This window comes from Parambassis ranga, chromosome 16, assembly GCF_900634625.1.
Source record: "Parambassis ranga chromosome 16, fParRan2.1, whole genome shotgun sequence".
In the NCBI taxonomy this organism is placed as follows: Eukaryota; Metazoa; Chordata; class Actinopteri; family Ambassidae; genus Parambassis; species Parambassis ranga.
The window spans coordinates 19867374-19928193 of NC_041036.1; the positions used below are offsets into that span (position 1 = coordinate 19867374).

Genomic DNA, 60820 nt, shown 5'->3' on the forward strand with positions numbered 1-60820 from the left:
GTGCGTTAACTTTTTAGACTGCAGGGCCTGGAGATGTTGGAGGGGGGAAACTGACACCCGGTGGGTGATGTTCAGGGTTTGTCAACACTAAGGCCCCCAAGTAGAACCACTAAAATAAATAAAATAAATATTTTACACATCCATGTGATAAATCCAGCCTCCAAATCCTCCACTAATAACTACAATTTCCATTTTGAGCATTTTTTCAGAGTCACTTTCCTCACAGCAGCCATTTAGCTGATGCTCTCAGAGGGGCCTGCAGTGAGAGAAACACTGAAAGCTTCAATTCCTCCATTACCAACAACAGGCAATAAATATACTGAGGCACACCGCAGCTCTTATCCAAAGTGTCTTTAGATATGGTGGGTGCAGAATAAGCTTTTAATCTAAAGCCAATACTGAGCGTGTTTAGATTTGAACCATTTAGCTGATGCCTCCATCCTGAGGGACGTGTACCGCTGCATCCAAATCCTGCATCACCAATATTACAAGCAGCTAGAGGGTCAAGGGTCAGTGGGGATGGGGGCATTTCTGTGACCTTAAAATGACCATGCATGTGCTGGAAAATAAACACAATCATCCAAAAGGAGAGGCTGGGAAAATTAGCTGGGAAAGGATGAGGGGAGAAGGAAACTGCCCCTCCCTGAGCAGATGAGTTTCCAGCCTCTGGGTGGTCAAGATTCATAAATTCATATTTCATTAGAAGAAGAAGAAGAAGAAGAAGAAGAAGTAGAAGGTGTTTTCTGCAGCCATAGACGTGATGTGAATGCTGCAACCGAAGGCCCACATGGAGGTGGAGCAGCAGCAGCAGCAGCAACAGGATGGAAGAGGGAAACACACGGTGACATTTTTCATCCTGTACTTTACACTCGGCCCCCAAATCCCCTGTTTAATCACCGAGTAAATGTGATCACTTATTGGTAAATGATAATGGATGGAGCGAACGCGCCCGTCCCAGATTTGAATGAGATATTGACTGCCTGTTTGCAGCGACGTAATAAGAAACACAAAAAACATCTAAATGATGATTTTACGCATGCGTCCATCCGGGTGAAAGAGTTAAAGACGGAAGATTACAACAGAAAAAGCTGCAAACAGTTGAGCGTTCACGTAATAGGAACATGATTCTAAATATTCAATGTATTTTTAAATGTATATATTTTATAATATAGAGACAATAAAATGAAACGTCATTTAAAAAATTGGATACATGATGTTTGTTTTCATTTTCTTTCGCACACACACACACACACACTGATTGAAACCTTGCGTGTTTAGTTTACATTTTAAATACTGTAAGCAGACTAGTTCTAATCTCTCTCTCACACACACACACGCAAACACACAAAGTACAATAATACAACCCATAATAAATACAAAACACCATTTGATTTTCCAAATGATTTATTGATACGTGTAATAATACATACATAACACCGTGCGAATGGAGGAGTTATTATTTTTCATCTGTTGTGTTAAAAAGAAAACAAAATTTAAAACATTTCTTTTAAGCTCAAAACTTAACTCACACACACACACACACACACACACAAACTGAAAGCAAAGCTCAGCGGTAGTAATGAAAAAGTCACAAAATAAAGCTAATAGGTTATATAATAATATATCATATGTATTTAGCGCTGCAGCATTACCTGGTGCCTCCATGTGTTGCTCTCAAAAGCACAGTAAGTGCGCAGCTGTGTGCACAAGGCAACTTATTTCTCTCCGCGTAAGCAGCCATTTTAAATGGAGTCTAAACCAAAACTATTTGGTTAAAATTGAAGTATTTATAAAAAGAAAAGATTGACTTTGTATTTGTTGATTTATTTCTTTATCAGCTATATGGCAAAATCAAGAGTAAAAATCACAATGAGCAAGTCCACGTATTAGTGTCACTTCTTCCTCTCTATACCTATTTAAAAAGTACAAAAAAATACACAGACAGAACAGTACATGTTCATCAACCTGCCACATGAGTTCATTTAATTATAGCCTTGTTGCTTCTACAGCATTGTACTTGTGTGTGTACAGTGTACATGTGAAAGTGTCCACATGAAAAACTTTAATAAACTTTAATAAATAAATAAAACCTTACAATTGAAAATAAAATCTAAATTTATTCTATATGTATATTAAGCTGATATTTAAGCGTGTCCTATAACATTGTTAATAACCATTATGACTACAACAAATGCTATTCTGTTTTTTTATAAAGTATAAAGTCTACATTTACCTGCTGTAAAAATAAGGGGAAATTAAATATAAATGATATATTATATAATCAAAATAAATCTTTAGAAAATGTCATTGTGTTTTAATTATCTTTTGAAAATAATCAATAAGTAGCCTAATCTATATTTTATCTGACAATCTAAAGCTGTTTGGCAAAATTTTGGTAACACTGTTTTAATTGAAAGCAAAACTTACAGTTGATCATATTTTGTCACTGTCACTGCACTGTTTTCTTCTTCCTTTTTTATCTTATTGTCACCCTCTTCCCCCTTTTTTTTTTTTAAAAAAAAATCCTCCTATCCCTAAGTAATCGATAAAATCAATTATTACCACGAGGCCTGGGCGTTACACAGATCACATAGTAAATAATCAATAAAAGAATTAATTCGGACAGATTAGATCTGAAAGAAGAGAAACATTAACTAAATATTAATGGGAAAAAAATAATAATAATGGTCCAAATTAGCACTGATGTAAAATATTGACTCATTTAGTATCAAGTATCAGAGTGACGCACTCCTGCATTAACCTGCAGCGGTGAAACACAGTCATGGGTTAATATGAGGTTGAAGGGTCTTTCATCTCCTCTGATCTGTTATGCAACGTGAAACATCTGATTATTAACATGATGCAAAATGAATGTTTCTTTGGCTCTTTGTCATTTTTAAGGTCCTTATATACCTGCAGGCAAACATCCCATCATGTAGGCCTACAGTTCGTCTGCATCAAGAGCGTGTGGCCTGCTGCGCACACACACCTGAACACACACACACACACACACACAATAAAATAAATAATAATCATTCGTAATAGTTTAGAGTAACTGATCACCTGCCTACTTTATAAATAAAATCAAAATATCCCTCTGTGCCCTCCATCATCAGCTACCAAAAAAATGCAAAAAAAAACTTTGGACTGAATGATAATCACATGACTTTCTTCTGCAATGTGCAGGTTTAGTGGAGTAATGATCGTGTACGCCCTGATGTGGAACTCCACTTCTCAGCGTGAATAATGTTATTATCGATCATATTCTGGATTAATGCAAATTCACTCCTTTAATTCACCTCCTGTGCACGAGAGCCAATAATGCGTCAGAGCAGAGAAAGAGAGAAAGAAAGAGGGGGGGTGGTGGAAAACACAATTTAAATCAAAACGTCATTTGAAATATTCATTTTCTTTGGAAACTGTCTAAAATATATCTACAATCATTTGAATAATAATGCTTTATTTTATAAAGTTGTAGAAATTGATGGAGGGGATTGGGGAGGGGGGGGGGCAGCATGTGGGCGCGCACCTCCGGCTTGCTTGAAAGCGGCGCACCAGCCAATATCGATCCACGCATTTTTTAAACAGCCTCCTGTTTGCCCTACAACTATTTTTCATATAAAATGCAAATATCCTGCCTCCGTAATTGGCCCCGCATTCTTTATGCAAATGAAATTATCCAGTGTCTGGTGCCGCGCGGCTGTGAAAAGACTTTTTGCGTTTAATTTATGCGTAATGGAGCTCAAGGGGGTGCAAAGGTCGATAAGTTGTAACTTGTGTTAGTTTATTTCTCCTCTCTCTTCTTCTTCTTCTGTCTGACTCAAGTGCTCATTATAAGTTTTGAAAAGTTAAACAATTAGTGGTCTCCACCATTGTTTATTACAACAGGGCAAAAAAGTTTTTTCCCTCATTAATATTGAGGTTTTTTAAAAATAATTATTTCTTTTTCTATTTTTGCATTTTAATGCTGCTCTATTGACAGTGCAGTGATTCATTACAATCAATCTGATTTATTTTTTCAAAAGCTTGACTGTCAATTGAACATGAGAAAGTGAACCTACATAATTGAACATGTCAATAATCACATATTATATATATATATATACTATATATATATATATATTATATATATATATATAATATATATATATATAATATATACATATTTGTTTTTTAATCCTATTTAAATTGTTCAAAAGCAGGGACTCTATTCTCATTTTATGCTGATTTTAAGACCATAAACATAAGCAGAGTGAGGACATCTTTTCGTATAGCTTCTGCATCTGGGCCTTTGCATGGCTGCAGGCAGCTTTTACAACCACATTAAAACACAGCAGGTGTAGCTGCTACAGTATAGCAAAACATTTTTTCCCAAAGAACACCACCATGCATATGTCAATATGTGTTGTTGCTGCCGCCTGGTAAAAGCCACCCTCTTCTCTCCCATGCAACAACAAAAAAAACAAAACACTGAAAAAAACACACAGACACACCCACTCCAACACACCACACAAAAACAAGCAAATAATAATAAACAGGTCTGCATCCTCCCCCTCCCGCTCTCCCTCCATCTCTGCCCTCCACACCTTCCTGTTCCCTCTCGGAATAAAGAACGCTTTTCTCGGAAAACCTTGGCGTGCATCTTGAGAAATCCCTCACTGCATGCTGCTTAACACGGTCACTCACTGATAAAAAACACCATTTAGAAAAGCATCTACATATTGATCACGTAAAACACTCACAGCTATTTTCTGCTACGATAATGCATGCTGCTGCCTTGGCCTGTCAGTCTCAGAGGATGTGTGTGTGTGTGTAAGAGAGGGTGCAGGTGTGTGTGGGTGTAAATATGTGTGTCTCACAGCTGAAAAGTGTGTGTCAGTCTCTCCAGCCAGTCAGCCAGTGTAACTCGGTGGGGGATCAAAGGAAGCAGGGTTTCTCTCTCTTCTTCTTCTTCTTCTTTACTTGGGTTTCCAGTCAGGTCGTTGCCCCCCCCCCCCCCCCCCCCCCTCCCTCCACCACCACCCCCCCTTCTGTACCACCCCACCATCACCCACCTCCTCTTCCTCATCCTCCTCCTCCTCCTCATCTTCTTCTCCTGCATCCGCTCCTCGCTTCCCTCTCTCCTCCTCTTCCCAATTATTCCCTGATTTTCCTTCCCTCGGCTGTTAAATCCACTCTGCATCCTTTCTCTCCTTTTTTTTCTTCCCAGGCGGTGGCTGCTGCTTCCTCTCCGTCCGTTCGAGGTGAGGGCGAGGAGCGTGTGTGTGCAGCCTCGTCCGCCTCTCTTTCACTCCCTCTCCCTCTCTCTCCCTCCTCTCTTTAATCAGCATGTTAATAAGAAAGGTAACTAATCAATACATTCAATGGCCTGGCTTTGCGATTGATACGATCTCCATCCACCTCCCCCTCACTCTGTGCTGCACACACACACACACACAAATACACAACTGGATAACTGTCTTAGGTGCAGAGGCCCTTAGTGCTAATAACTTCACACACAGATCTCATTTAAAAACAGCAAAGTTCACCAAAATGATATAAAAAACTTCTTGTATCAATATGGATGCACAAATGCTGGGTCAAAATGGAAGTAATTGAAATAAAAAGTGTTCATTTGGCCTAAACAGTGACATTGTAAGACATGAGGCCTTTTGGGTCTAAAACTCAGAAATTGTGAATTAAAACAACAACACGGAGAAGAAGAAGAAGAAATCAAAAGACTTGAGGAGATTGTAGTTTCACTGATAATCAATCAGTTTTGAAGCCTAAATGATAGATAGATAGATGATAGATAGATAGATAGATAGATAGATAGAATAGATAGATAGATAGATAGATAATAGGATAGATAGATAGATAGATAGATAGATAGATCTAATAAAATCCACTTGTGCTGTCCCTTTCCTCCTTTTCCTCCAGCCACCCTGCCCCTAAAGTCTGCCGTTTTTAAAACATTTCAGTTGCCAGTTGCTGTTAAAGGTATGTGGATATTTGGACATGGAGGTCCATGCAGCCCTTCAGGGTACGGGATAGTTTGAAATCACAGGGGAAGAGAATATTTAAGAGCTGAATACTTGCACAGCTTAGGGCTGCAAACAGAGAAATATTTTGCCTTGTACCAAAGCAAACATCCACTTCTATCTCTCTGACTCTCTCTCCCCAATATTATTAATAGATAGAAGAGAGGAAAACACACACACACACACACACACACAGATAAGTCCTCCCTCCTCAGGATATGGAACTCCAACAGACATGAAAACGCTCAGACTCCTTCTGAGGAGGACATGAGAGGCATGGCACAGGATGAAGGGAAATCCTTCATACACAGGAACACAGGCAACGCAAGGTGGCCTTTCAGGGCCAACTGAATGGGTTTCTCCCCATGACCCTCACCCAGACACACACACACACATGCCTCCCACCCCCTTCTGTTTTTTCGCCTTCTGGTAACTTGGTGCAAAGCTTACAGTGTGATGTAGATCCTTTTACATTTGTCTCCCAGTTTATATCTACACCCCCCTTCTCCCTTCTTCTTATTTTTCCTCCTCCTCCTCCTCCTCCTCCTCCTGCTGCTGCTGCTGCTGCTTCTTCTTCTCTTTTGCCCTCCGTATCATTTTTCACTCGCACAGTGGAACAATCGATATGTAGAAAAGCGCAACGGTATCATGTATCATTGTGGAATATGTGATATAGATTATGGCCAGTTCATGTTTACAGTATTTTTCTTTTGTACTGTCCGCTTGCTTGTGTGAAGCCCACATTCAACTAAGGATTATTCTGCTTTTAGATTGAAGGGATTGATTATTTAAAACAGAACACCGGATAAAGTACAAATATATTTTTCTATGAGGCAATGCCTTGTCATACCTAAACCATAATAAAAAAGCTGTAAAATATTCGACTTGCATCGCTTGTAATCTCTTTGTAACATCAAAATAAAGCACATTTTTTCCTATCCTGCAGTTAAGTTTACAATGACAATGCATACATAAACGATTTTACTCCCTGCTATGGATCTAAAGGAACATATTTATGTTGACAATAAATTTCGTATCCAAGTGAATTGTACATTTGAGCAAATTGCTTTGGTTCTGTAATGAGGACGGTGGCGTATTTTTAGTGTGATTGTGAAAAAGACAATATCCTCCATCTTCAAATTTAGGCAATATGTTTTGGACGATGACTATTTGAATAGCCTTCTGTTTGTAAAATCAATATTTTCATATACGATCAACGACCCTTTTGAAACCACATGGGTGCCGTAAATGTTTTTCAGGCACTCTGGTTTGTTTAGGAGAAGATTCTATGACATAAAAACCTCACCGCTGCATCCATTTTTATTTTGTATATGTCATAAACACACACAACTGCGCTTCTGTGCGTTGATTACAGCGCTTCAGAAGTGGACGCCGCTCCCCTCTTCGCTACTGCCTTTGTATATCTCTGCTTTGCTCGCCATGAGCCGAGGTCCAGTTTCATTACATTATCTGCATGTCCGGAGCGTCCCAGAGGGCCTGCAGAATGACCAGTGGCCCTGCTGACCCCTCAGAGCTCCTGTCACCCTCCATCACCCCACTCTCCATCTTGGATGGAGTGGTCACCTAGCAACCAGGGCCAGGGTTCGCCGCTCATGGACCAGAGGCTATTGGGAAATCAATCGATACGCCTCAGCCCAACCTAGAGAGCTGCCTGCCTGCTTGCCTGGTTGGCTGGCTGACTATCTTCCCCCTCCTCACACTCCTTCTCAACCCCCTCCTCCCCCTTTCCCTTGTTATGGTCAAATGAAGACGATGCAGTTCTCACTTTTCCACACCTCGGTGTATGTGGATATCCTGTTACAGGATAAGAAATGCCTCTGCTTGCCAGGGGCTTGCAGCTCTCCAGGCTGATGTATCTGTCCTGTCAACTGGCCTCCATTTCCACCAATGTTTGGATTGAGAGGCGGAGAGACAGCAATTAATCAAATTTCAGAAGAGGATTTCTTCCCTATCACGGTATCGGCCATGAAGAAGTGCTGACCAAAGATTACACTGGTGCACAATTGCAGCCCACCCCACTCCTCCACCACATTTATGAATTTCTTTCAGCACATCAGAGCACTCCGGTGTTTTCTGAAAGCAATAACTCCACCACTCCAATACTCCCTTGGCTCATGCTTTGGATCATTTCCACGTGGGTCTATGTGAATCTAATTAGAAACCTATCAGACATGAACGCAAAGATCACTTTCATTAGCAGAACCATGATAAATGTTAAAGGGATTACAGGATCCACCAAAAATCTAAAATGAGATTTTTTAAGCTCATAGAAACATCTAGAAGGTCAGATCTCTTTAGCAGGACCTCTATTCATTATGGAGGTTCCTCACTACAACCTTTACGATCAGGCTGGGGTCAGCAACCTTTGATCCCCTCCGACCACATTGGGAGGATGGGCACAAAAAAAATTTGATCACCTTAAACAGTTTGAGACAGAAGGCTCTGAAAGAAGGAGAAGAGGATGATGAAAGGGTGGTGTGGGGGTGGGTGGGTGGGGGTAGTAGAGAAAGAGGGGTGAGGTTAGAACTGACAACAAACCAGTGCTAATCTGTTCTCCGATCAGAGCCATCAAACTGAAAAGCTCAGCTAAAAGAGAATCTGGCGGTCCATCTGGGCTGCTGAGTGACCCTCCTGTGCTGTTCTGCACTTCAGAGGAGGAAAAACACCTTTAAGGACCAAACTGTAGTCGTATTATTTTTTAATTTTCACTACAGTACTGTATGTAGACTCATAACTACGGGATTAAATGCAGCATGACACTGATTAATTGATTGCCAAATGCACTTAGGTAGCAGCTTTTGGGCAAGAATCAGGGACTTTGGACAAGTTATTCAAAGATTTGATGATGATATCAAGAAAACGTTTGTGGATTTTTAGGAGCTTTTCTTATGTATAGTAAATTAAATAAATAGGCATAGGAGGAAACATGGATATAACAGGTGTGAGGGGACGATAAAACTGTATATGTGCTTACTTGATGATATATACAACAGGCAGCTGCAGTGCCCCCTCCCACAGCACTCCAGATTAGGCTGACAGATTTCTTGACTTTTGTTGTTGTCCATCCCTGCAACTAAAAAGATGATTCTACCTCTGTTGTGGGGTTTGCCAGATCCCCAGATGGTCATCCAGCACGTGGCCGGAGATGGGCTGTGAAATGACCCCCCAGCTGGACACTGTGGCCAGGTCACTGATCTCTGTGCCTCCCCTGACCCCCTCCTCCTCCTTCTCTTTTTTAGGGCCAGCTGCCATCGCCACAGTCCTATCCCTAATGGTGTTGGATTGCCCCCCTCTCCCCACTTTCTGCAACCCCCGCATCAGTATAGCTCTAGCCTGGCCATGGGGAGTGTCCAGCTGCCCTCTTCTCCTCCCCTGCTCTGAATCAACTGGCCTTTCACTGGACACAGGAGAGCCTGCCTGGGGGTGGGGGCAGAGTGTAAAAGGATGGGCCGGTCACACAGGCATGACATTGACACGGACGAAAGAAAAGAACCTTTTAACCATAAAAGTGGAATAGTCGCCCCTGGAAATCAGAGGCGACAGTAAATGCATTTGTGAGTGCCAGGGTGTCTCTCTCATTGTCCCCATTACATGTCTCATGGAGTGCAAGAGAGAAGAAGGGAAACAGGCTGAAGCTAGATGGGCAGAGGGAGGGGGTGAGGCTTAAAAGCATTCTCAGTGACATACGCACACATGCATCCACACACACACAAAATACTGTTCGGCTGTGTGCAGCTAATGCGCTGCTGCTTCCAGAGACTGGTACAGTTGGATGACTTGGCATGGGCCCACCCGGCACAGAGGGAGGTACACCTCTGCTGGGCTGGAGCCTGGCTGCCTACTGAGAGAGGGGGCTTCTGGGTTCGCTTGCCTGGAGTAATGTCGATAAATCAATAGGACACACGTCACTGCAGGCCCAGAGAAGCCACATGAAACTGTCATTGATCGGCATAAGGTGGAGTGTGTGTGGGGGGGGGATGAAGAGGGGAGGGATGGGAGGGGTGAGGCTGTGGGGGAGGGACAATCCAAATGCAAGAAGCCCAAGGGTCATCTATCCCCCTCTCTACTCCCTCTTCCTCCTGCTCCTCTTTCTTCCTCCTCCTGCACTAACAATGAAGGCCAGTGCATGGATGGTATGTCAAAGGTCAGCGCAGTGGCCAGTGGCCCCTGAACAACACTGCAGAGCCACGTGCCTGTCAATAGTTCTCTGTCACAGCTCACAAAACATAGAATGCCTCTGGTGCTGGAGGACGACCGCTGTGTTGTCCACAGTGGTGCAGCCTGCCGCTCGCTGACAAGCTGAGTTCCTGCTTGAGTTTCACTTTGCTGTCATTCCACCAAATCCACTGCGGTTTGTGATTTGTCATTCATGACTACTGCCTCATTGAGAATACACAAGTAAGAAGGAGAACGCTTAAAGTATAAATTTGTGTTTCTTTTGTGATACACAACACTCTGACAAAACCGCCATTTCCTCCTCTGCAGCAACGTCTGCAACCACAGCAGCCTGATACAGGGGCACTGACCGTGGCGAGAAGCCACAGCTGATTGCCTTCACTCCCACTCGTTCTCTTGCTCTCTCGCTCTAAATCCTGCTTTTTCAGCAGTAGTTTCGATTGGCGATCAATACGGCACATGATCAACATGGGCCCCAGATCATGATATCCATCCCTTTCACTTAGGGCCAACCCATCTCAGCACCATGGCTGTGGAGCCTCCGGTTCAAAGGGGGTTGGAAGTTCAATGCCCACCAGAGTCAGACAGACGGAGATGCAGTGATCGTCTGGGTGTCAAGTTCTCCTGACAGTCTGTCTGGCTCAACCTACTGTGTTTTGATCTGAAGAAAGCTTCGGCTAACCTCGACCACAGCAGCGCTCCCTCCCTCCTGCCTGCCTTGTCTGTACGGTATTTCTCTGCTCTTGTGCCTACAGTTTGCTGTTGGTGAGCTAATGGCCAGCACATTGATCATGCTTGCTCAACCTCCAAATTGGGGTCAACCACAAAAGAGGCCCCGTCTCCAATGTCAGAAAACAACTGCCGATTTCAAACCGTCATCTGTGCATGTTTTTTTTCCTGACTATAACCCAGAAACCAGGCACCCAGATTTGTACCTAACTTGCTGCAAGCTCATTTGCCTCCCAGCATCCTTCAACCCACATCAGGAAGAGGAGGAGGAGGTCACTAATATCCAGCCACACACCCCTGCCCTTGCTCTCATTTTTCACCACTGATCTCCACCAAGCTGTTAACCTTTATGTAATTTCTTTAATTGTGGAAGTTGACGCTGGGCTGGAGCCCCACGTCACCTACGCATTCGTTTTCCTGACACTTTCATTATCACAATAGGTATATGAAATAGACAGGTGCAAAATGCATGGCAGCCCTCTGTCCTTGCTCGACCGGTTGCCATGGAAACGGCTGATAGAGTAGGTTATCGATCGCTGTGTCCAGTCCCCCTCCGTTCCCCCACCCCGACTTTTTTTCTGCAGTGATGGGCGTGGATCAATACCCTGTATATTGTATGCTTTTCTCGCCATTCGTCCTCCATAATAGCAAAAGAGAGAGGGAGAGAAAAGGAGAGAGGGGGAATTGTAAAAATGTAAGTGATAGTATTTAACAGGGAAGAAGAACAAATCGAGAGGAAAATGTACCAAGTCTGATGACATGTAAATACAGCGTGCAGAAAGAAAAAACAAAGAAAAGAAAAGACAGAAAGACAGCTTGTACAAGCCCTCAGCATTCCCTCTGTCACAGTCTGTTTCCCCCTTCCACTGCTTACACATCCATGTCACAGCACATTTACTTACATATGTATGTTTTATTATATCTATTTATCCAAATCTCTTTTTTTTTATTTAGATAAATTTCACAATTAACCACCAGAGAGGGCCAATTCATGTCTTTCAAAACATGGCGATGAATAGAGGAGCCGCTGCGGACCTGGGGGAGCTCGTTTAAATCTCGCCTGAGGGATCCCTCTAGCGAGGGGTCATGGTTGAAGTCATGGAGCAGCGGATTTAAAGGTGGGCGCTCCTCAAGGTGTCTCTGTCGCCCCGAGGCACGGTCATCACAATTCCAAGAAAGGTGGAAATAAAAGTGCACTGAGGACACAAAGGCTTTTGGACACTTCTGGAGAAATTAGCCAGCCTGCTCACTGACGGTCAACAACCTTGGCTTAGCTACAAACAAGCCCACATGCACCCCCCCTCTCCCTGTTCTACCCCTCTAAACGGCATGATCCCATACATCACAATTCATCTCACCATTTCTCTGTAAAGTATTGATATTACACTGACAAATGAATGTGAAACAGACAGTTTAGGTGTAATGATTTCAGGGCAGCAATCTAAAACAACAGGAGGGCAAAAGGACATTTTTACTCAAACCTGCCAAGTTCTCCATGCATGCATCACCTTAGCTCTCAAATCCTTTGATTTTACGGCCATATTTACAGAAAAATGAAAAATATGTAGACTGAATCTATATGGAGTCACATTGTTCATTTATCTCCTTCAGCACAGGGCTAATATTATATACAGTCTCTCCCCCTACACACATATGTCAATATGTTTGGTCTTCACTGGGAAGAATGTGCCCTGAGGCTCCCATATAAAATTAGCAGACCATTCCCATGTTGGCTCCCTTTCATGCCCCCACTCGCAAAGCGGCCGACGCCACTGTATCAATAATTCAGCCACAATTTAGTTGTAGTTGTGCCACATGTTACGGGTCAGTTGTAACGGGCGCTGTTGCCACTGGATGCCTGATACGTCTGATGGGCTTGTTGGAGGTTTTGCGGTCTGCATGCCCTATCGCTTGTCGTTTGACTACTGAATATAGAGCTGTGAGTTAGCCTGTTGAACTCTGTCTAGAGCTTTCCAGAACAATGTATACAGCTGCAGATGGTGGTGTATATAACACTAGCATTTCCAAATAGTGAGATATCTCATCTTCTGTCTATGTTGTAAAGAAAGCTGAAAATCACCAAAATATCCCAAGCTGCACAGAAGTTTTAGTGTAATTTAGTCTAAAATATCTGAGACGTATTCGTACACAAACTCCATTTTAGGTCACCTACTCCAAGAACAACATAGTCATATTTGACCAGATTGCCGGAATCATATAGGTTTGGATGGTCGGTCTGATGCAATCAGGTCATGAAGCTCACGTACACCAGTATTTAGACAAACAAAAGTCCACAATTAGAAGTGGAGGTGAGAATTGTATGTTTACCAGTTCTTCACAATCCATTGAAAATGTCTTTCATTTTTGATTTCACTCAGAGTTTAGGCATTAAAAAACTTTGGGTTTGGGACAAGGTTGTAGGTTAAATTCAAACAGACCCTTTTACAACATTATACACATTTTACAAGCCAAAATTCTCCTACCCACCCCAAACAATGGCATGCTCCACAGCACGGTGCTAAATAACTTAAAGCAATTCCTTGTTACGTTTTCCAGGTAAGGACCACAATGTGACCTAGCGTTTTCTGCACCTGCCTGCCTAAGTCGACTCGCTTTCTACCTCTTTGCTTGTATTTGGAGTCAGCAGGAGTTTAGGGGGACTGTGACCCGGCCAATATAACAGCAGTAGGAGCCTTCCACAGGGGACCTTTAGAAATCTATAGGTGACAGTTATGTCAATCATCTTGAAAAAAAAATGATCCCATGTGATTTTTTTTTTTTTTTAGTGAGAATGGAAATAACTGTTTGGCACCACACTTCTACAAGTGATGTTCAAAACTAGTATGTTACAATGACAAGAAATGTTTATGATATCAGCATTACCACAGCAACTACAGAAACCTTTACTGTATTTTGTCTGTCCTTGGCAAAAAAACTACACTAAATTTAGAAGTGTATAAAAATATCTTTATATTTTACAGCAGGTAGCAATCAGTGTTACAAAACAAAATCTATGTTCAAATGTGTGCTGTGTGTGGATTTTCAACGTAATATCATAATTGATTATTTAAATGTTAGAATGACTGGTAACAATTGGGCTATACTACTGTTTTAGAAAGAGTGTCTGAATTGAAACAACAGCCCAAACTGACAGAATGTTAGTGAAGAGTCTGGAAAGAGATGTTGCTGATGAATTTTTTAAATGTCATTTTTCACTACTCTGAGCAACAGAAATTAAACTGAACACGCACCACCACATGAGGCAGAAAATGAAAGGATATCGTAACACCTGAGGAAATATGAAAATCTTTTACGTTTTAAATCTGCTTTTGGAGCAAGTTTGTTTTTTTTTGATACAGTGAAATGATGAGCGATCAGCTATAAAAAAGATGAATAGAAAATTAGAAGTATGACACAACAAAGACTAGAAGGCTGTTACAGAAAAAAACACCACCTACCACTATGGACTAAGTCTAGAAATACACATTAAAAGACTGCCTGGGGTTCAAGAGTTTAACCCAAAATCCTCATTGATCAATTCACCATCTCAGCAATTGAAAAGAGAATAAAGAAAAACTTCTCACATATCACTTTATAATGTCTTTTCCCCCTGTGGTGCAGAGCTATATGTGAGGCCATCAAGTTGACAACAAATTGACAACACAGTTCATCCTAAACAAGAATGTGTGTTTTGAGGATTCATCCATAGAATCCGCAGCGGCCTTAAACAAGTCTTGGGGGATCTTCTCCCCCGCATGCATCCCACCAACACTGCTGGAAGTCTGCCCTCCTTGTCTTAAGCCAGCCTAGGGGTGGTGGAGCTGCTAATCTCGCACTATAGCTGAATTGAAAATCCGCATGTGTGTGTGCACGCCGGACTGGAGGAATGGGCTGGGAGAGGAGAGAAGTGGCTGCCCTTGCACCTTAGTGAGATGAAAAGCTCTCAAAGCCTGGAGTGGAGGAAAACACTAGCAGGGCAAAAGTCAAACTCCCAAGGCCATCAGAGACAGAGAGAGGGAGTAAAAACTACCAAACTTTTTCTTCTACCCTCCGGCACATTATGTATGTGGTCAAGCTGTGGACCTGGTGTGGAAACTATTGAGTTACCGTATATAAAATGTACATTCAAACTTCTGGGAAACTTGTGAAAGGCTGCCAGACTGCAGTGACCTGGTTTGTTTATAGTATTATAAGATAATATAATAAGATTTTATTCAGTCGCCTAAGGTGTTGCTTCATGCAGCACTTTCCTGATTTAATATGGTCAAGCTTATTATGAAATGTGTTGTTGATGCACTTCATGGAGTATCATACTGTACCCAGATAAAACTTAATAGTAATTAAATGGAAATGTATTCTTAAAATAGATGTTAGCATGACATCTGTGACACTGTAGAACAAACTTTACTTACTGCCTGATAAAAAGCTTTCAGTTACAGTGTTTTGTATAATCTCGATTAAAAAAATCTGAGTTAGATACATGAAAAACTTCATGTGTTAGCAGCATGCTAACAACACAGGTATTTGTAGTTTTGTTTGCTAATGCTAATTTACCCCCCAAAAAATAGAAAAAGCACTTGAAGTTCTACTACAAAATCATACAAAAATCTGTGTTATTAAGTGCATATTGAATAAATAATTGTTGTTTTGCATTGTTTTGCAAAATTAATAAATCAAATTCTTTTTTTACATTTAGAACTTTTAGCTGGAGTTTTGTCTTGAAATTGAAAATGACTTTACCACAAGTTAACCTGTTTAAACAACAAAAATTTCATATAAATGCCTCTGTGACAGTAGGAACTTTTCTGTCCAAAAAGTACAGTAAATTCACCCATTTAGAACAATCAATACAAGGTCAGAAAAAAAAATCCACTGCAGATGCCCGCACAGCTGATGCTAGAGGTTAAGTGTTCCTGAGGTATGTGTGCAAAAAACCCAGAAAGGTACAGAAGTGATCTATGTCTTTAAGCACTTCATTGTGCTTCGCTGGCACTCTTGATGAGTTGTCGCTGTGACTGGTTGGAAAAACATGTCTAAGTGATGTGGCCACTCCAGTCACCTGACTGTCAGCGGGCCGGCACCATTCCCCCCCTCCCCCCTGGCCGATCCTGCATGGCACGGCGACATATTGCGCAGGTATAAGGCAGTCAGTAGTTATTCATCATCTATAATGTTAACGATTACAGCATGTCGATAACAAACCCAGGAGTTAAATGAGTTTGTGCACTCAGCTACGCCTGTGCCTCGGTGGTTCAAGGTCACTCCCTCCCGTTCCTGACAGGAGGGATGATTCCCGGGCCAAGCTGCAAGCACACACATCTTGCCTCAAGGTCAAGTGTGCCACTATTTAGAACAAATAGATACATAAAACACTCAATCTTGTGGGTAGGTAAAGTATGGGCCAAGGCCTTGGGGCTGGGATAAAGTTGGCCGGCAGCTCGTATATTTCGTCCTGTACTTGTATTTCAGCTTGACACTTTGTCACCCCCCCCCACACCTCATCCACCTTCTGTCCAAGCTGCCTCACTTTACCGTTTTCAAGTCCCTGTTATGTGACTGAACGCAAAAAGTTAGCATTGATTTTTGACATGTAAGAGCTCACAGGAGCGTGAGTGTGGACAGATCCGGAGCGTCTCAGGATGACAAACTGTGTTTATCATTCAGCCTGGTGGCCAGCTTGAATTTAGTCTCTGCAGCCTCCTTTAAGCTGCTCTGTCAAACATACCATGACCAAAGCTGCTATTCACCTATGGATGGGGTGAAAAAAATTAAAAACACAGAGGGCCTTTGTGTTTGAGCAGGAGCAGGACAAGCCTAGGGCGCGTGGTGAGAGGATACACTTGATTTGGAGTCAGTTAGCAGCTCATGCCTATCGTTATGGACAATGGGGCAAGGGCAAGTGTCTCCCTCCCCTTAGCTTTCCTCTCTCCCTCACCCTTGTCTCTTGGCGTGCTTCCCCCTGGAGACACGAGCCGGGGGCTGGGCGCTCTGATGGCCAAGCGTGACATTTAAACCCCTGCCCTGCGGTAGCTTTAGGGGGGGGGCTTTGTGGACGATATAGGGGTGTGTAGAGAGGTCCATCTGAGCACAGTAAAAGAAAAAAATGGGGGTACGGACAGAGGCTCACCCTACAAACCCCCTATTACACGGCGCACACGCGCTCGTCACCTCGCACCCCCCCTTGCTTCCCCCTGCAGAAATCCTCAGTGTGTCAGTGAGGGTGGGGGCCCCTTTATGCGTGGGCCTACCGCTGAAGAAAAGGGCCCTTTGGTGGTAAACAATTCAGCTGTCCACTCTGATCACAATGGGGGCACATCCCATTGCTTTGAGCATCTGTTTCGAGTAGGTATTGGTCCCCTCGCTGCTCAGCAGCGCTGACCATACATACACGGTGTGTGCGACTAAATCCCTGAATCTGCTGGCCCACTACCACCTGCTCTCAGCCTCCCCTCCTTTTATCATTCCTTATTCGGATCAATACTGTTGACTCCACTGCGGTATCTCTGAAAAGACGCGCTGAATGGCCTCGTGTTGGCTGTTCAGTAGGACTGCATGCTTTTTAAAACTGTGTACAGTGTGGAGGCCAAGCAGACAAGCTGATTAAGGCATGCATGAGAAAGAGGATGCTTTTCTGTCATGACAACAGGAGTTATCTATGGGGCACCATTCTTGCAGTCCAATCCGTGGCTACTTATCGCCCCCTTGTGGCTGTTAACTGTCAGCTCTGCTTGAATCCACTGATGTAGATTGTTACATCTGTATGGAAGCATACATGAATGTGAATAGACATAGTTTAGTTAAGTAATAGCAGCAACACTACAGCATAAAAATACCATATTAGTATTAGTGTATTTCATCAAAGTCATACTATACAGTTTACTGTATTTCTGTCCTCCTTTCAATGAGTTTCATTGATTAACTAATTATATTTTTGTATTTTTTACATCCTGATTTTAAATCCATGTTTTTCGTTATGTTATGTCTTCTGTAAAACACTTTAAATTTAGTCTGATAAATGTATGAAATATGAAATATGTTTTTTTTCCCGTGTTTTTTTGTGCAGGACTGAGTAGTTCAGACTGTCAAAATAGGAACTGCAGCTTTAAAGCACATTTATTGCAGTTAAGTACAAGAAAAACTAATAATAATGATGAATAATGAACCTATATTTTCTTATTTCTGTTTTTGCAAGCATAAAAATGTATGAGAATCTTTTTTTGTTATTTTTTAACACAAAACATTTGAATGACATATTATCTGGATTTCCTAAAATGCCTCTTCCCACTCCCTTATTCCAAAGGGTTACCAGTGAGCGAGGTACTCTGCTGGGGAAGCGCTAATCAGCTCGGAAACATTTGCTGCCCTTCTGGCAAGGTCATAGGGGTCATGGTCCCTGGGCTGGACGTCCACTCCATCCCTTGCTCCTCCCCCTCTTGCTGTAAAGCCCAACCCCCCCTTGGGGCCTATAGGCCCTGCAGGCACAATCACCGCACCGCGACTATAGGCTCACAGAAGTTGGCTTTAATCTATATGGAGCCCTGGGATGGACTGCGGCTGTCTGTCCATCAGACTGTCAGTGCGTCTTGCCTTGGACCCTGGACCTGAGCTATCGACTTAGGACAGACCGAACCAAGATTTGTGATTGGTCTGCAGAGACGTCCAGCGACCCCCCCCCCTCCTGCTGTTTGACCAGCTGATTGATCTGTTAACACTGCCCGCTGGACGTGTGTCCCTGAATTTAATTCCAGAATTCATTTCTGGGAGACGTGTGTGTACAGACATGATGTAGAGTCCCAGGTTCCGAGTGAAGGATTGAGGGTGGAGGAGAAGTAAAATTGCAATTTAGATTTCTATCCTCCACCTCTATTGTTAGATATTTGGAACGTGGGCTACCTTTAAAACATATCACTTTTCCATTTTCAGCAAAACATTTGATTGAATGTGCTCTGTACTCCTTCTAATCTCCTTTGGGTGCAACACAAAACAATTTCTTCCAAATGTATATCTTTCAATGCACTTCTTATTTTCCAAGCTACTGGGCCCATTTTTTTGCCCCTTTGGGTACTATTTATCATTTCAATTTTGTGACAGAGTGATGTTTATAGGTGAGATATTGGTTATAAACAATACACCTGCAAAGGAGCCTCTTTGCCTTTCAGCCCTTATCAATAGCCAGAGAATCCCCCCCTGCTGTTAAAATAATAAAAAGTGTTGAAAAATGCCATTGGAGTCCGGGGAGTGAGGTTAGCAATCCCCTATTCATTTCACAGCTCATAAAAAGCATCTGTGAGTGGGTATCGTCCACCATGGATTTCCCCATCCATTCCGTTTTATGCTTCTCTGTTATGAGAAATGCCCGTAAAAACTATGAAATAGATGTGTTGACCAAGACAATGCCGGCGTTAGGAAGTAAGGGCTGATTTGATGGGAGTCTCTCTTTCCCTCTCCCCTCCACCCTCTGGCCTGCTGCAGACATGTTGGAGGTGGAGGTTGCGGTTTGAGTGGGGTGTGGGGGGGTGCGGGGAGCTGCTTGGATATGCATCACAAAGGCTTCCTGCAGTATTGATCCGCAGTGGGTTAAGGCAGTCTATCAGCAAATGTCCCTCTCTCTGGGAAAAACAATAGGAGATTAAAAACACACACACAGCTTGCCGGGCGGGAGGCTGCTGATGGGCCCTTATCTGGGCCCAAAGGTCACAGCGTACAGATATAATCCACTTTCACTTAACAGCTTCATTTAAGGCACCTCACATGCAAATGGTGGCATTTCAGTGTCTATTTAAAGATGGAGATTTGTTTTTTTAAGTGGAAGTTAGTTTTTTGCCACGAGGCCTCTTTTAAAGCAGGGGGCTGAAAATGTCCGGCTGTATCCACAGCGGCATCTTATTTTTGAATGAATGAACGTATGAAGAAGGAAGCACAGGCATCTTTGTTCTGATGGAAGCAGCTGCTAATGAAAATAATACAATTTTAAAAATATTTCTAAACACGCATCACGAAATCACTCTTTCACAAAGCAGTTTAGATTCCATTTTTCTCTTTTATTCCAGTATGTAGTCCTGTGTTATACACAAGCACCTTACAACAACACAACGCGCTATTAGAAAAACAGTTTAGTTCTTTCCAACACCAAATATGTCTTAACACATGCTAACTGTATGCCACTTCAATGGCAAAACAAACGTCACAACCACAACACATACTCTCTAAATGGAGTGGAACTCCGTGTAAAAAAACAAACAACGTAACTTGTGAGCAAAACTGAAATTAAAAAAAAAAACCTCAGTGTGAAAGAACGGAGCGGTGATAAGAGTGGGGTGTGAGGTCAGTGGTGCTCTTTAGGCTCGCTAAATTTTCGCTTCTTCGCCACGGTGGAGGAGGGTGTTTCCTGGCTGCTGGAAATATCATACCGAGAAACCTGAAACCGGGCAGAAGAAACAGGCAGCTGACATTCAGCAAACCACAGTGTTTAACATGTCTGCTAACAGACAGCATTCTCCCACTCTGAGAAACCAGGGTGATCAACGCTGACTCATCTGTGAAACAAACAGGGCTCCCACGCATATTTTCCGCCTCAAAATTCATCTGCAGAAGACATCTTTTCTATGTACGAGTGCAGCTGTTTTAATCCTCTGAATCAAATGGTGCTGTTTTTCCAAACTGACATGACTAATATGTGGACACTTTTGACATCTGGATGTCTGATTAGAAGTCTAAAATAATCAATATATTCTGCATTCTCATTTGAAGAAGTACTGTATGTTTAATATTATGTATGTTAATATTATGTATGTGTAGTCCTCTTATTAACGAGCTGTATACTTATATCCATCCATCCATCATCCAAACCCGCTTTGTCCTGCAGTGCAAGGTGGCGGGGGGCTGGAGCCTATCCCAGCTATCTACGAGTGAGAGGCGGGGTACACCCGGAACAGGTCCCCAGTCCATCAGAGGGCAACAAACACAGATAAACACGTATGGGCAATTCGGAGTGACCTATTGATCTAACAAGCACATCTTTAGAATTTGGGAGGACGCAAAAAAACCCACGCAGACACAGGGAGAACGTGCAAACTCCACACAGAAAGGCCCCAGTCAGAATTGAACCAGGACCCTTGTTGCTGTGAGGCGACACCCTGTACACTTAAACAATATATTTAACTTGTAAGTTTTCGTACCATTTTTTCTGTTTTGGTTCTTGGTCTTTTGGTGTTCACAGTAAGGTTGGTCTCCTGCCAAAACCCACAGACACATTTTTGGTTTTTATTCTTTCTAAATATGTGAAAATATTGATGATTTCTTTACATGATTTACATTCATATAAAGCATACTTGAAGGTAAATACTTATATACCTACAAACTTATGCTAATACTGTTTTGAGTGTCTAGCTGTAGAAGTATAGAGACTAAGGAGAAAAGTAGTGCTTATTGAGTGTTTGACTCACCATAATGGATTTGAAGATCCGTCCACTCCTGGTCCTTCTCAGACCCACTTCCATATCAGAGTTGTTCTTCACCAGAGTGTCCATCTGACAGGGGACAAATAGTCCATAAAAGCCGGCAACAATTGAGGCCACCGCATTTTTGAACTGCCGAGGGGATCTTCAGTTATTTTTTTTGTTCAAGTCTCAATCGCGATGACGCCTTAATTGCACTTATGGTTTAAACGGTTATGAAAAAAATCATAAATGATGCTGAAAAGATTTGACATCACACTGAGGTCTTATTTCTTCTTTTGTCTTTTCTACAGTTTCCCCCCATTATTCACATTCACATGCATATTAATCTATAAGAGTCACATGGTCATGATTTGAAGCTGCTGTAGTTAAGTGTCACACATACCTCTGTGGCCTTCTCACAATTCTCCATTTTCTCCTCACAGGTCAACTGGATGTCTAAAATGATGCAAAAAAAAAAAAAACAGCATGTCAGACTGTATAATACACTCGTACAATTTAGCGTTTGTCTGTCATGATCAAAATTTAACAGTAACATTAACAACTTCACACAATGGTTTCAGGGCTTGACACAAACTAATGACACACAATATTTACCAGCTTCATCCAGGTTTGCACTCTTGTCAGGTTTCTCCACATCTTCAGACACATGACTCTAAAGATTAAAACAGTGAGATTGGAAAAGATGTCATAATACTGGCCACAACAACAAAACCCTGTGGACAGCACACATTGACTCACACATCTGACCTTTAACCCTTAGATACAACATACAACATTTAGGAATTTTGCAATATGACAGTTACTTGTATGCCACAATACCTTTGATTTAATTCAATTTTACTTATATAGCACATTTTGTATGATGTAGATGTAAATATGCCCTGTAATACCATTATGCTGGAGAGTTCAAAATGTAGCATTAAAAAAACTATTCACCCCATAAATCATGCACCATCATAGACCATTTTGTCTGAAAAGGTGCTCCGGTATGAGGCATCTGTGACTAAATCCTATCATGAGTGGTGGAGCTTTATGACAGAGTTCCTCTGCACTGACCTCGGTCAGCATACCCTCCTCCATTTTCAGAACCCACTTCTCCTTCACATGAATGGTCTCCTCCGTCTGCAGACATTTAGCAAAATGCAGAGCTGTGAAGTTGCACATTTTATTAGAGACAATCTTCTGCTGTTGCCTTTCTAGCTTACTAACCGGGTCCAGTCTGTGTCTTTCTGTGGCCATGTCCAACCTCAGACAGTGGAAGGGAGTAACCACCTCGCCCATGGTCAGTTTTACAGGCTCCTGCTCAAACTCCACAGTGTCACCGTCAGCCTCCTTAAAGCCTGCTGGCTGGTAGTCCAGTGGAGTGACTGAAAAACAGACACACAAACAGACAGGGAAACAGACAACACCGGGGGTATCAGATATCCCGATAAAAAAAACTGAAGACTTTGAATAATGTGATAACATCTGGACATTTTGTGGGGAAAACAGTGTGACTGTTGTACCTTAAAGCTATAGAAATACCTCAGAAATGAAAAAATTGAAACAGAGATGCTAAACACTTGTGATAAAATAAGTCAGCTATTGTCTACTGTGTGTGTGTGTGTGTGTCACCATCATCATAATATGCCAGCTTCATGCTCATGCAGACATCTTCTGGCAGAGGACCCAGGTTCTGCATCAGAGTGTAGAGCTTCCTCACCAGCAGAATACTGGCTTTCTTTGTGTTCCCGCACACCATTGATGACAGTTTATTGTTGTTGTTGTTGCTAAGGAAAAAAGGAAACAGATGTTAGCAGGCAAGAAAGTTCAGCACTCTGTTCTTATTAGGAGTTATGGTAACCTTTGTACTTTCCGAAAGTTTAATCCTCATCTCTGACTCCATGATTGTGTGTTGCATGTATCTCTGTTGAGTACGCACTGTTTTTTTTTTCAAGTTAACCTTCATGTGTGGGCCAAGTGTCAAGCACCCACCTTTCGAAATGCATTTGCGCCCCGTTTGGAGTGTACTGGATCCTAAACTGGTAAAGCTCTGTCACTTTCTGAAAGGCAAAACAGTGCTTTGAATATACAACACTCATGTAGATATCTGCATATCTGTGGGTTAAAACTGGCAAGAAGAAACATTACCTGTGGGTTCTCTGGGTCCGTAAAAATCTGAGGGACAAACATCAGCACCATGATTATTTTTGTATTTATTAGGGATTTATATAGAAGACAAAATACAGTAAAATACCACCTTCAATCCCTCAAAAAATGAGTAGTGTTACAGACATATGTCTTAGCTTTTGTAGCAGACGCATGTATCTATCTTAGTTCAATATCGAAAAAGTTAAAGATTAGCAAAAACACTTACTGATATAATAACTGTCCGGAGCTGGTAGGAAAAGGGCAATTAGGACAATAATTTCGACCACATTATTGGAGTAGGACACAAAGAAAATGTTAAATTACAGCAGTTCACTTTGGTGCACTTCACCACTGACTTACATATTTCTTCTGGATGGCCTCAAAGCAGCCTTGCACCCTGAAAGATTTTTAGAAACAATCCAACAGTGACACATATCCCCCGACACGTTTCCACAAATAGTGATTATTATGCCCTGAGTCATCATCATTGTGTGAGTGTGCATGTGGGATGTGGTACAGTGGACTGTATGTTCCATTTTCATAATATAAATAAAGTCATTTGTGGGTAGTGTGTGCCCTTTAAAAGAATCTTAAACCTAAATAAATTGACATTAAAGCATTTAGTCTTGTTAAAAAATCTGGTTCAACAGGTATGGGGCATATTCAAATTGTTGCATTGTTGACTGTGATTAGCAGATGTGAGTGTCAAGCTGTTATTTACCACTGAAGCATCTGAACAACACCAGGACAGCTGTGCTCCTCTCTGAGGATCATCACTCGCTGATCTATAAGGAAAAACAAAAACAAAGGGAAGTAAAAAAATGTTTTTATTTTTTTTCTAATTGTTAAACTAAACTTGATAACCAAATGTGTTTTATGTGTTATCTAACCTCCCACATTTCTATTTGCGTAGGCCTTCTCTGGAAAAATACCCCTGAGGTATGTGATGCCAGACACAGCGATGGCCAGAAGCTTCTTTATAGCAATCAAGGAATGCTGCTCTGACAGAACCTGGTTAGGCGTAAGCTGAATATCCTGCATGAGTGAAACAACATTAATCAGACTTAATCACCAGCACACACCAATGCAAATGCTGATTAAAATATTATTTTAGTGAAAATCTCAGGATGTAATATTGTCTTTTAGAAACAAACAGAATCAACCTACAGATTATTGTGAAGTATACTTTTAACAGCAATGAACACATTTTGATGCTGAGGTTTACAAATCTATTTTACCACAACATTCAACAGTAAATGAACTTACTACCCCTGAAACATGTCTGACAAAATGTCCACAGAATAACATCAGTATCTGGATCGAATACAAGAGCAAAAATTATACTGCTACCGATATTTATAGTTTTCTATAGTTTTATCTTGGTTAAGTGCATTAATAAATGTACTTAACCAAGATACAACTATAGAAAACTATAAATATATACGGTAGCAGTATAATTTTTGCTTGCATGGAGCTGAGTTAGCAGTATCATCATTGACTGTACCCATACCTCTTGTGTCGCCAGTAATTGCTGAGTAGACGCCATGGTTTTGTTGACAATAAAGCTGCAAAGAACAGAGAGAAATAATGTGCGGTTAGCTAAAATGGCATCAGAGATAGTTTTAGCAAAGTTAATGACATGGAAGACTGCAATATACAACTATCAAGGCTACATTAGCTAGCTAATTATGTATGCAGCCACCGGCTAACACCGTTTCTGCTACATTAAGGCAGGTTAGACAAGTTATCTCTCGTCTAAGCTATTGAATATGATCTTGTTACTTACGTGGCAATAGCATGTATATTTCAAACAAAACAACGCAGTACAATAGTTCACTATAAATCAGAAGCTAACTTTTAATGTGTTAGCTACAACGACCGCGTTACCGCGAAACTTTCAGTGGTCCCCAGCAGGGAGCCAATCACGGGGCTTGTGTACAGGCCAAGGAAAGATAAATGACTGCTGATAGAAAGATGGCTGTCGATCCGCTTTTTCAACTTCTTTCAGTGTGTTCAATCATCAGTGTATCACAATGTGCGTTAGAATAAAAATCATCACGTCCCATCGATTATATATCTAATCTATTGATAGGTGATTTGAGTTGGTTGTTGCAGTGCTGCGCAGCCCCCGCATCGACCCCTCTTATCATGTTGTAAAGCAATTGGAGGATGGGCTGTCAATCACAGAGAGCAACGCCTTAACAATATCCCATTGGCTTCCTCAAGAGCCTTGCTGTCCTTCCATTGGTTACTGTATTTGTCACTTTCCAACAGGAACCACCCCTCGGTGATGTCACATGTCGTTACGCCATTTTTGTTGGGGAGCAGTCGTGTTCAGAAAAGCAGGATTACATTCAGTACAGGTACATAAAACGTTACCTTGTAATATCATCTCTTTGAGTTGTCTGGCGAACAGGGCACGTGCCTGTCCACCACGCTCACACAATGTCGACAGAAAACCTGGACTCGGACACTCAAGTGGACTACGAGGACGAAAAACAGGTGGGTTTCTCACTGCTGCCTAGATGTTGTTAGCTAACCGCCGAGCATGCTAACGGCAGCTAGCACAAGTGCAGTGTTTGCTGTATGCTCAGCGCTTTACCAAGGCAGAGGTGGGTGCTTGGAAGACACACAGAGCAACGAGGAGCCTGCTGCTCGCTGTGAAGACGGCGGGTTTGGTCGTAGCTGTCAGATCACACAGAGCACCTTGCCTGTGTGTCACTTTTGTTTTGTCCCTTGCCTTGTGTCATTGGCTGGCGAGTCCACCGCAGCTCGGGCCTCATTGGTCTGTACAAGGGGGGGTGGGGGGTCTCGAAACGTGCCACGGAGGGCCTGCAGTCTCCAAATAAAGACATAACTCGGTAGTTTCACTTAATGCACTTTAAACAACTTGGCATGCCTACAGTAAAACATCACGTCACATTGTCTCTGTCCATACCAGCACATGGTTTCTAGATTCCTCATTCTTTCTAAGCTCCTGACACTGACAACCAGCTGCAGTATCTTTCCGCAGTAACATGCCAGAGCAGTGATGGACACATATTTTGGATTAGAGCTTCATCAAATATGTGCTAATATCAGTAGGCATCAGGTGATGCATCCAGTATGATTTGTTTTTGTCACTTTACACGTTTTGTAACTTCTTTGCATTAGTTACATGTGGACACAAAATACAACAATACAGTGGAACAAAATGTCACAACACTGTATATTCCACACATGAAAATGTTTGTTGTCAGCAAGTATTTTAAAAAGAGCATAGAGAGAAAAGTAACTTGGTAGTTTGATTGTTTCAATCATACAGAAACTTCGCTAGAATTGTAAAAACGTTTAGTAATGATCAATATTTATGTTTTTTAAGCCTGCTTGGTGCAGGTCGGGTGTTTTAAGATTGACACTTCTGTTGACAAACCAGTTGGTTTTGAAACCTAGAATCTGATCCACCTGTATGCGCACACCTTTACTCATGAAGTTTCAGTGAGTGACACATTGCTTTGGCAGACAGTGCTTTTTATGACTGTTGACATAGTTACAGCTTAACTTCAAATCACAAATACTTGTGCAAGCCACTTTCTGTGTCAATCTCACAGTAAAGCTTTGACACACAAACTTTATGTCTACATTTCTATACATATCAAACCTGAAGATTTGTGAATATGATGTAAAGATCTGTGGACAAAGTGATGTGCGTATATTCGCCCTGTCTAACGAAAGACTCTTTCATTTGACTCACTGTAAGACACAGCTTCAAAAAGGCGCTGGAACAAACCGCGTATATCTGTTATGTCAGGCAGATTTTAAACTGTTGAATCAAACTTAGAAGGCACCTGGTGGGGAATTTAACTGTTCTGCACAAATACTTAAATGTGTGTTGTTGGGTTCTGCAGTTTCTCTGCATTGGAACCCAATTTAGTAGCTCATAAATTTCTCGTCATGGGCCCAAGTGAATCAGCACACTCTGTGCCACACGTCCCCCCCTCCCTCCTTCTGAGGGAATCTGTTCATCGGCTTCTGTGTCCTGAGTCACATTTTATCCCTGCCCCTGCAAGCTTTATAGGCTGAGCGCCCTATCTTTTTTCTGCATAGTGGAAGTAGGTCTAATGTGTGTGCTGTTTGCCCCAGGTGAGTGCATGAATGGTCTTTGGAGTTGGTCTGCTGTAGTCCTACATTTACTCAACAAAGTACTGTTTCCCCATGATGGTTTTAAGATGCCATGCTGACAAGGTGCTGGCCTAGATTAGTGGCCTCAATACCTGACACAGACTTGAATGACTGGTGTCTTACCAGTTTTACTAGTAATACTCACTTGACAATAGCACACATACTTGCTTTGGCTACACAAACTGTCTACTCAGGTTTCTGTATCTTCCACCCATGGCTGTAGGTACAAGGACAGCTTTTATTTATTGACCATAATTCACAGATTTGTTTCAACATTCCACCATTGTTTCCAAGTTGCCAGAAAATAGGCAATCATAGGTGTCAAGTATGACTCAAAGAGACATATGAACCACTTGTTCAGCATATTAGTGTTGTTATTTAGAGTTAAAGTGAATAAGCAATGAATAACACTGATCATTAATTGATTGCTACTCATGTGAAATGGATTATTATCCATATATATTAATAGTTTAATAAAAAGCCTTCCAAGAAGCAAGGCTTTCCTTGCAGTTTGGGATAATCTTCTGTTTTTTGAGTTTATTGTTTGTACCAAGTGCTGTCTTTTTCTTCAGCTCTTTCCTCTCGGGCATGATAGGTGATATGAGAGACTGTAACAGGAGAACATTCATGCTGTGACTCATGCTTTCATGAAATATCCTCAGTTCCCATTAGGTCTTGCCATGGTTTAAAGTCTACAGCAGAGGCTTGAAAAAAGTCGTTTTAATATGATGTTTTCAGCAAAGTGGCACTGTGCTCCACAGGAAATTTCAATGCATGAATTGTGGTGTTTTTGTTGAAGTGGCAGGATTCTTGGAATTGTTGGATGACCATAAATGAGTGCCTGTCACATAACCAGCTGTTCTGGTTGCTGTATCATCTGACACTGTGAAGGATTTCTGTTTTCTGCAAAACAAGAGTGTTAAAGTGTGTTTGTTCTTGCCTCCACAGGACTCACAAGAGAAGAATGCAAACCCAGTGAAGGCTGAGGAGGCCAAGCTGAAGGCCAAATACCCTGGCCTGGGCCAGAAGCCTGGTGGTTCAGACTTCCTGATGAAAAGACTACAGAAAGGGGTAAGTGATTGTGGTCTGTCCACAGCACGAGTTGTCTCATCCTCGCCTATGAACACATCAGAAAATATCTGACATGGAGAAAGCCTTACAGCTGCCTGTTTTTCCTCATGTTTGTACTGAGTCAAGTTCCACAGCATTACTATCACTGGAGTCCAAAACCTAAACTATAACTGTTAGAATTATATGTCTATCACATCTAAAAAAAACTAGGGTTCTATCTGGAACTGCCCATTCATCAATGCTACAAGGTTAAATCCATTGGAGCAGAGAGAAAAATAATTTCTCCACTGACCAAATCTCAGTAGACCAGAATGCAATGCAGCTACATTGGTAGCATGTGAAATACAGCCTGTTTGACAGAGTACTTTTAATTTGTATTTTGAGCAGCAGAGCACCCAAAGGCAACTCTCGCTCTCTCCAAACTTTTCTTTGTTTGGAAAAACTTTTGCTCCCAACTCTTACACATACTAGTGTGTGTTGCATAGACGTTCCAACTCTGCAGGTTGTTGAATAGGAGTAGCCAAGGCAGGCTGAGGAAAACTTCAGTACTTTATCATGATACAATGAACACAAGCAGAAACTGTTAACACCTCGGTAACTTCATACTGAAAAGACATGCAGGAAGTAAACTAAGTGAATTATTTTAAGAAGCCTAAGTATGATTGCCATAATAAACTGTGCAATGAACACATGACTTCAACAAACCTGTGTGGTGCGATGATATTTACCAACAATCTTCCACTCATCTTTTATTTTCTTCACCCACCTATAACAAAGTATTAGCTTATGTATTTTTGTCATAGAATGAAATGTAAAATTCTGTTAAGCTAATGTTAACTACATAAATTGATATGTAGCGTGTATCTAAAGCTACGACACCTCTTGTCCCTCTCTCACAGCAAAAATACTTTGACTCGGGTGACTACAACATGGCCAAGGCCAAGATGAAAAACAAGCAGCTTCCTGTGGCGGGACCAGACAAGAACCTGGTGACTGGTGACCACATCCCCACGCCACAGGATCTACCCCAAAGGAAGTCATCCTTGGTGACCAGCAAGCTAGCTGGCTAGCCTTCATCTTCCCAAAAGCGCCCTCACACCCATACACACCCATACACACACACACACACAAATACATCCCCAGGGACGCCTGGCAAATGTCCCTCCTCCACCTCACTTGTGTTCCCAATATGTCCCTTCCCTTTTTCATCCCCAGTCACCTCTGGCTTTAACATATCGGGCAGGGTTGTATAAGTCAAAACTCCATTTGCTTGTATGTGGGTGGGGCGGGGTGGGAAGGATGAAGGTCTAAGTCCCCCGTGAGGTCGCAACCTTCTCTGCCTTCCCACCACGCACAGCTCTGCCCCCTCTGCGCACTCCGCTCTACCGCCTCCTTTATATCTTGGTTTTCAGTGTTCCAAGATGCATTACAGTAGGTGTGTGTCATCAGGCAGGGGTTGGATGGGGTGAGTTAATGCACTTTGTATTCTGTATAGTATATTTTGTTCCGTTTTTTTGCGTCCTGAATGACACCAAAATAATGCGTATAAGGGAGTTAGGAACCATGGTCGCAGCATGTTTTGATCTTCACGTTTCCTTTCTGCTGGATGCTGGTGGCTAGCTTCAGTCGGAAGGGTTGGAAGATGTGTGAATAACGGCTTACATACCAAATCGGTGCGGGGCAGCAGCCTAGCTTCAGAGCATTCACTGGATACCCTATTGGGAAATGAATGGAGGGTTCCTGACATCTCACCCTTCATTTCCTTTTTCATTCAATATAACGTGAGGTCAACTGCTGCAGCTCAGCCAAACAGAGATGTGAAACATTTTTTCATCTCTCTGCTAATGTTGCTTTAATTTCTTACTCCCTTTGCTCCTGTTCTCTCTAAATATGCTGCATGATTGTAACATGTAAGAAAAAAGAAAGAAATTTAACATGTATTTTTAGCAGGAGTTGATCTGCTTAGTGCTAAGAAAACAAAACACACAGACCTGAAATGTCCATGTTCACTCTCCCTTCTTTTTTGCTGTCCTGACAATCCACGCACATGCACGCTCCTGTTCGCAGCCCAGGGCAAGAGCCAGCTGAGCATCCTTGTATTATTTTTAAAGGCTGGGAGCCCTGCCAGTCTCTGAGCTCTGTCTTAGTTTGGTTGTTGTCGAGTTGCATCAAGGCGTGTGTTTACTATGAGCCTAAAAGACTTGTGGGAGGGGGGGGGGGTAGACGCACCCTGCGTAGAGTTTATGCTTCTGTAAATAATACTCCAACAAGCACGTAATTTGCGATAAGCTTGGCGCTTTGAGGACCAGACCAGCTAGCATGCCTGAGAGAAGTGGTAGTGCTAAATCGACTCGCTTGAGGATTACATCCTGGGATTTCTGGCTTGGAAATTCTTTTGCGTTGACAACTGAGCCAAATCCCACACAGCAGCTATCAGGCCAAGAGACTATGGATAAACTTGTCTTTTCAATGTGACTGTAACCATCTTATCATCTAGCACACATTGCAGTGTGTTGAGGCAGACTTGGCTGATCTAGTTGGAGATATGAAGCAATGGAAACTTCACTCTCTTATGCTTACACTTGCAATTGAAAAGACAATAGTAACCGCAGTTACAGCCTTCATAGTTGTGTGTGCAGTAAAATCTGCATTTTGTCGACATTTGGGACTGACCAAAAGAATGAGTTAAGTCAGCGCAGGAGATTGTTTTCTCCAGTATTTCTTTCAGAATATATATATCACTGGCAACCATGGTGGTTCCCTTCACATGATAAAACATTAACCTTAGTAAAGAGTTCTCTTCTTTCTCTAAAACCTTAGCTGGAGTTTAGACTTACTACCACCGCCTTCCTAAACTGACACGCTACACAGACTGATCTTTGATCTCAGGGGTGTCAGAGGGTAAACAGCAGGCAACCTGATAAGCACGGCTCCGAGGAGGTTCATCACAGGCTTAAAATGGGACTTGTCTGCATGAAGCGCTCACTCCAACACATTTGGCAGAGCAGAGAGAGATTTTATAACACACGGTGAGGGGGCGGCCAAGTGTGAGCACATGCTCTGCACTCACGTCCCACCTGTTAACTGCGGTTCGGACCTCTGAAAAAGGGTCAACGGAGCAAACACCAAATCTCCAGAGTTTGAATATGTGTCCTTTTACACATTCAAGAACCTTAACTGGATGCTGGCACTCACTGAGTGTAGTATGTTACTGCTTCAGGGAACCTTCACAGATGCACACTCCACCACATAGGCTAGGTGATAGGGTGCACGCACCATCACATTCTCAACCTCACTTATTTTTCATCAACACTTTTAAATGTGTCAAATATGCAGCGGGTGAAAGAGAGCCGACTCGTATGTGTGTGCTTGTTACGGTTGTCGTATGAATGCGCTGCTTTTCTCTGTTCCAGCATTTGTATATAGACTTTAACAGGAAATGATTTTTGTTATTTTCTCATCTGCTTTTTTCACTCTTTCGTAGCCTAAGCCATTTCAGATTCAATGGTTCCTCTCTCCTTTCAGTTTAACACTACTTCTGCTGTATCTTATTGTATTGCAGAGGCTATGTGAATCTGTATCATATGAAAATATGTGTAAATGCTGCTGATTAAGTCAAAGACAAATCTTAGAGATGATACCCTGTAAAGAACGTCTGTCCACATTCTAACAGTCTAATTCTTCTACACAAGCATCTCAGTTGCAGAATACACTAATGCAAATTTAAAAAAATGACACTTTTTGATTCCGTTTTGGATCTGGTCACTGTTTTCAGTTTATAAGCCTATATTGTGCAAAAAGAAATGGGCGCATATGCTGCAACTTGTTTTACAAAAATGACAGCGGACAGGGGTTCTTGAATGCCACTTGATGTTTGGCTTTTGCACGGACAAGAAATAGCAGGGTATGTTTCAAACCCAACAAACAGGGTGTCTCTCGTTCAGCTATGATAAATATGTGCCAGAATGTATAAAGAAACTGACAGGCTGGGTGCTCTGAAGTACTTTTGTGCTGCTTTTACCTTATCTGTTTTCTTGTTTTGCAAGTAAGTGATTTTGTTTGTTTTTTTTTCTTGTGTTCTCTTATTGCATAATTAGTATATTTCATCCTGGCCCAAGATAACTGCAGGGAAATCAGAGGCACCCTTGCTTCCAAGTAAAAAAATAAAATAAAAAAGGGTTTACATGATAAAGAGTATGCCTGGAGAACACAGGAGTGATTTTAAGACTTCCGAAAGTATAAGGGTACCTTGGAATGTTTCAGTTGTGTGGGAGTAGGTGACAGGATTTTTGTCAGTATTTGAAATAAACTTTTACATTAATAATACTGTGGTTTTTCATTGCTGATTAGGAAGACAGATGTTTGTTTTCAACTACAGGCTTTTGTGTACATAGACACTAAGAAGGTATTTAGTTGTATATCATGTGAAATCCAGAATTTTCTGTGTATATACAGAAAGTGCTGAGGTAGAGCAAAACCACAAATTGACCACTAGGTGGAAGCACAACCGTTTATTTGTCACATGAGACATTAACAGAACGTTCTGGCTTTTTCTACTTTAAAATCAAGTAACTTATTTTAAATAATTAAAATTTTTTAAGACACGTGTTGCTATTAAACTTTGAATAAATGTGTAAATATAAACAGAAAAAAATGCAAATATATATGTTATTATAATTGTTAACTTCAAATAGCATTTATTCTACGTATTAATACGTTTTAAAATGCACATAATTAATTCAGATTAAAATCACATTCTATATTATTTCTATTGTTGATGTCATGGAAAAATACGAAAAGTAGTACCCATGATTCGTGATTCGATCTCAGTCTGATTCAAATATTCATCCGCAATATCAATTCGACAGTTTTTTTTTCTTTCTTTTTGTTTTATATACTTATTATTACTATATATTTATTTATTTATTTTCGTTCTTTTTTCATGTTTTATTGACAGCGTAAGTGTAAAATAATAAACAATCATACCAGTTTTGAATTGGGTTTTGGGCCACTGTGGGGGGAAAATTCTTTGGAACATACGTCATACGTTACGTGCTGCCGTTGTGCGTATTATAGAGCCTCACTTCCGCTCTGCCTCATTTCAAGCTTTGTACCATGGGGGAATGATAGGGACTGTGCTAGCTTTTTTGTTTCGGACAGGCTAGCTCTAAATCTTTTCTAACTTCAATTCGGCGCAGATAATTAAGCTTAATTTTCAATTTTGTACATTAAAATGGCTTCTCTTTCGACAACAACGACACGGGTCGCCCTCAAGAATTTTCAAAATGGAGTCATGCTGTCGAGCCAAATGCACTACGGACCAGCAGATCCCTCCACGACAGCCATGAGCTCCTCCATAGACTCTCTGAGAGTTTCAAAACGACCGACCAATCTGGAAGTTAACTCTACAAACGATTTTACAGCAAAGAAACGTCTGGAGGATAACGACAACATCGACGATGGCTCTCTGCCGTGCACACCGGAGCTACAGTCGGATAGTGAATCCGATGTCTCCAGCTGCCCAGCCGGAGATGAAGTCTTGGATAATGACACGAGACAAATTATCCTCCGCTTCCTAAGAGACTTTACTGGACTTTCAAAACCTCGGTGGATTGAAAGCAAAGCACAATCAACAATGAGAAGAGTTGTGGAGGACCTTTTGGAAAAGCACAGAATGGCATACAATGGTAGGTAGCCGCACATCATGGGAGGATTTTTTACACAAAGAGCTCGTAGCCTTTCCCTGTTTCAGCTACAGGTAGCATCAGCACAGAGGATTTCTCAGTGGGGATTCAGCTTTTAGAAATGCTGTGTTAGCCTATAGGAATAATAAAACACACTCATAAGTATGCTATAGTTTAATTAGAAAACAGCGAGTGGCTTCTAGCTTCACTCAAATGTTCCTTTTAATAGGATAAGTATTGTAACCTAGAGTTTTATTCTGTAGGTATGATCAACAAGCTGTCACTGGATGATAGCGCGAACGACGTAAAGTTCATCACATCAGTAGCCAAGAACCTCTTCGCAGACGGGACCACCAACTGGGGTCGTATCGCCAGCCTGGTGGCCTTTGGGGCATTGGTGTGTCAGCACCAGAGAGAGAGAGGCAGGGATAACTGCGTTGAGCTGGTGGGCCAGGAGATTTCCACGTACTTGCTGTCGTACCAGAGAGACTGGCTGGTAAAGAACAATGCTTGGGTAAGTTATGACTAATGGCTGAATGACAGGACGCACCAGAAATGTCGTTGGTTGCATAACCGCTTTCATTGCGCAATAACACCACCAAAGTCTTCTTTGTACAACCTACAAATGTATATCTATAATTTGTGTTTTTTTTTCTTGGATTACAGGATGGCTTTGTAGAATTCTTTCGAGTAGCAGACCCAGAGTCGACTGTAAGGAACACACTCATGGCCTTTGCTGGAGTTGCTGGTATCGGGGCAACACTGGCCCTGCTGATCAGGTGAATCTGTTGGATGCTCGACTTCTTTTTGTTTTTTTTTGGATACTTCCTATTTTAACAAGCTCTACTGCTTGGTTTTTGGACTTTGAAGAATAAGAACCAAGCTCACACCGCTGTGTAGTTGATCACACCTGCAGTTGATGGCCTTTCTTTCCTTTTTGTCCTCCCTTCCACCCACATCTACAAAATGGCCACATGCTTTGATCTAGTCTTAGTGGAGTGGACTTAACTTCTGAATGTCTACCTTCAGACAATTAGGTTTATTTAATTCTCAAAGAAATTATTTTTCTAATAAATGTAAAATATGTTTCTATGCAAATTTGAATTGTTATGGGAGTTAGCTGATTTTTGTTTGTTTTTTCTTCTTAATTATGTTTACTTATTGGTTTATGATTATAATACATTTTTCTGATTATGGTTTGCAAGCGAACTGTAGTCAGGGGAAAGAAAGCTGCATTTTATTCCTGTCGTGCAGCTATGAAACCCACTTTACAGAACCCGTTCATAACCCCACGAAGTTTTTTTTTTTTTTTGGTGAACTATTGAGTGAAGTGATGCCAGACTGGGTGGATTTGCATGAGTGTAGTTGTACTTCCTTGTTATGAAAATATGGGATCGGCACCAATGGGACCAGACACACCACATACTGGACTTTTAGCTGTACAGGATTCTGAACAATTTGAGTCTATTCGAAGGGAAAAAAAAGAATAACAAGGACTTTTGAGTTTGGACTGACTGAACTGCTGCACAAAAGATGCTAGAAGAGAAGGCTCCAAGAGCCTTTTTTTTTTTTTCTTGGAACCGACGATGATTATTGGCACAGATTCTAAAGCTAAATGAATAAAGCAAATGAGTTCACATTTAATGCTTTGACCTTTTGATTCTTTTAAGGGAATCTTGCAAAAGAAGACGAGTTACATCTGCACTCTGTACTGGTTCCTTCGTACTCTGTGCTAAATTGGGTTTTAACGCTTCCGCACTTGTTGGCCTTTCATGTTTATTCACACCACAACCCCAAAAACAGTGCTGGCTGCAGTTTCCTAGAAATTCGAGATGTGACAGCGCTGAGCTGCATCCGCAGTTTTTTGCGAGCTGCAGTGCTGGCTTGATGAAATCTGCATATCTGCAAAGAGCTGGTGCACAACAGCTGAATGCACTAGCTAGACGTTAGAACTTGGGTAAACAGTTCATAACATCCGCATAGTTGCATAACACAGTCTACTTCCTGGGTTGTCGAGTCTTTGTGTTGCATATAATCTGGTGCTCTAATCACAAATATTTGATATTCAGGTGTGTGCTTTGACTCATATTTTAAGCCCCCACTCACCCCCAGCTTTAGTTGATGTTTGTAGACTTCCAGGCTGGTATCAATAATCCAGCACTACAGTAATATATTCTTGTCACCTAAAATCTTTGTGGTGCCCATATCAAGCCCCCAAGCAGGGGAATCCTTGGCAAGTGATGTGTGTGCAGTCTTGTTTGTTCAGATCCTCCTGTTGTCTCGGGTTACTGAACAAACAACAGTCATCAAGGTCTTAGGAGGAAATGGAGTAGAGCATCTCCATGGAGATGATCCACAGCAGACCTCCCCTTGTCCTCTCCTGCGGCTAATAACGTTAGCCACCACCTTAGTTACCCCTGCACAGTTCATTGTAAAGAAACAGGCTGCTACACAATAGGGAATTGAGGCTGAGGCAATTTCATAGAGCTGCTTGCACCATCCACAAGTGGATTGAGCATGCAGCAAACAGACAGCGCTCGAGGGCTGAATATTCACAGTGTGCAAAGTCTTTATGCTAAGGTTATCTGAGCAATGCATTATTTAAATGCCTGTATGTGACCTATTTCCTTTTTGGCACTTAATGTTTTTACTTAGTATAATTTGACAACGATCTGTGTGGTTTAGATTATCCTTAAATTGCCGGTATGTTAGGATATGCACGTAGAGAAACCATCAATCTTAAAAGCGGATCAGGTAACCAAAGAGAGGTAAAGAGGGGAAAAATGCTTGTTTAAGCAACTTACTTATTGGCAGATTTAAATACATTTGCAATTGATATGCACATAGGTTATTTAGTGGCATGTATAAACTGAAAATGAAACAAAGAGTGAGGAATTCTCTTTGTGGTTTTGCCCACCTGCGGTTAGGATGGTCAGATATCTGATTCTGCATGAGAACTTTGTTGCTGCGTTTACATTTCATAGCTGCAGTTTGAAAACCTGCAGCTTCTGCAGAGCCTGAGGACTGCAGCTATAAACTGGAAAGTCACATTCCTGTCATGGGATAGTTAAAGGAGTGGTTCATAATCTTTTGAAGAAGAAACCATTCTTTAAACCGTGTTTTAAAAAGAAAACTTTCAATTCCTTTCCACTCACAGGAAAACTTAAAGTTGTAGGGATGTGGGTTTTCTGGTGATGCCACTAAGGAAGCCTGAAAAAGTTCAATAAAACTTAAAACAATGTTCCAGAACTAAATAAACAGATTTTTAACATTGTTTTATTGCTCAAAATGTCAGAAGCATCTGGCCCTGTTTGCAGTTTGGTAACTTGAGCTCAGAGGAAGCCTTTCATACAGGCAGGTTATTGGCTGTAGGCTTTCTCACTTCCCCATAGCAACAGCCCGCCCCTTCTTTTAAAAAAAGCAACAGTTTCTGGGAAGTCAGCTGACGCACAACTAATCTTTAACTCCTTGCGTCAATACTAAGAATTCTAACTCTGAGATGCATAGATAGGCCAAGTCTGTGCAGTCTGTGCTAACACTGTGTGGAATTAAAAAGACAAGTTGTTGAATTAAAAGTGCTCAAACTTTAGAAAAAGTTACTAGAACTGCTTCACTTGCACAGAATTACAGACCTGTTGAGTTAATTAAAGACTCCCTCTGAAGTTTAAAGTAAGTCTGAGCTCTGATGTTTGAATAAATAAAGATGGAAAAAGTTTCCCCCTCTGTCCTCAGGCCTATATTGTCATTGCTGTGGTAGGTTCATGCTGCTTTCTGCAGGCTCTGTGTAGCACACAAACTGCCCTGTTTTGTTTATCTATGCTAACACAGCTATTCTTTGGAATCTGCAACGAGCAGCCACTATTTCTGCTGCTGCACCAGCGGCCATATATAGAATCACATATGCAAAATGTGATTCTATAAAAACTGTACTGTAGTTGTTGTGAATAAGCCTATAAATAGACGTCACATTCACCTGTTAAATATTGTTTAGAAGCCAAGCATTGATCCTGTTGATGCCATTTTACTTGCACCAAAGCAGCATTTAAATGGATTAGCTCAGCGTGTGCTAACCAGCCTGTCAACTGAAGGCATGTGTTAAACTGGTGCACCTTATCCACAAACCGAGATGTGTTCGAGCTTCATTTGTGCGTGGTGGTGCCGTTGTGGTACTTTGATCTTTGTGAAAGAAATACAAATTCTAAAAGATAACGACAACAAATCCAATGAATGCTGATCTTTATGAATGCTGGCAGCTGATACAAATTCCTTTATGCTGTTGTTAAACAATGTTGTGTATTGTTACTGAACACAGAGCTTTAAACAGAAGTTTAAAAATAATCAGAGCTCAGAGGTCAGATGGCTCCCATTCATCAGTGCCTCTGTCTGAACATTAAGTCCTTCTTCTTGGCCTGTGGATACTTATCACAGATCAAATTCAATCCTCTGGCTGATGTGTCATGTTCTTTTCTGAGCTGAGCCACCCCGTCTTTTGAAACTGTATTCTTTGACTGATGACCGGTTCAGTATTAATAGGCTTCTTTATATCCACGCTGGTCTGCTGCAGCCTGCAGTTGCTGACTTGTTTTATATTGTTTGCTTAGAATGACTATTTTTATGGTCATACCATTTTCTTTGGGCGTTTTAATTACAGGAGCTTCTTGATAATCTTGATATTTAAATATGAGTTCTATTTATGGAGTTGGGTTTTATCAAGCTTTGGTATTCAAATATACTTCATTTAAATCATAATCTCACTGAGCAGGTTAAGGATACATGATGATAATATGGTCAAACTTTCTTTTGTATAAATTTCTAGGTCTTGACAGCATCTGAAGAGAACAGGTGGAAGTAGTACATATTGTACATTACAAATCATTGTGATGACACACAGTGTCAATATTTCAACAATACCACCACTTTATAGCCCATCCTTCTGTCTCTACACCACACTCTGTTCCCGCAAACTGTGCTAATGCAGGTATATGAAGTCATACCACTATTTATATTTAAGCAGGTGATAATGTTCCAACATCATTTTTATAGAGCAATTATAGACTGCACAGAGCAAAACACCTGCCATGGACCGAATAATGAGCTGATGCTCTAGCCCACCTACAAACCTAACATTTCCACTTTATCCTTAATAAATTGCTTTGGTCTCATTTTATAGCCTCTTGGATGTGGTCAAACACACCACATACAGTTTGCTTATCCACTTAACGCTGACATTTAGAATCAGAATCAGTTTCGTATAACAAAAAGTCTGGATTATGCTGACATTGGACATACTGAGCCCACAGAATTGTGGAACTTCAACTCGCATATAATAAGCAGTCAATAGTTTCCACTGCAGAAAAAAAGTCAGATTCTTACATAATCTGTGAGAATACAGATGATTTAATAAACAACTTGGAAATTACAGCATCTATGTATGACTCCCCTGGGCTTTTCTTCCTCCCCGATCCTACCGAGTGTTATTAACTATTCATATGCAGATATGTATCTTTTTTTTTCTGCCCTAGCAGAAGTTGTTGAAACAAGCGCACACAGTGTTCTCAGCAGCACTTTGTTGATCTTGCATTAGGTCATTGGAGGCTTTCCATGTTTTGTTTTATTCTCAGAGGAAAGACCAGTTCAGGCCAACATTCTGTCTGAAAGGGGAGGGGTGTGGTGTTCCCAGAACCATTCCCAGCGTCTTACCAACAGGAAGGAAGCTGCAGGACATTTAAATCTAAGAATAAATACCACGATTCAGCAGTGTGTGTACATGGCATACACCGCTCAGCTGGCACATGTCCAGTTATCTTAGGCCAGGAAAAAAATGGCACTGCTAATGTAGAATATTCAGGTTTATATACAGTGTAAAAGTCACTGAAATGATGGACTTTTTTCAGTTACGTAAGTGTATAATATTGAGTAACTGGATTGTCTGTGCAATAACCAGATTTCTTACATTTTATGTTAAATAGAAACCTGGCAGGGGTAAAACAGGGGGTGAGGCAGGTCCAGGATGTCCATCTTAGGGTGTTCTGAGGGATTTCCCATATGTTGATGAAGCTTCTCAGTTACCCAGGTCATAATACGTAGAGAAGATTGAAACAAGGCGTCTGGATTTCTAGAGTTTTCCCATATGAAATTTATTTGTGTTTCCGCACATTGCACCTCCTCTGTTGTCTCCTCTGTAGATTTTAATATATAACCTTATAATGCAACCATAACCATGCTTAAAACAGATACTCTAGCCCACACAAGGATGATTCTTACTCAGTCGCTTATACAAAGATGCCTCATCCTCCAGTCACAGTGCACAGTGAAGTGATAGTGATAGACTTGTAGGAGTATGTTGTTTAATAAAGTAGAACCATAACATCTCAGGATGACTTAGGTGCTTTTTACATGCACAATTCTAAGCTATGGTATACTATGCTATGCTCCAGTCAGAAAGAAAGTGAAACTTAAAGTGTAAATAACATCATTTGTAAGTTTTGTGCGGCCTGTTGGCACATGGAAGTAACTGTTAACTCGTTCTGCCTTCAAGCCAAATACTCCCAAAATATATGAGAACATCAAATTGGAGCAGATCTTTGTCACACTGACAGTAATCTCTCTTGTGGTTTGGCTAAAACCTGTTTCCTTCATAAGCTGTTTTTTATGGTTTATCTGATTTGAACCAATAACTATATTTTTTTTAAAAAACAGGCAGACTGTAAAGATTCTGATTTCAACCTTTTTTAACACATCAGTGTTGACGACACTGTTCTTAGGGAACCATGAAACCATAAAAGTGGGTGACAAACATGAGAAGTAGGTCATACATTTCCGTTGTAGTCTCTGAACTCATATGAACCGTGACAGATGATGCAGTCGCTCTGGTGGCCCCCTGCGTGGTGTTTGCAGAAGCATCGTGACTTCTGGTGCAAGGTGTCTCTTTCTGTTTGGTGTATCAGGGTCAAACCGTTACAGGTCTGGGCTTGTTTGACCTAAAGGTGTGACGTTGTCATGTCTGGATAAACCATCAGGTGGGCAGAGGGGTCAGAGGGTCAGTGTCAGTTACAGTTTGTTCAACCGCCCCCCCCACCCCCACCAGGTTCTTACCTTTTGTCTGGAAACCACATGTTTGCCTAGCAACGACGGCTGTTTGTTGACGTCTGCAGTGTCCAGCGTTCCAACATAACAATCTGTGGAGGTCAGCGGTTGAAAGGCCATTGAACTCTGATGAATGGCGACATTGTGTCCATGAAAAAATCTATTTATGTGGTAACTAGGAGAATTCATATGACTGATCATCAGTTTGCCACAGAAAAGGAGGAATCACGTATCTTTTGATCACATGCTTTTCCATGAGGCTGTGTGCTGAATGTTCCACCTTTTACCCAGATTACAGCTTCAGCAGCACAAGTTCATGAGATGATGTCATTGTCAGCAGGATAATTACAATCTGCTTCTCTAATGCAGTGATCAGCACTTGGTCAGACAAAAAAAAAAAAAAAAGCAACACTGAAAATGACTCGTATATGTCTGCAATATGTGGGACTACTGGAGAAAAACCACAAATTCTGTGTTGGATTTTTAAGTGAATATCTGTGGTGCTGGAGGGCACAAACATGATGAGTCACACTTATGTTTGAGTTGAGTGAGGCCTTTTGCAGTGGTCATTCATTTATCTGAATGGTCCTTGTCCTGCAGCACTGCCTCAAAACAATACCTCAGCATCTCGCAGGAGGCTGTGGTTGACAACATGTGCGGGCAGGCAGGAGTATTACCTCACAAAGGATAAATAATGTCACTGATAGTTATCGGAATTTCTGGGTGAAAGTCAATAACGAAGTGTTTGGCAGCTATTTGTTTTCGTTTTTCTGCTTTTTTTTTTTTTTACCACAGTCGCTTACAAGAATCGGTGTGTGCCGTGGGTAATTTGGGGGGATTTCCATATGGTGCTATAGGGAAACCAAAACAAAATTAATAAAACCAAGTATAGACATCATTCAAAATAATGTTTATTCAACTTATTTGTCCCATAAGTCATTCAGTAATGCTATATGTCCAGTCTTAACACACACCCACAGTGTGTTACTGCCTTATTCATCACTTTTAGTGGGACAGAGTGTGTTAAAAGATTAACTTGATCTTGTTAACCTGATCTAATCAGAGCCACGTGGGGATTCTTGCATTAGCTTTAGCATACTGTATGACTCTCAAACAGTATATGCTTAAACTGGTCCCATTGATCTCAGTCTGATTAACTTTGATCACAACTAGGATGTGTTATATTCAAAGTTGCCAAATTGACTTCCATTAGTTTCACACTAGACAGAAGGCAGGTTAGAACCTGTCATTCCCCAGTTTGTTTTTATTTCCTTTTTATTGTGCCTTTATGGGCACTTCTCACCTCTGTGGTTGCCATCTTGGGCATTCCACCATCTAGGCTCTAGACTGGGATTGAGCACCCACCAGTAGACTACATTACATTGTACATATTAGGTTTTAACTCGGGACCTCTTGTAAATACTCCTCCTCGAACCGCCACCTTATCATGGTGGAGAGGTTTGAGTATATGATCCTAGGAGCTATGTTGTTGGGGGCTTAATACCCACTTTTGGTAAACAGGTCCTAGGTGACTGGGCAGTAATAATAATATAGATTCCACCTCAAACTACTTGGCATATTTCCCCATTGATAGTATTCTCACTTGCTTTGGTATCTCTGTGATTTAAGTCTTAGTTTTGTGCACTCTTTGCATTTCTCTGCCTCTTCATGAGGCTTATGTTGCAACAAAACATATACAGGAGAGAGAAAAGCACACATTAACGAGGGTGAAATCATAATGGGTGAATTGGTGAATTGGTTGACATACACGACGCCATGCAGTAACCGTCAATTTGTGGTCCGAGGCATGGTGGCTTGTTAGTGAGTACACGGTGTAGGTGTAACCAAACTGAAAAAACCTGGCTGTTCCAATGAAGGTCCCTGTGCATTCATTGGGTTTCTCTGTCCTAGTTAAGCCAAATTATGGTCAGTGGTTGACTTTGCTTACAAAATGCCATGTCTGTGTGTGACCTACATGACATAGCATGAAATAACATCTGACATCACAACAAAAAAACAGACTTTCTTGTTGTTTGTGAAGCAAACAGGCATGAAATTTGCAAAGAAAGACAAGTCTTATTCTATCTCTATTCTTAAAATAAGAGATATGTTTACTACAAAGATGACTTACAAACTTGTTTTGGAGTTCCCACAAGTGAGAATGAACATTTTCATGTTAATAAAGGACCCAGAATTTGATGCAGCTGATTTTCTTGTCCAATCCTGGCATTTAAATTACCCACAATGCAATCCACCTTTGAATATTTGACCACTGACAGCTCCTCATTAAGTCCACTATAGTACTACACTATAGTAGCTATCAAACTGTTCCTTCACTGAAACCTAAGGTTCAGTGACTGGACACGTGTCAGTTTCATGTGTCTGATATGTGTCAGACATTGGTCAGTTTCTATATGACGTGTGTCATATAGGAAGGTTGTGGGTTGGTTTTCATTTCCCTAAAAGTTGAACTGCTAAGTAACATTTACAATGAAGTGCTGATGTAGTGTGTAAGAAGGAACTTTTTGAGTGGCTTCACTGTGATGTGTTATCTTGTCTGACGTCAGTTCCCTTCTACCTTTTAACAATGTGGTTATTTAGCCCCTTCCTTGTTGAACCAACGCAAAGGCAAATATTATACTTCCTGATACACATCAGGTCACTGCGGATACACACACACCGTAAATGTACCCACTATGGCGTCGTTTTTCTTTTCCTCTTTATCGACAAATTGTTCAGATGCTGCTGATTTTCTGTGTAAAGGTACGGAACGGCAGGATATTTTGCGTGTTTTGTGTGTTTTAATGTGGAAGATGCTGGCAAGATGTCTGTTTTTACAGACTGCACACCTGCTGCAGCTCACCTAGTTACATCCTATAGAAGCAGGAAGTTTTGTTATTGTTGTTCATCTGAGGTTGCACTTGCCTAATACTAGGATGCACTACAGATTACTTTGTATGGCGTTTTTACCTAAGAAAAAACATACAGCAAACTTACTTGCGTATAAATAATTGTCTTGGCAGACGCACCTGATGCTTAGCACGAAGAGCTGTGTAATCCAGAAAATGAAGGTGTTTCAATGTTTTTCTAGCTAAATGGTTGTTTTCACAGTGTGTATCCCACCCCCCCCACCACCACCACCACCACACCACAGAGAGTACCAATAATAAAAAAAACCCATAATTAGGGGGTTTTCTATAAGCTTTGCTATTGTTTTGTCTATAGACCTTTGCTGTGAATTTAGGTCACAGATAGAGTCTTTTCATCCTCCCCCATAGATGACGATACCAGGGATTACTGCACAGACAAAATAAGAAGAGCTCAGCTGATAACCAAAGAAACAAAAGAGGCCTGCCAGCTCCAGCCTGTCGCCTTCACGTTACAGAGAAAGGATGCTGTTTTGGTGAAGTGTTAAACCCTATCTGGTTGGCTCTTGTCATTGCACAGAGATAAAGAAAAGGTTGCTCATTGTTTTAGAGAAAACACAAAAAAAAGATAATCCAGTTAAATTCTGCCATGAATACGGATCTGGATGGATTTTAGAATGATATGTATTTGTGTATATTTTGTGCCGTCTGCCCAAAGGATTAATTTACTGTGTTTTAAGTGTCTAAATCCTACTGTGGTAGAATTCAATCAGAGTCCCTTTAAACCAGAAAAGAGGTTTAGTAAAAGAACAGATGTGTCCATAAACACACACGTGTCAAAAGCAATCTTTAGGAACAAGAAGCGATGTTTTCCTTCTTCTAGCAACCTGTGATGTGTGACCAAAAGCTTATTCTTGGAAGAGACTTTTTTATTTTGTCCAAAAAAAACCTCACTGGATTACATACACTGTGTTTTGACTGTAAATTCTTACCAAATATGTATTCATCCACAGCTGAAAATAGTCCCCAACACATTGAAAAAAAAACATTCCTTGCGGTTTATGAGTACTAGTTAGCATTAAAAAAGCTTTTAACCCACTTGCCTAGCCATGGTCTGTTATACAGTAACATAGTAACTGTCAATTAACTAGGAAAGCTGGGAAATCCCAGCATGTTCTCATTAATCATAAACATGTTTGAAAACGTTTGCGCCAGATAAATATATGAAAAAAACATCTCAGTGTGATGAGAGGGGTTTTATAGATGTAAACACTGACAGACTATTCATTGCTTCTTCACAGAATAACACGTGTCTTTTTTATTGGTTAATTGCGACATTTTAATTATGTGTAAGAGTTAACGATTCATCATTCCGTCATTTCCTGGATCAGATTCTACTGTGACAAGCTATACAGGTACAAGACAATTACATTTGCTTTATTTTTTATTATTATTTGCCCTCTGTAAACCATTTAACCAAAACCTGCCCAGAGGCAAATATTTTTAACAGATAACACTTGAGAATATTTTGCTACATTAGGCGTTAGCTTATCAGGGCTGTAAATCAGATCAACAGGGCGAGCGTGGGATCAAACTCTCTGAAATTACAACATAGGCACAGTGATTATCATGCTGAGGAGCAATAATGATGGTTCGATGTCATTTAGCTAATTAGTTGAATGACATGCTTCTTAAATTATTATTAACTGGGATATCTATTTGTTTTTTTCTTATTAAATCAATAATAAAAATGAATGGTTGTTAGTAGGAAATAACGATGATGCAAAACGCAAGCAGCTCTTTCTATGCAGATTCTGCAGGGAACTTTAAATATGACGCTAACACGATAACATGTTTTCCTTCGGTGTCGAGCACCTGACAATTTTATTCATTCATTGTGTACCTAATGGAAGTCTGGTAGCAGGTGCTACAGGGAGACAGTGTTTGTACAGGTACAACTTGCACTTCCGTATTTACCTGTTGTACAAAGTGCTGTTTAGTCAGTGTGATGAAGAGGTATTTTTATATTTCCACCTACACATGTGTTTCTTAGTCTAACAGCTAAAGTAAGTTGTTTTTACTACTTAAATTCTAAAGAAGTTCACATAGGTCACTACCCACAACATCCTGGACTTCAATTTACCGGTGTCAGAAAGAAGGAAGTCAGCAAAAAATAACTACATGAATACATTATGTGGGTGGTGTTCTCCATAACCATCCATGACCAGGAAGAACTGTGACACGGAACGTGTTTCCAAATGACGCCACCGACCATAAAATCTGTGATGACAATGCTAACAATGCACAATGGGGAAAAAAATCTTCCTCTGTGATACAAAGACACTCTTTTATCTGTGATAAAAGAGTGTCTGTAGACAACTGTTTTCTTGGTTTAGTACACACTAAATCTTGATGCTAATATCTTCATAATACCAGTTTGGATACACTACAACCAAACATTTGCTAACATTGGTCCAAATACTTTGCACATAAGAACAGCCTGATTGGCCTGCTTTGTATTCCCTCCTATTATATTTTGGTCTTGTATTTACCCACATTCAGCCCTGCGATGGACTGGTGACCTGTACAGGGTGTACCCCACCTCTCACCCGTAGTTAGCTGGGATAGGCTCCAGCCCCCCGTGACCCTGCACGTCAGCTTTTTGCTAAGGAGTTATGTTGACTCTCCTTACATTCACTGGAAGCTTAAGACAAACCATGACGAAATGGAAAGGTGGGTTCAAAACCTCCATAAAAGCTACTCTCTGACTGATGTAAGAGCCAGAAACTCATAAAACAAGGAAAGGATGTGACACAGATAATAAATTCAACATGACACAGAAAGGTGTCATTTATTCTACTTTAATGCTATTACCACCAGCCTCCCACTCATGACTGCATATGAGTAAACAGCCATATTTACCTCACACTAACCACCAGCACCCCCCCCCCCCACATGGGAGTGATGTCATTCCTTCATTCAAGCCCTGCTTGTTTAAAAATGTATGAAAAGTGTTCAAACGTCTAACGTTTCATGATTGTACTGTACACGGTGTGACTGCGGTGTTCACTTGCTGCTGACTAGAAGCAGATTCTTGCCGATAAATCTGACCTTCGTGAGAACGCACTGCTGCTCACCACATTTCAGATGACCCTCCCAATCTATGAAACTTGAGAGGTCAACAACAAGTGCGTTGTATTTTCCTTGTAAGATTATTGTGATACTCTGCATTGTGTATTTACTTCTTTGTTGTGTACAAGCCTCCAGCAAACACATCCAGGTCCAACAGGATGACTGAAACTACATCACGTTCTGGCGGTGAAATATGATAGGCGTGAGACAGGGGAAGGAACGTTCCTGAGAGAACAGTCCCACGTGAAGACATGGTGTAACACGCAGTGATTAATAATAGAAATAGTGTCCTCAGGCCAAGGACAGCGTGTAAGGACATACCAGCAAGGTCAAGCTTCACCTTTAGATACCTGATAACCTTTATACCTTTTATAATTCTCAGCTTTGTGGATCACCTGATTTATGCTATTAACGCTGTGTTCTTTAAAAGATAATACAAAAAAACACAGTCTCTCTGATGGTCCCTAAATGCATCAAATCTTGAACTTCAAGCCTAAATCTAAAAATTGTGTTTGTGCTGACAAGATTCTGTGAAAACAAAACTGTCTGTAACTTTACAACACAACCAGGAAGCCACTGCTGACTCGCTTGTGACTTGCAATGATGTGACAAAAATTCAGCAAGTTTTATTGGCTGCTCTGCGGCCATTTCTACAGTTAACGTGCAGAGTAGAGTGTAAAAGTGGTTTGTTGAAGCTGTAAAAGTATATTTAGCATGCGGCGCATGCTAATTCTAGCAGCACTAAAAAACAATAAGCATGTTTTTTTCACCTTTGCATTCTTTAATCAGAGCTGGTTGTAACGCAGCTTGTGTAGAGATGAAAGCTTTGTGAGTTTTATTCCCTGCAGATATTTATTTCTAGTATACACAGACCAAAGAAGGTTTCTGTATCCCATATTTGGCCTCTTAGGTGGTCACATGCAGGCCATCTGAAGTGCACATGGACTGTGCTGCATTAGCTCAGTGATCCGAGACATTTTCTCCAACGTCCAGCCGTTCACCCCTCCCTCACTTCAGTTCAGAAAAACAAGAGCTTAGCACAAAGGAATGCAAAGAGCCCTTCAGTGGACCCTGAAGAGGCTCCACAGCTTACATAAAGAGAGCAGGAACAGTGTTGTGTTTCCTTGCATGAGTTTTAGTCTGGAATTCTCTGGTTTTCCACTGCACTTTCTAGAAGCTGCTCTATAGTAGGAGGCAGAGGAAGAGATGCACACATCTGTATCTGTTTGATTATATGCATCATTTTCTTACAGCATAGTAATAGGAAAGAGTTTTCTTTGTAGGCTGAGAGAACATTTTCTCCTTCCGGCATTGTCAGTTTTTTTCTCGTTTGTTTGTTTTTTAAAGATTTGTGGCTGTATGGATAACACCCATCAAATAACAGGCTGCTTCCAAGCCATGTCGCAAGCATATGGCATGCGCCTCAGGCTGCCAACGTGTAAATACAACCAATTGAACACGGTTTGTTTACCTGCCTGAACACATTTAGTCTCTTTTTGAAGTCATTTCCTTGTCACAGTTTCACATACAGAGGAGTCTGTTTTTCTGTTTTTGCCAAAGTTTGATCAGCCTCCATGCAAAAATGTACCTGGGTGACTTCCCACGCATACATATCTGACTTAATTAAAGGTCCTCACTGTGGAGTCTGTGGACAGGGAAAATACACTGTGTCTGTGTTTAGAAATGTGAGGCTGTCTCTCCCCACATTCTTCCTGCCCACGCTCTAGAGTTAACTGAGTTTCATTTTACAGCTTAAAGGGCGACTCCTACACAGTTTCAGTCTTTGCCTGTGATAAAAAGGCTTACACAGCTGGGTAAAAACGAGATTCCACTCAGAATCTGTGTTTTTAATCTGGAAGAGGACTTGAAAAGGTCTGCTATGACTACATACATTTTTAATCAGAGCTCATTTTTGTCTCATTTCCCTTTGGGCCTGTCTAAACAGTAGACTCAGTGTGTCTCACCTATAGTGGACTAGGACTAATCTAAAAATGGAACAAGTTGTAAACATGTTTATTACTGCTCTAAGGTTGGACATTTTAACATGGACACCAATAGGGATTGACTTTCAGATCCAGCTGCAATTGCTCACTCTAGCAATGAGAGTCGTATATGTGTCCAACTGTCATGACATGCTGCGTTTAGAAAACTGTATACTCCTGGGACAAAAATCTGTCAATCTTAGGATATGTTGGGGGTACGCACCAACTTCCTGTACTACAAAATGAGTAGCAGTGTCAAGGAAATTCCATTTCTCCTGCAGCCTATAGGGGCTGGACTCTAAGAGTGAAGTAATCCCAGCAGCACAGGAGCACTTTAGGGGACATTGCTGGCCGTCGTCTATACTCAGGTTACAGCCATCATGGGGTGTATCCACATGACCAAGACAAAACCACACCAAATACCTGCAGCTCAAAACCTTAGGGCATAGACTTTAGAGAGATTAGACCATGAGTTGAACCAATCCAAATCAAGAGGAGGGCAGCAGCTGCAGGTACCTTAGGGTGCTGCTTTATGGCAAGTTGGACTGGTCTACCTCTACAGGAAGTGCCATAGTAGACTGTACTGTTTGTATTATGCTGCAGTATGCTATGGAGAAGCCCATCAAAGAGGAGCTGCTCCAGGCTAGACTAGCTGATCTGTGGTCAGCATGAAGCTGGACCCCCTAATGACAGTAACTGTTACTGTGTGCCTAGAACCTAAATTAACCTAAACTCCTATCTAACCAGGGGTTTAGTTGCTCCCAACATGGCAGACCATTTTACAGATGATTCATCCATATTTATCTACTGTCTATGGTTGGGTCATGCAGGATTCATGTGATCCATGCAAGTGAGAAAATGACACATTTAAAAATGGGATGTGTCACGTCCTGTGTTGTGCAATCACTCTTTACATATAAGCAAGTACAATCCACTTCAACAGGCTGTGATCCCAGGCTCCTTCTGTAAGATGACTTAATAATGAGTCAGGTTCTGTTTTTCCCATACTGGCTTCGAATGTGTTATTTGTCTTGAGCTTCAACACACAGTAAAGATACAGTACACCACTGCTGTGATCAGATTATCCAGTTGGATTACAGCGTGGTGCTGGAGTCACTTTTCACAAATGCTGATCATTTTCAATTAGACTTCATCCACTCTTGCTATAACAGATTAGAGACAGAGACATGGTCTACACAGGACATGGATGAGCTCATTGTTGAATGACATTCCAGTCTTTCTCAGCTGGTGTTTTTTTTTCTTTAAATCTGAATGATCTCTTTCATTCCACTTCCTTGTTCAGACGAAAATGAATGGCGGTGCCCTCTCATTACTGCTGCTCCTTCCTCTTATCCTGCACCGTCATGATCACTTGCTTTTTCCAAGCACGCAGCAGCATAAACTTTGGTTTAGTGCTGACGGCAGGTCATCGTTTCGCCTGTAAAGTCTTTAAACCAGTGTGTCACACACAGTGTGTCGAGTGCTCCCGTGTAGCAGCTGTTTACTCTCCACAGAGCTCCCCTCTCAGCTGACTGTGTTTGCATCCTCCTAAGTAAATTTACTCGGTGATGTATTCCAAAGGCAACTCACAAGAGCGGGCTTGTCTTTAACCTGTAAACGCATGTCAGCCCACAGCTGTCTCTTTAATCTTGTCTCTGTAAAAAAACAGAACTTTTTTTTGGTTGTTACTTGCGACTTTTTAAACCTTCAAAAGAATGGAGCAGTCTGTTTACTGTGTGTGAGAGGAATGGTTGGAATGAGCATTAGAACACAAACAGGCATCGGTCCAGACAGGGGGAGGAAAAAAAAAAGAAAAAAGTTCTGGGAACATTGCGTTCTAGTATGCACGAGGGTGTGTGTGCTGCTGCACTTGGATTCCCAGGCTATGTGTGTTTGTCTCTTGGCTATTTGAGCTCTGTATAGTCAAACAGGAATAGCAAGAGCTTTTACCTCAGCTGCAATTCACTGAAGCCTTTCAGCCTTAGCCTTTGTCCTCCTCCTGCTTTGAATAGCAAAGGTGGACCTTGAAGCTCTGCCCTGGAAAAAAAAAACACAATTGAATGCTGGCAGTGCAACCGCCATTAGTGACTCAAATCAAGACTCAACCTGCTCTTCTCATTAGTTTTTCCAGTTTTCTTTTTGTTGTGGGTACACAGGAAAGTGTGTGTGTGTGTGTCTGTGCAACATGAGGCAACAGCTGTCAGGGCTCGGAGGAATAATATTCCCACGCATTTCCCTGGTAAACCAGCCTCACAAGCAAATCATCAGCACTGAGATAAACAGTCTCAGCTGACTGAGACAAACAGCAGCATGAGAAGAGTACAGCGCAACACACGCTCGCTGGCAGTGTTTGCATCTGAGGCTAATGTCACCTCAAAGATTTTATTATTTGCATTGATGCAGCAGTGGAAATTGTGCAAGTATTTGACAAACCTGTGTGTTTGCTATTTCTACAGTAATTCCATTCTTTGTCCTATAGGGGGCATTCACCTTTTGACTTGTTAGCAAACAGGCGCTTCTTTACATATTCTGCAGTTACAAGGGAATCATTATTGGAGTTTCTGGACACCTGTACTAATATTTACTTTCGTTTTGTTCCTTTTTTTGGGAAGCATCTGCTTCTTTTACTGATAATTGCAGCTGAAAAACGGCTGCTTTTTGGTTGTTGTTGCAAGAGCAGGAAGAGGAACCACAACAATGAAGCAAAACTGCATTTCAGTTAGGGATTCTTGTAATTGGCTGAAGCAGTGGTGGGAAAATGCTGCAAGAAATGCACATACAGTCATGCAGGTGTTGAGTGATAAGAAGGTTTTAAGGAAGTGGTTTATCTCTGTTCTGCTAGTTTGTTATAGTCAGTTGCCCATTTTAAAACAATTGATTCTGAAATTCCTGCCCTGCTGGAGTCTACGCAGGGAACAATGTATTCACTTATTCAAATCAGGAAAAGATCCAGTTACACTACTGCTGCTTCTGCTTCAACATCAAGGTATGTTCAAAAATTGGGAATTTCCCAGACAGACTGGTACAGTTTGAAATGTTATTGCAAAATGTGGAAGTTTGCTCAGTAAACAAAAAAGGAGTCCTGTCAGGTTGGGGACATTATCACATGCAGCATGGACGCTCAGCGAAGCAAGAGAAGCAAGCACAAGTGTGAACACAACACCCTAGATGTTAGTGCAATGACTATTCATCATGTAAGACCAACATAACTAGGTGCTAGGTGAGAATAAAAACCTCCTAGCCCTGGTTTATGTGTGTACTGCAGGTTTACATTGCTGAAAGGCTTCAGGTTCACCTTCGTACTTCTTGACCACAAAAGTTGGGTACAACCCTTGCTCCATTGCTGACGTACTGACACTCTTATTGGCCTTTTTTGTGAAACATCTTCAGTTGTGACCTCAGAAGGTTACGATCATAGGGTGTAACTTAACAGTTTAACCAATGAGGCCATTATGTGTTAACTATCCTTTTTTCTCTCACAGAGGGAAGCCGGTTGTATCCTGTTTACACTGCTAATAAGATTGTAATGAAATATTTTGCGTTTGTGTGTGGCTTCAGATGAGGTGAAGCCACACACACCCTGTCACTTCATTTCAGGTAGCAGGAGATGTTTGTTTTTCTTATCTACTAGAAATGTTCCTTTTGGTTTTGGTAGGGCGGTGTAAAGGATGTGTAGGATGAGGGCAGTATCAATAACAATATACAGGAAAGAGTAGGAAGCAGCTAGACGTCGTTCAAAAGCATCAATACGCCTCCTCCTTGCTGTGAATTCTGCTGACCTGCACCGCCTTGTGTATCATTTGTGTCACATTTTGACGCATGGGTTGCCCTTTTAGCATGCAGGAAAGTCCCATAATTTAACAACACTAGTGTCGTCACAGTTGCTTCTATCAGACAGTATTTTAGAGGACTCACTACCAAGGGACGGGTGGTGGAGAAGCTTGTTGCAGACAGAAACGTGCCCCCTAGACAAGGTTTAAGGGTGTTTAATCTTTTTCTAAACCTAACCAGCTAGCTTTGGTGTTACCCACCATGAGTGATAACGAATCAATCTCAGGTCTTCACCGTATCTGCCAAGATGTTGCCCTATCATGCAGATCGGTGACAGAATGGTACCTGACCAATCGTCCATATAGGACAATTTGCATGTTGCATTTGTTGTTACTTCACACTCCCCCCTGCGGTCGGTGACGCTAGCAGAGCTACATCATCTGCAAAAAGTAAAACTTCAGTTCTTAGATTAGTTTAGATTAGATTACACCATGATTTTCTGAACAAATAAAACTAAAGACAAAGCACCCCGTGCATGAGCCCCAACACCCACTGAGAATTCACTCAGCTCCCTAGATTTGAATATGGACACAGTGGGTAAGCAGAGGATGACTCATATGTACAGCCGTGCATGGCAACCACAATCTTCAAGCTCACGAATTACCCCGTTAGTTGGGCCTCTTCAAGTTCAACAGAACACAGCACAGCAGTGTATAAAGTGAAGAGCAGCAGCAGGTTGTGAACGTTAATTAAGACGAACAATAATTAGGAGACAGCATCACCAAGGAAAGATTAAAAAAAATGTCAAGACAAGTAAGAAATTAAAATAAAATAGTCCAAAAAAGACACACCAGCCTCGTAGTAATGAATAAAGTATTAAACATTAAAAAGAAATAGTTCACCTAAAACATTTAAGCTATCGAAAGTAGTGGACTGTTTCGAAGGCGCTGGAGTGGAGCGCCCAGCTGGTTGTTGGGCCGTATCGGCTGGTGCTTTCGTGGTGGAAAGTACCTAAGTGTTGGCGTCAGAGAGAAAGACAGACCTGTAAGCATAAAAAACTGCAACCAAGACAAATTCGTGGTCCTATTCTGACCTGATAAATTTGACTGACTGCAACTGAGAATGCTGCAGCTGTGGCCCGTGAAAGACTTGGCTGTGTCAGGGCTTGCTATTAGCAGAGGTGTGTCTCTTCCTGTAAGTCAGTATAAATGAAAATTAAAAAAGAAAAGAAAAAAGAAAGGGCGTGCCTGAGAGATGTGTGTTTACCAGCATGAGATACAAAAAGCACCTGTAAATTCCAGGGTTCCATCATTTGATGCAGTGTGGTGCTTCCACAGTGGACTTCTTTATAAAAAAATCCCTGTCAGTCACAAGGTGTGTGTGATACTGTGGCATCCACTTCCTTTTGAAGTTCGCATCATTTTATTTCCTGTAAATTGCAAGATGACCGTCTTTGATAGTGCCGTAACTACATCATAAAAAAAAAGTCCTGGGCACTTTACAATTTGAACTTAAAAAAAAAACAAAACAAACATAACAGTACAAAATGTATATATATATATATGAAAACACAAATAGTTTCTGACTGCAGCTGTCAGCAGCTGAGAGAGGATCAAGGCTCGGGATGACAACATACAGTTTAAATAAAAGGCTCACATCATGAGTAATAGGGATTGCACAACAAGTTAAAGACCACTTGTGTGAATTATCACCTGTCATCCCATATCCCTTTAACCTATGTTTAGCTGAAGCAGGTTTTTGCTGAGTACGTAAGCTTCGCTGGGTTTTTATTCCCATTTAGCACACACAGCAGATACTGCAGGGATGTTGCCCAAGATGACCTGGGCAGAAAAAAAACACCTAGCATCCTGAAACAAAAGTGAAAGTTTCCCATAGGCGAAGGTAAAGAAGGTAATAATCCCAACAGCAAGCATTCCAAATATGTGTGGCCCATGTCAATTAATCTGGCCCCATGTGTCTTTCCTCGTTGTAGCCAAAAAACCGACCTATTATGCCAGTCATGTGAGAGGACGTGTTGTCGAGTCTGAATCAAAGTGGCCGACAAACAAACCACCCTGGAGTCATACCAGTCTGACCACTGGCACTGGTTACTTGTTTATTCCAAGGTCACACCACAAGGTTCCCTCACAAAGATTAGACAAATCAGGAGTTACTGCTGTGACCTGAGATCAAACATGGATACTGTGCGAGATCAAGCAATCCCACAGCAGCCCTTTGATTGAACTAAAACATAATATCATATGGCACCAAGGTTTTTAAAGGTAATATTTTGTCTTTTTCATTCAGATTTAAATCAATCCATACATTTTCTGAGCATAATATGTCTTATTCTCCATGGGCTGGGGCCTATCCCAGCACCCAATGGGCGAGCGAAGAGCAATTTAGAGTCCCCAGTTAACATAAGAATGTACATAAACCCTTTCTGTTCATCTCCAGTCACATCTCTTTGTGTTTTCTTTTTAGGGCAGGATATGTTACCATGGTAGCTGCTTGATTTGTTGAGAATGTGTCTATAGATACAAAAGATCATTTTTACACCTAAATCTGTGTTTTAATATCTAACCTTAACCAGGAGTTATTAAATGCTCAACCTAAACCAGGAGTGAAAATGAAAACTATTTTTAAAAACTATATTTAATGTAAACTAGGGATGTCCCGATCCGATCACATGATCGGAAATCGGCCCGATTACGTGATTTCAGACTCGATCGGAATCGGCTGTTACCTCCCGATCAGGACTCGGATATATATTTATTAGGGCTCTCAAAGTTAACGCCTTCTGTGCAGGGTGGCTATGACTAGGCCTGTCGCGATAAACAATAAATCAATTAATTGCACGATAAATTAAATGGGCTCGATAAGTTTTTCGGCCGCGATAAACTACATTTGCATGCTGGTTAGTTTTCGTCTCTTTCTCTCTCTCTCCCTCTCGCTGCCAAAGAGACTGGATGACAAAAGGCGTCACTCCGGTGCGTCGTAGCGTATAAAGGCCGTCGGACTTTATATGGCCCACGGCTTTTGTCCTAAAATGTGTCAAATCAACAGGTAGTTCTTATTTTTTTAACTCATTGTGTAACGTTTACGGGATGTTCTGAGCAGACCATGGTCAGCTCGCGGTCTCCGTGTCGCCACGGTGCGTCACAGCGCTGCAGGGCTTGGACGTTACAGCGACACAGAGAGCTGTGAAGCTGCACAACATCGTTTCAACACTTTGCCACAATTCACCACGACACTAAACATGCTCATGTATAGAACCTGCTCTCAGAGAGAGTCCGCGTTGTACGAGTGAAGTTCTCTGCCTTCTCACTGGCGGCAGTCGCTGCAGCGCCACCCAGTCTAGTCCTCTTGCCCAGTCCTCTTGTGCCATCTCTGCTGTCAGTTTCTATGTGTTTCTGTCTACATGGTGGCGTTTGTAAAATTCACTGCAGCTGTCTGCAGCGGCCTGATGCGCATACACACATGCAAACGCGTGCGCACACAAGCACATGTGCATACAGGTGAGCCCACTCCCAGAGAGTGCTCTCATGGCGTGCTAGTTGGTTTGACTTAACTCCATTGACTATGCTCAGATAAGCCATGGTAATAGGCCTACCACTACTCATAATGATAATATCAACATTAATATTAATATCATCAATAATAACAATAATAATAATAGTGTTGATGATTGGGGCCTTTCCAGTGTTAAATGTTCTTTAGAAATTAAAGTTTATTGATCTTATGGAGAATCTTGAAAGTATCGGATCGGGACTCGGTATCGGCAGATACTCAAAATCAAATGACTCGGACTCGGACTCAAAGGCAAAAAAAACCTGATCGGGACATCCCTAATGTAAACACTGAATAACATTTGCAATTCCTTTTTTTCTGTTGACCCACTGATGACTTGTGGCCTTTCTGGAACCTTTGACGCCACTGCCTGTATTGATGCTTGTTGATGTGTTACTCTTGACCCAGACATTCTTCTTTCCTTCCAAAACATAATGACAATTGGTGTAGTGACGTGAAGTAACCTGGTGTTAAAGGTGACTTAGCCACTGGAAAGGAAAGGGACACTGTACAAATTTATAAATATATAAAAATACTTGGGATGTCCAGATCAAATCACATGATCGGAAATCGATTTATATATATATATATATATATATATATATATATATATACAGTATACAGTATATGTGTTAGGGCGAACAATGGCTCTCTAGTGTGTTGTGTAGGGGTATAATTGTGGCTGTGGGTGCGAGAGGGCCTGGGTTCAAGACTCAGATGAGCTGTTTCCTTTGAAAATTTCCCAGGGGATAGATCGAGTATTTACAGTCTGCAGCAATGCTTTTTGGGCAGTTTGAAGTAATGTGCCTGTGGAAATGGGTAGTTGGTGCAGCGGTGAGCGCTCCCCTCGGGGACACACACACAGAGTTTTGCTTATGCAAAAACAAACGTGAGCAGTAACAGGTAAAAAGTTTGAGGAGGAGAGAAAAAAATCCTGTGACAGCGCGAAGGCACAGGACATCACAGCCAAGATAGCACAAATGATTGCAATGAGTGACCTCTAAAGACTCCAGGGCAACAAAAAACCTGATCGGGACATCCCTACATATACATATATATATATATGTTCTTGTAGCTCAAGCCCACCAAGAGCTGCATGTGTATTTGTTCAAATGTTAATTTTCATTGTTCATATTTCTCATTTTGTTTTGAACAGTATTATTATTGAGATCATTACTGCTCACATACAACCTTGCAGTCCAATTGTTGAAGGAGCATTTTTCAAACACGACCACACCAAGTGCAATTTGGCTCTGGTACAATGTGCATAGCTGTAAAAGACAAGAGGAGATTAAACAGCGATCCCTGTGCTGATTGAACAGTCGTGTGTGTGTGCAGCTGACAAAACAGAAGTGCTGTTTTTTTTTTTGTTTTTTTTACATTATTAGGCGGGCACTTACGGTCAAGGTTGGTGCCCTACACCCGGATGTTTACAAGAACTGATCGGCTTTGTAACTGATTGGCACAGCAGCACCAAACAGATGCCAATATTTTTAATGAAAACACCTCTTATCAATGTGGTCACATGGCTGATTAGAATAGAAAGAAAGCCACATGCATGCAGGGTTGGTTTCTAACCAAAACAGGAAACTGATAAACAAAATAAAAAGTCTTCTGTTAGATGCAATGGTGGATTGTTGAATTTGCAGAAGAATGGTGTAATAATAACTGATATTTTCTGTCTGTTGCAGGTTATGTGATGCAATCTGGAGATCTGCCACTTCAAGGAATGAAGAAAGTTCGTTAGCCTAATAAACCCATGGTGTCATTGTGAAAGTCTGGAAATAAGGTGTCAGTTTGTTTGTGCTGCTCGCAACATTGAACATGTGCACCTGGCTCTCCATGCGCTGCGCTGTCAGCTCACTCTGTATCATGTACTCTGTCAGCAGTTTGTCACAAAGGCACTTTTTAACCCAAAAAAATGATCCCAAAGTTTCCCAGATATTATATTAATTTCCTATTCTTAAGCAAACATTCAAGACCAAACATAAAGACCAAAACACTTAAATAATACCAAAGAGGGACCATTTACCCATAAGCTTATTAGCACTGCTGCAGGTGTACCGCTTTGAGCATACATGAAGTCAAGTAAAGCATTCAGTGGACTTATCTACAGCCTTGTTAAGCACTACAATATATGATTAGCGCCATAACTTTGACATTAATCTCATTAAGATATTTGGCTTCGATCCAAAAATTCTGACTTCTCAGTAATCTCAGAATTCTGACTTTTCTTCCCCCAGATAACGCTAAATTCTAAGATTAAACTCATAATTTCAATCTTGGAAGTCAAAATTCTGGAAAAAAAACAGCTCTATCAAAAAGTCAGGACCCTACCTACACAATTTTACGAGAATGTAAAGTGGATATGCAGAAGATATTATGCAGACTTTGCAAACTGACCTAAACCCAATCATTTAGCAATCCAAATAATTTTATAAAACAGTGTAGGTTATAAATCTTAGATAGAACCCAAATGATGACATGCTTTTTACTATAATTCCATGACACATTTCTAAAGTCTTGAATTTAAATATTTGAATACATTTCACTTTACTCTGTATATAAATAAATATTATATATTTATATAAATATAAAAATATGAATATTTTTTTATTTTTTTTTACAGCAGAAAGCTATATTCTTAAAAGATTGAAGATTGCAGTAAGAACATGTAAGAACATGTGCATATGAATAAAACTTGAGGGTTTTTTTAAGTGGACTTTATTTGCGTCATTATTTCACGTCTGTGTGTAGGCTGGATGTCTCATTCTGGAATAAAACTCCTCAGATCTTTGTTCTGGTGTCTCCTTCCATACAAATGCAAATAAGGCTGTGTTCTGACTTTAACACCATCATCCACCGTGTAGTACACTTCTTACAAATGTTCACCTTTTTAAATCCCTCCCTAAGCTATGATTTTGGAATCAGACATGTTACCCAAAAGCTTTTTCTTCTGTAGCCTTAAATGTTTTCAATGGAACCAAAAAGCTTGTGGGCGGGCGTGTTTTTTTTTTGTTTTTTTTCCCCTCCTCCCCTCTCTCTACAGTTGCTGGATGTCTCTGGGGAATCTGTTAGATTATGGAAGGGATTTCTGCTGGATTTCAGTGAAATAAAGGCGACAGTTTTTTTTAAACCACTGAAATGCTCTCCTGTTGCATCAACCAATCACAAAGCCTTCGAAGGGTGACGTATACCCTTAAATGCTGTTTACGTGCATTTTTAACAGTAGACATTCCAGACAGTAAGCCTGTGTGTATAATAGATTATTGCATCATTTAAGTGGAACCAGAATGTCTGTGAGGGTATAAGCCTTTTTTTAAACAGCAATGGCCTACTTAGTTATCTAAATGAGCAGCATTACACAACCTACTATGGAGCTCCGTTGGCTGTGAGGACACCTGTGCGTGGCAGATGATGCCACCAGCTGACGAATACATGACAGGATGAACTTTGAGACAGATACAATGCAAAAGTCTAGGCACAGATTTTTTTAAATTGAAAAGACATTAACACAGTCTCTCTTGAAAATGCAAAAAATGCACAATATTTTTGTGGGATAATATTATTATGGCATTGTGCAAAGGTTTGGGCACTCTAATGCCGGTTAAACTGTGCGATTTTGGGCTGTCCCAGACGAAAGACAACTATCATGAGATGTCTTTGGTGGTTCTAGGTTAGTGGCTCTAGTGAGGTGGTCTTACATCGCACTCTAAGGCAGGTTCCAAGACGGCCATTGTCAGTGTGTTGCGATTAAAGACACATCCTCCTCCTCGCGTGTTGAAATACTGCGATTCAGAAAATGGTCATCATTTTATTTATTTTACCAGGAGAAAAAACTCATTGATATTAAAAATCTTTTTTACAAGAGTGTCCTGGCCAAGATAGGCAGCAGCTCAATATAAAACATGTCAAGCGTCAATTAAAATTTAGAAGCCAACAAAGTCAGATAAAACATCA

The 60820-nt window shown here is 41.2% G+C and overlaps 3 protein-coding genes and 1 long non-coding RNA gene across 5 annotated transcripts; 2 read left to right on the top strand and 2 right to left on the bottom strand.

Moving 5' to 3' along the window:
* Window positions 1-20246: 20246 nt before the first annotated feature.
* Window positions 20247-25083, bottom strand: hormad1 (HORMA domain containing 1). 2 transcript variants are annotated; one of them, XM_028426065.1, is made up of 15 exons: window positions 25047-25083; window positions 24427-24571; window positions 24258-24321; window positions 23897-23933; window positions 23763-23783; window positions 23537-23563; window positions 23381-23448; window positions 23021-23175; window positions 22616-22773; window positions 22463-22528; window positions 22001-22058; window positions 21789-21841; window positions 21392-21475; window positions 21125-21178; window positions 20259-20364 (listed from the first exon to the last, which is right to left on the bottom strand). In XM_028426065.1, the coding sequence occupies exons 1-15, from the start codon at window positions 25080-25082 to the stop codon at window positions 20272-20274; spliced, it is 1119 nt and encodes a 372-aa protein (XP_028281866.1). In that variant the 5' UTR covers window position 25083; the 3' UTR covers window positions 20259-20271. The 2 variants fall into 2 exon arrangements, with proteins under 2 accessions (XP_028281867.1, XP_028281866.1); XM_028426066.1 differs by lacking the exon at window positions 21125-21178 and having other exon boundaries at window positions 20247-20364.
* Window positions 25084-25830: 747 nt separating this feature from the next.
* On the top strand, window positions 25831-33092 carry ensab (endosulfine alpha b). The gene is made up of 3 exons (XM_028426037.1): window positions 25831-26038; window positions 28646-28768; window positions 29668-33092. Exons 1-3 carry the CDS (start codon window positions 25982-25984, stop codon window positions 29836-29838), a joined length of 351 nt encoding a protein of 116 aa, XP_028281838.1. The 5' UTR covers window positions 25831-25981; the 3' UTR covers window positions 29839-33092.
* Window positions 33093-33858: 766 nt separating this feature from the next.
* On the top strand, window positions 33859-58645 carry mcl1b (MCL1 apoptosis regulator, BCL2 family member b). The gene is made up of 4 exons (XM_028426316.1): window positions 33859-34455; window positions 34716-34966; window positions 35119-35231; window positions 58552-58645. Exons 1-4 carry the CDS (start codon window positions 34002-34004, stop codon window positions 58610-58612), a joined length of 879 nt encoding a protein of 292 aa, XP_028282117.1. The 5' UTR covers window positions 33859-34001; the 3' UTR covers window positions 58613-58645.
* On the bottom strand, window positions 48367-51719 carry LOC114449008 (uncharacterized). Its single transcript, XR_003671938.1, has 3 exons — window positions 51626-51719; window positions 51470-51556; window positions 48367-51174 (listed from the first exon to the last, which is right to left on the bottom strand). It is a non-coding gene; the product is annotated as an uncharacterized LOC114449008 (long non-coding RNA).
* Window positions 58646-60820: the final 2175 nt, after the last annotated feature.

Coding starts and splice junctions, on each gene's coding strand:
- hormad1 (XM_028426065.1), bottom strand. CDS start 25,082: ATGGCGTCTACTCAGCAATTACTGGCGACACAAGAG. Junction 22,059..22,462: donor AGGAGGGTATGCTGACCGAG/GTCAGTGCAGAG, acceptor TTTAATCTTTAG/AGTCATGTGTCTGAAGATGT. Junction 21,842..22,000: donor TGCAAACCTGGATGAAGCTG/GTAAATATTGTG, acceptor GCATCATTTTAG/ACATCCAGTTGACCTGTGAG.
- ensab (XM_028426037.1), top strand. CDS start 25,982: ATGTCGACAGAAAACCTGGACTCGGACACTCAAGTGGACTACGAGGAC. Junction 26,039..28,645: donor ACTACGAGGACGAAAAACAG/GTGGGTTTCTCA, acceptor TTGCCTCCACAG/GACTCACAAGAGAAGAATGC. Junction 28,769..29,667: donor TGAAAAGACTACAGAAAGGG/GTAAGTGATTGT, acceptor CCTCTCTCACAG/CAAAAATACTTTGACTCGGG.
- mcl1b (XM_028426316.1), top strand. CDS start 34,002: ATGGCTTCTCTTTCGACAACAACGACACGGGTCGCCCTCAAGAATTTT. Junction 34,456..34,715: donor GCACAGAATGGCATACAATG/GTAGGTAGCCGC, acceptor TTTATTCTGTAG/GTATGATCAACAAGCTGTCA. Junction 34,967..35,118: donor TGGTAAAGAACAATGCTTGG/GTAAGTTATGAC, acceptor CTTGGATTACAG/GATGGCTTTGTAGAATTCTT.